The 65,330-nt window shown below is 41.3% G+C and overlaps 4 protein-coding genes across 4 annotated transcripts; 1 reads left to right on the top strand and 3 right to left on the bottom strand.

Moving 5' to 3' along the window:
- Positions 1-7,861: 7,861 nt before the first annotated feature.
- Positions 7,862-21,487, bottom strand: slc6a20 (solute carrier family 6 member 20; the record flags this gene model as incomplete). The annotated part of the gene is made up of 11 exons (XM_083892323.1): positions 7,862-8,041; positions 8,943-9,108; positions 9,228-9,387; positions 11,139-11,340; positions 13,199-13,361; positions 15,630-15,871; positions 16,677-16,787; positions 16,907-17,134; positions 17,259-17,350; positions 17,608-17,748; positions 21,364-21,487. 11 exons carry the CDS (start codon positions 21,485-21,487, stop codon positions 7,862-7,864), a joined length of 1,809 nt encoding a protein of 602 aa, XP_083748449.1.
- A 3,572-nt stretch (positions 21,488-25,059) lies between these two features.
- On the bottom strand, positions 25,060-29,532 carry ggctb (gamma-glutamylcyclotransferase b; the record flags this gene model as incomplete). The annotated part of the gene is made up of 4 exons (XM_083886810.1): positions 25,060-25,224; positions 27,649-27,781; positions 27,924-28,069; positions 29,422-29,532. 4 exons carry the CDS (start codon positions 29,530-29,532, stop codon positions 25,060-25,062), a joined length of 555 nt encoding a protein of 184 aa, XP_083742936.1.
- A 3,662-nt stretch (positions 29,533-33,194) lies between these two features.
- LOC310929442 (oxysterol-binding protein-related protein 10-like) lies at positions 33,195-50,957 on the bottom strand (the record flags this gene model as incomplete). Its single annotated transcript, XM_083892204.1, has 12 exons — positions 33,195-33,239; positions 33,353-33,506; positions 34,459-34,641; positions 34,755-34,941; positions 36,628-37,159; positions 37,574-37,729; positions 40,199-40,314; positions 40,595-40,961; positions 41,530-41,622; positions 45,134-45,216; positions 45,870-46,048; positions 50,722-50,957. The coding sequence occupies 12 exons, from the start codon at positions 50,955-50,957 to the stop codon at positions 33,195-33,197; spliced, it is 2,331 nt and encodes a 776-aa protein (XP_083748330.1).
- Positions 50,958-51,863: 906 nt separating this feature from the next.
- Positions 51,864-61,021, top strand: gpd1l (glycerol-3-phosphate dehydrogenase 1 like; the record flags this gene model as incomplete). The annotated part of the gene is made up of 8 exons (XM_083885775.1): positions 51,864-51,996; positions 53,282-53,459; positions 53,932-54,072; positions 58,147-58,285; positions 59,273-59,385; positions 60,260-60,496; positions 60,577-60,683; positions 60,925-61,021. Exons 1-8 carry the CDS (start codon positions 51,953-51,955, stop codon positions 61,019-61,021), a joined length of 1,056 nt encoding a protein of 351 aa, XP_083741901.1. The 5' UTR covers positions 51,864-51,952.
- Positions 61,022-65,330: the final 4,309 nt, after the last annotated feature.

Here is a 65,330-nt window from a genome sequence, read left to right as displayed (position 1 = left end):
CAAGATCCCAAAGGACAATCACTCCAGACGCTGAGTGTGTTGCAAATCAATAAAAGCGGATGTCATGGGCAAATGTGGCCCATCTAAAGCTGTCTGCACATTTGATCCCTCAATTTGAGCAAATTGAGTTTGATCAACCAAGGTGCGGAAACCGTGGGTGTGGGGTGACCGTGATTGGATAGCAATCGGATCTTGATGTGACACTAGAGACGCATGTTATTACCAGGTGTAAATGCATTCGGTGAAGTGCTATCCAGTCACAGATGTCATTCTAAAGTCAGGTGTAAAGGAGGCCAATGTTAAACACTGTTTTTTTTTTATTGTTAAGACCAGTGACCGGTCAACAATGTGTCATGTTCTGAAGGCCTCAAGAGTCCAGGCATTCATCATTTAAAGGTCCAGTGTGTAAGAATTAGGCCGGTTTCACGCTGGATGTCGGCAGCAGCGCTGATCTGATGCATTTCACACCCGATGTGTGTCTCCTGTTCTCCTGCTGCTGTGGAGCTTCTGCTATGTTTTACATAGAGTTTACCTTTTGAATATAATATACACACCTCAATATCATATTCTCTGTACTCAAGGAGATGCCAGGACTCTTTTGCAAGAAGCAGCACATCTGTTGGTGCTGCACATATTTCACAATAAATCACTTTCGAGTGGAGGGGGAAAAAAAAGAAAAGAATCAGGGAACGAGAAAACAAGAGTGCTTTATTGTGAAACAGGAATAGGACATGTTGTGTTTGAGATGTATGCCGCACAGCCAGTGTTAACGGTCTCATTAATTAACATGTGCCTCAATGAAAAGCCGCACGTGCATCCACAGACCATAAAACCATAAAGTTTGCCTTATCAGCTTCCACTTCCACAGCAAAACACACAATCTGGCTGTTTTGGCTCCGGTAGAAATATGGAGGCCCTTGCCTAAAGTACATAGAAAAGACCTTTAGTAAGAATAGAACACTAACATTAGAATTTAGAAGTGATTATACGCTTATACAATCATTTCTTTGCGGTTAGTATATTCAATTTCTGCCAATAATAATAATACACCCTCCTAAACGTTACACACTGGACCTTTCAATGTCAAGTCAGTGGACATTCCAGTAGAAATTATGTAGTATTTACTGTAAAGGTGGTTTTATGCTCCTCTCTCAATGTGCCTCATGCAAAAACTACTTGTGTAAACAGATTATTGTTTTATGTTGGAATGATGATGATTGTGTTTTTCTTGTTTGCTAGTCTCTCTCTGACGTACAGTTTAAATCTGACAAATGTAGTCTTGACACTTAAAGTATTAATGAAATGAGCTCAAAATAAATATTTAAATAAAACCGATTTCTGAGCGTCACTGCAGTGGCTAAACGACGTGTTTCAGTCTCTGTTGCACTTGATTTCTTCACGTTCCTCTCATAATTATTTATTATTATTTCACCTTAATTTACACAGGAAATCCTAAGACTTGGCTTTAAACAGCTCAACATTTTCAGTTCAGTTAAGTCAAACATACAAGGAGGCAGTAATTCAGTTAACTGTTCCACAGCGATTATATGTGGCAGTTTTAAAGTGCTTTCCAAATTACTCCATGAACAGAAAATCTTCCTATACATTTTTCAAAATAAATCAGAGACACTCCAGGTAAGAGAATAATCCCAAATTTACCACATGCCACACAAAGTAGGACTGCAACTAACAATTATTTTCATTTATTTTCTCGATTAATGGAGTTCTTGTTTGGTTTGTAAAATGTCAGAAAATGCTGAAAAATTAGTTTTTCAAACCTGGACAAAATGAATCAGTTTGAATGATTTGAACGGAGCAAAGAAACTCCTGTAGTGCACGGAAATTAAACAAATAAGATAATAATAATAATAAAAATAGGTTACGAGGAACCTAATTAGAGTCACCTTCTCACTCCATCTTAATCTAATCTCACTATACCAGTGTGTGTGAAGTATATGTGAGGAAGAGGAGGATGAGGAATCTGAAAAGTCCTTTTAACAGACATGATTATGTCAACGAAACAATACAATTGTCAACCCTTAAATAAGACGATCACATTATAAATCATGATGATTCATTACTTTCCACCACCTAAAAAAATCAAGTCCAATTTAAAAATCCTCGCATGTGGGACAGGTTCAACATGAAGTCTGACTTTTCCCCTCTATTCCTCTAATCTCGCCTCCTTCATATATCAGGCCACACTGCTGCCTTATGGTACTGATTGATGACTGCACAGAATCATTTACCGCTGCCAGTAGTGTGTTGTTGTTGCCTGACGTTTTTATCAGTAAAAAGGTGAGATTGCAGCGTCGAACTGTCGCTCACAGCAGCTGCTGCTGGGCTCCGGACTGAGTGTCTTTAGTTTTTCTTTGTACCTTGACTGCGTGGCGTGAAACATCATCAGTAACAGGTTACACTCGCAGACAAAGGAGCAGAGAAGGAAATAGATAAGGATAAGGAGATAAGAGGTGAGGCAATAATGCAGCAACACCGTTGCCAACTTGCTGTGTAATGCCAGACAATAATCATGTTGAAGCATATGATAATATATTATAATAATAATAAGTAACAGGTGAGGGCATGAGAATGTGGTATAAAGGAGCATCCACCAATTGCTTAAGCCCTGTTTTGATGGGATTAGGTGGAGTAATGTAATTTGACCACTGCACATAATAAATCTCAGCAAAAGTGGGAAAAATCATTTCAGTTTGCGGAGGATGTCAGTTTCAGTTTTCATAAACAGGATGTGACGCAATATTTTACGCACATATTTACTGCTGTAAGTCTATTATGACCTGGGGTAATTTTTCCATGGCATGATCACTGACATGACACATTGAGACGGGACTAAAATCACTGAGATTACTCTCCATGTAAAAGTAATACCATCTGAATCACCACTTTATGGCAAACTTCATAAGTGAATTGACAGCCACTTCAAAAACAATGTTTTTCTCAGTGCAAGGTTGCAAAGAATTTAGGTATCACCATCTACAGCACATGTCAAACTCAAGGCCCGGGGGCCAGCTGTGGCCCGCCACTTCATTTTATGTGTCCTGCAAGTGATTAATTGGTCTTAAAAAAAATCTGTGTTAAAATAGATCTAGGCTGCTTTCAGGCGTGCGTTAACCACACACTACATTTCCCACAATGCATTGCGATTGCGTTACCTCCAAAGTGACGGCATCCTCCCACTAGATCGCAGTGAATCATTGTATATGCATCACGCGATGAGTGAAATTGAGATTGAGACTGTGATCGCAGCAGAATGTTAGTTTGTCAAAATCGCAGACCGGGTTACATCTATAATGCATCGTATTTGTAACTTGAATAAGTAATAAATACAGAAAGTTATTTAGCAATATGTTACGGAGTAGTTACCTTTATTTTACATTATATTTGGTTACATTTAGTTACATTTATTCTGTATGACAGTTACATCTGGCCCTATGAGTGTAACCAATATTCTGATGTGGCCCTCAGTGAAAATGAGTTTGACACCCCTGATCTACAGTATATAACCCTAACCCTTGGGAAACCCTGGTGTGTAGAGGTCACATGGTCAGTGGAGGAAAGTGCGTGAAAATCGAGGCCGCAAGACAGTTTTATGTGAGAAGCTGTCACAGTGCTACTGTGACGGACATATGACACACGGCTTTGGGAGTGCCTTGGAAAATCATTGACCCTATAGTCTGCTTCTGTGACAAGAAACGTAACCTGCCACTGTGTTACACACAGAGGAAGCCATGCTGCACATCAGCTCTGTCACTTCTTGTCAGTTCATGGGCCTGTTTTGTCTTGGACACAAAACAAACCCAGCCTGTTATTGTTCTAGATAACAATCGGTGGCATATAGCAAAGTGACTCAGGTGTTTTCACACTATTGGACTCGACAATTGTTTTGCAGGGTCAATAAAAATAAAACCTGGGGTTAGACGTTTAAAGGAGTTTAAAGGCAGCACAACTGCTTTCCCTGGAACACAGAGGGGAAATCTGCTCTGAAGCCTCGTGAGTCTAAGATTTACTACATCAAGTGCGGGATGTTATCCACTGTTATCCATCAGATTGAGCGCTTGAATGATAGCAGTGTTTTGAACAGTTTTGATCTTCTTGTAAATGTGAGTTCATTTCCACAATCATTGCTTTATTACATTTTTGTAGCTTCCAAGCCTTATTGTCTTCCTCTATCTGTATTTAGTGCTTTATACTGCTCGTATCGTTTTATGAGTAATGCAAACACCATTTTCCCTTGTACTTTGTAACACTGTAAAAAAAAATCATCAAAGCTTTTATTTGATACTTGTACAACTGCTGCGCTGGATTAGTACAACCTTTAATTCCTGCTTATATCATCTCTGATTATCTGAGGTCTAAACAAGTGAAGTCAACGGCACATCTACAGAACATTAACATGCAAGTTAACGCGTAGAACGTCTGGAAACATCTCGATTTGAGCGCTAACATTCACATATCTGCTACACCAATGGATTATTTCATTCTAGTCAAATAGGGGTGGTTAAAAGTCATTCACAGCAATTAGTCCAGTACATAAAATGACCCTAACCCAGAACTTGATTATACTCCCCAATTTATCATCGGTTTAAAATTAAAGCGGAACTTTGAAAGTCTGGTAACTCCTTCCTACAGTTTCTATTTATATATATATATAATTTTTTTTACAATACCACCGTACATATCCATCCATCCATCCTTTACCTACTGCTTTGTCCTCACTGTCTTAAAAAACCCGACCCTCGTGAATGAATGAGTGAATGACACGACTGAGAGTCGGCTTTATTACTGTATATTAGCAAGCCGTTAATGACTTGAACTCATGCTGTAATAAAACGTGCATGTGACGCTCAACCGTACGTCATAGGTACTTGACACTGAAAAACGTGTCCATTAATTGATTGAGGAAATGGACACGAGGAAATGGACACGTTTTTCAGTGTCAAGTACCTATGACGTACGCCTGTGACGTGTCCATTTACAACTGCATCCCTGTTTCCTGGACGTGTTCCAATTAGCTGATTGAGAAACAATTATCCTCAAACTTTTTATACCAAGTACCACCTGAGAAAATATTGAGCTCTCGAAGTGACCAACGTTAAAATACAGTGGCGTAAAAATAGGTCAAGCAAAGTCAGCTATGGACTTTTCACAGGAGGCACTCTTAGAATGAATGGTTCCAAAAGGGCTGAGGTTCTACCGGGAACCATTTGCTTCTGAAAAACCCTTTCCCAAAAAAAGGTTTTTTCAAGGGTTCTTGATAACACTAATGGTTCCTGTAAGAACCATTTTGATCCAGAGAACCCTTTAAAAACCCTGTTCCTGAATAAAGGGTTTTAAAAGGTTTCCTATAAGGACAAGCCGAAGAACCTTATACTGTTCTACTTAGCACTTTTATAAGAGTGTAGTATAGTGTTGATTCTTGGATGTTGGTGTGTTTTTTTCCTAGATTGTGCAAATACAGTGTAATGTTATTTCTGGCACATTTGCTACACAGGGAAAACAACAAGCTTAAAATGCCTCTTCAGATAAGCCTCAGTGAGCAGGAGCAGAGCGGGGGAACTGCCACAGGTCGACCCTTAATTGTGTGTAATGACGTACTGTAACTCCACTCTACTCTGTGATCGACATATGTCAACTTTAATGGGGGAGATAATGTGACAAAAGACTATGGATCGCCGTCTCCCTCCTTATATAAACACTTGTTATCTTGAGACCAAAGTTCCATACTTAGGTCATGTGATAATGAAACCATTTTCAATGATCCGCTCTGAACACCAACGTCTTTCTTTCGAGTAAAAGACACATGAAGAAGACAAGGAATCATGTCTGACACCTGAACAGTTGACGCGTAGAGTAGAAATCATCAAAAATAAGGAAAAGTCACATGTTTATTGAGCGTCTAATCACAAGGTCTTTGCACGACATATTATTACAATATCTACATAGTTTACATGCACAGTGGTGTTGTGTCACATTTGTGTTTGGCTCGGTACGTTTTAATACTGGTCCATAGAAATGACCCGAGGGTGTGGTGGTGAATGCCAGCCTTTTTTAAAGCAAACAAACAAAACAAACAAGCTAATATTACGAAAAGTAAGACAAATGCCATAGTTCTGCTTTCATATATCAAAACATCAACACTCATTTTCAAAAATAATCCCAGAAATAAAAGGCAATAAAACAGTTCTAGTGGCAACAGAGGGGGGGGGGGGGGGGTGGCGGACCTGAATCCTCCTGCTGGACTTTAATCCCACTGTGAGACACAAATTAGAAGTTTTTCACGGTATGAAAAAAATGATATCTATATACCTATACACCTATATATTATTATTACCATTGAGTAAACTAGTATTCAAATTACAGGTATATTTACCATAGGTGTTTGAACAATTTAACAAATTTGTATCTACATTAATAACATATTCCACGGTTAAGGTGCAGAAACTGCAGACTGAGTAATGAATTCTTCCTGCTTCGTGGAATGCGATGAAATGGAATATCTGAAGCGGACTGACAAAAAGAGCAAAGTTATGAGCTGTTTCCAGACACACCTGGAGAACTGGCTCCAGACCTTTGACGTTCACATATTATGATGAACACAGAGGGAGATTGTCAGCAGGAGAATCTGGGTGAGGGAGTGACACGCGGCTCGAGCATGTAGAGGAAAAAAACCCACATGCCAAGTCACTCCCTATAGATTATCAAGAGTTTCTTCCACTGTTTTCTCACAATGAATATTATCTGGAAATGAGGCTATAGGGAGAATGTCTGGAAAATGTCCAGAGCGACTCCTGCCCCTCTGGACAATCTTTGGAGAATACAGATTTGAGGTCAGCTACACTATATGGACAAAAGTATTGAATCCAGGTGTTTCAATCAGGCTTTGGACTAGGCCCCTTATCTCCAGTGAAGGACCATCTTGATGCTTCAGCATACCAAGACTTTTTGGACAATGCTATGCTTCCAACAGTTTGAGGAAGGCCCTTTTTTATTCCAACATGACTGTGTCCCAGTGCACAAAGCAAGGACTATGAAGACAACCCTTTAACCCCATCGAGCACCTTTGGGATGAACTGGAACAGAGATTGTGAGCCAGGTTTTCTCATCCAACACAAGTGCCTGACCCTTATCACTGCTCTACAGAATGAATGGGCAACAAATTCAGATAGAAACACTTGAAAATCTTGAGGAAAGTCTTCCAAGAAGAGTGGAAGCTGTTAGAGTTGGACCAACTCCTTATTAAAGTACTGTATAGCATGTGTAGTGAATACTTTTGTCCATATAGCGTATTATCAGGCTGTGGCTCAGGAGGTAGAGAAGGACGCGAGTCCCTGGATCCTCCATTCCAGTCAATGTGTCCTTGGGCACTAAAGCAGGCGTTGGCATTGGACGGTTGTGTGCGTGTGATACAGACGTGAGACGTGTGCAGAAGCAGAAGCTGCATTTTGTGCGTGATTGGCCACCATTAACATAAAGTGCTTTGTGTGGCCTTTTAGAGACGAAAAGAAGCTTTATAAATGCAGCCCATTTACCAGATTAGTTTCTCTTTTTGAGGAGCAGAAATGTATTATTTGTACGGACTTTGTGTCCCCCATGCCTTCAACTGTCTCCTCTCTCAAGAGAGCACTGTATCGTATTCAGAAGACGTCCTCTGTCAAGAAGTGGACGGAACTCAAATGCTTTCACCAATGGGTAATTTGGTGATGGAACAATGACGATGAAACAAAAGTAAAGAAACACAAATGACCACACACCATATGCTAGTGTCTTTCACATAGTAGGAGACAAACGTTATTGTGGTGTGGAGGTGGAGGACAGCTTCGTCTGTCATGGCCCCCGGTCACTAAGCAGTGAGTGCTCTCTCTGTGCTCAGGACATTCTGCCTCTTGTCGTGATGTCCCTGTTTCCTCTTCTTGCAGAATACATAGAGAGCTGTGATGGGGACACAGCTGACCGAGGACACCAGCAGCAGCCCGATGAAGACTTGACCAAAGACAGGATATTCCGTCGCCACAGTCTTACCCTGAGGAGACAGGTATGGTTATCAGGACACGTCCTTTTAGCACAAATTGGCCATTTGTGTTTGTTCTTTACACCACCTGTTATCACAAACACAGACTGTTCAGTCCATCCACCGTGTACCCATGTAACCCCTGGTTACATCACCAATCCTCCTTCTTCTAATAAATTCCTGCAGGCTGTAGACTACAATTGCCCGTTATGTCACCAATTCTTCCCACTTTCTTGAAGTCCCTTTATTAACCCATACTTAGCCAAAAAAAACATTACAAAATCCATATTTATTCTTTTTTGGCCATAGTTGTAGATGAGTAGTGAGCAGACACTTATTCACGTTCATACATCGGCTTTTGTTGACATGCTAAAATGAACCGAAGAGTTTTTAAAGTTTACAAATAATAAAACAGACGGTGTGGGACAGTTATGAATGTGACCATGCCCCTGCAATGACAGTAGTAACGATATAAACAATAAAGTCGCTATTGTGCGTATTTAGCATATATCACCTTACTCAAATGCACAATATCATTCTTTTCTTCATGAATAAGTTCAGCACTCTCTTTGTTTTCCTGCTGTTACCTCACACTGCCGTCTTTAACCTCGAAGGGACCTTGTGTTGTTGTGTAACATTGAGACTGACCTAATGCTCTTTGTCCCTTTTTTTTTTTTTTTTTTAGCTTTTTATGCCTTTGAACCATTCCAATAACTGTGCTTTGTGTCTGACTATTACTTAAGCCTTGTCTGACCACAGGCGTCTTCACGTCCCTGTCTTTATGTTGCCACACTTTACATCACTGAGGGCTGACATTAAAACATGCTGATGTTTACGTTATATTACAGGAACACTGCACAACTGACCACTTCTTTGGAAAAAAAAGGAATAAAGCAACAAGGCCAAAGCTCACCAGCTCTTTATCCCATGCATGGTAGGTGGGTGTCCCTCCTCGTATGTAGTTGACAATGTAGATGATAAATATGACAATAAGGAGAAGGGGACTGACGAACTTCCACATGATTTTCCAGTACCAGTTTGGACGATGACCAATCATGTCCTCTATGTCTTTTTCAAACCTAAGACAAGAAGATAACGTGTTAAAATCAGTTAGATTTGGAGCAGCAAAGAAACACAAGCTGAGCTCAAGGGCGAATGTGAATGTGGATATCAGTGTGTCACACAAACATACACAAACCTGTTCATTCCATAGATGTAGCTAACAGTTATGATCTCGATGAGGACGACAAACAATAGGGAGAAACTGGCCCCATAATCATTAAAGATGGTAAACCAGTAATTCCCTGATGTGGTGGTGAAGCTGAGGCCCACCAGGAGACAGAACATGCACACCAGACCTGCAAGCAAAACCACAACACTCACACACATGGATACCACTGGTGCACATTTGATGTACAATTACATGTTTTTACATTCACTCCAGTGTAAGAACAGAATCAAAACAACATTGATATTGTTGTAATATTAAAAATGCTTATATCATATCAAAGTTGAGTGTCTCATTAAGGATCCACAAAAGTCTGAGGGAAAAAATATTCATAACTATTAAAAAACCTGGTTTGAAAACAGCTCATTTGGCTGTTTAGACTGGTTTAGACCACTGGTCAGGACAGTGTGGGCATGGCAGATAACGCTCTGATTGACGGCTCCTTTGTTTTGATTGACATCTCCCTGGCTCTGCCCATGTCAAACAGTCCCATAGCGACAACACAGTAATGGTGACTGTAAACAGAATCCAGCCGTATATGTTTGAGCCCTCTGATGATTCGGAGGATGGGGGAGGAGGGGAATTCAACTCGGCCCACCAGCCGACACCGACCGGGCCGACCCCCGCCAGGCGCATTTCCTCTGCCGGTGGTGCGCCGAGACCGGCTCTAGGTCGGCTTGGAAAGGCTCGAGGTGACAACTGACGGGGATGATTTATAATTGGTTTGGATTTATTGCCTAATAAATCCCAGACATAACTCCGCCCAATTGAAAGACAAATATTTTGAATTTGGATGAAAACTGATTTCTAGTATTTTTACATGTTAAATATTATATACATAAGACCCTTAATTACATAGACTTTTGTTGATTTGTGTTTCCAAAGGCTTTAACATCACATTCAAAACCACATTTCGTTTTTTTTCAACTTTAGGATTGTGTTTGTTTGTGTAGATTTCACAAATCGATGCAGTGATTATGTAACTCTCCCTGTCTCTCGCTCTTTGTTGCAGACTATTTTGCCCTGTGCCCCTGTTGCACCCGACTTCTGAAAGTATATACTATGCCAATGCGCCTGTGTTCCTGAGGTAAGTATGAAGCACTCCATGGAAACTCCATGTTCCTGTTGGGGGGAACCCCCGCTGTCTGAACGATGTTCATCATAAATCCTCAGCTTTTGTGCACGGCTCAGTAAATCCCAATTAAGTCGTTGGTCACATAAACCTTTGCTTGATTGGTCATAGTAACGCAAATTATATCTAACAAACTTAACCTCACCATGAAACAAACGTGCCTTGAGACTGAAGTAGGATTAAAATGGGCCGGAAACAGATCAATTCTGTCTGGTCTGCAAAGAGAAACATCTCATTCGTGTACAACCTACTAAAACTCTTCTGTGAGCAACTCACTCAAAGTCAACAAGAAACAAACAATGGTTGGATTTCACCCATATTTGTAGGCTCAATTTGCAACATTCTGCATCACAGAAAACAAACATTAATGTTGTTTTGAGCCTCTGTTGGGCCTCTGTTTTAATATCGGTAATAACGGTGTGTGGCTGTTATATTTGGAGACCCATCGGAAACACTGGACCTAGTTTATGGGACGAGCACATTGGAACCTTGAAACCTTGAGAATCAGTGCTTGGAGTTTGAAACCTCCAAGCACTGATTGGTCGGAGAGTTTTGTCACTGGAAGAGTATACATGGCTGCTTTTTCCGCAAAAAAAATACACACCGGGGACCACTGACAAGGTGCTGAGGTACTATGAAGTAATGTAGAATGACGTGCCTGAACAGTTTCTCTGTTGGTCTCACACTAGGCCCACACAGTAAAACATGGGCTAATGTCAACACAGATAATGATGAAGCCTGGATCTTACCATTACACAGCTCGGGTCTAATACTGGAAAAGATCTTGAAGTCTCTCAATGGCGTGATGACGGCAGTGATGTTGCCCAGCATGCTGCCCATTCCCAACAGCAGGAGCATGAAGAAATACAGCACTGACCACAGCTGTGGCAACGGCATGTTTTTAATGGCCTCAGTGTACACGATAAAGGCCAGGCCGGCACCCTCCACTGCCTGAAACAGAGAATTTACAACTGAAGAGGACACTAGTTTGGTCTTTTGAATCTTCTGCATCGACACTTATACGTTACCATTTGAAAACAGCATTTTCAAATAATAAACTGCTCCCATACTAACACAAGGAAAAACTAGGGCTGTCAAACAAAACATCTTAAGCAGCTCCTACAAGTCTTTTTCCTGAAGTCGCATTGTACGCATTGTAGGTTTTTTGTTGTTGCATATGCCACACAACGATCCTCAGCTGTTTTTAACAGTGACACACACAACAACAACTCAAGGTGTAACAGCGTCTTACACAATGTTTATATAGCGCCAATGATACCTGCTCTGAGGTTAGAGATTGCAAATAAATTCACACTGTGTGCAGACAGCTACTGACAGTGATATACTGGTGTGTTCACTCAGAACTGTCAGAGACAGCAGATCTTTATCTGAACTCGCTGATGTTCCAATCTGATCTGCTGACAACATATTCCACAAATGCCCATCTATTATTTTGTGAATAATTAATGACAAATGAATTACATTTTCTGTTTTTACGTATACATTACTATGGCTGGGTCCACACATTGTCTACATATATCAAGGTTTGTCCATTTTCTACATAGCAAAGGCAGAAGTTATGCAGTAGACACATATTCTATGTGAAGAAGAATATAGTGAGGATTATCGGTAAGGTTCGGTAAGGTTCGAGCTACATCAACAAAAGCTTTTCTTGTTTCGTGTTGAATTTGGAAATATCCTTGTTTTGGTCTCTGCCCGAGTGTGTCCTCCATCCTTTCAACACAGACCTACTTCCATTCCCTTCCAACTGTTTCTCCTGGTCTATCTTCATGTGTAAAGACCAAAGTTAGAACACCAGGAGCAACTGACCGGCCTGACACCATCATTGACTACATGTTTGAATCAACAGAGCCATTGGGAAAGCTGCCTCAACTTTAGCCAGACTTACTACTCACATCTGGCAATGAAGAGCAAGACCAAATGTTTGATGCTTGCATAATGAGCAGTCTCCTTTATGGTTGCGAGGCATGGACAACAGAAGCTACACAAGTTCCATCTGTGTAGTCTTCACTGCATCCTTGGAATTTCATGGCACAACAGGATACCAAACATTGAGGTCCTGTCATATATAGGTCCTCCCAGACTTTGATGACTGACCCTTGAAGTTCCCGTTTCACTTGTCCATGGACTGCCCCCCGAAAAGGCAGACATGGGAGTAGAGTGCAGAAAATCACAGAAGGTGGTGTTGCATGCTACATCAAATGCTCTGCAACCTCCACAAAAGGGACTGTCACTCCTGCATTGTACTTATCAGCCTTATCTGTGTTTGCCCTCATGGGCACTTCAATCCCATGTCCACTTTAAACTTCTAAGGTAGCCTGGAAAGGGTCCTAAGTGGGTAAACACAGGTGACGCCACCATGGAAACCACAGACAAACCCACCTGGGACCCATATTGTTAGCCCAAATATAACCCTTATGGGGCCCACATGGATATGCTGGCTATACTACAGTATTATCGCTTTCTAGCTATTTATTCACACTTAAATTGAATTGACTAGCTATGTGTGATTTCTAAATATTTTAGTTCACAATTTTCACATTTTTTTTAGTTTATGGCTGTGTTCCTCATTTAAGTCTCATGGTGCACAACATGCAATTATTGGATGTGCAAAGCAAGAAAAGCTGCTGTTTTCAGATCACAAGTGCAAGGTCTTCAGCTTAAACTAACTCCAAATGTAACCTTCTCTTCAAACAGTCAACACATATCTGTCAACAACAGCAAAAATCAATGAATTCATTTAAAACAGTGTTTTTTTTTCAGTGTGTTTTGTAATCATGAGACATACACTGTCTAGTTCATGATCCAGGGAACAGGTTTCCAGTTTGTCGGCGATTTGAGCAAACTGGTCCGGGTGTGATGCGTTGAGAGTCTTAACCCAGTCAAAGACAGTGTCAATGGTGATGCTGTCCTCTGCTAGATCAAACGTATTCAGCAGCAGCATGCGTGACCTGGAATAGGAAAAAGAACAGTGTTCTATTAAGAATGGTGCAATAATTGTATTATAATTATATAACTTTACCCTGAACTGCACCCCAAATATCACTTGCAATATCCTTTACCTCTTGCTCAGCGTGGTTTGGTATTACATGTGTGAGTCAGGGGTCGCGTTAACCGAATATTTTCCGTCATTGACCGTTTTTTTAAAACGCCGATGGAAAAATCCGAGGGCCATCCGTCATTTTGACAGATTGCAATTCACACCCCTGACCACTTGGTGGCGAAGAGCATATTACAGTAATTGGCTCTTGTAGAAGAAGAAAAGTAGAAAAGAAGAAAAATGTCACGGCAGTTGAGTGTCAGAAGTTTCTTTAAAAAGCCCAATAACGATGTTGATAAAAGAGGTGAAAAAAGAGGGATAGATGCAGATGAAGATGAAGGACAAACTCAGCCCTTGGCCTCGGCGGAGCGAGGAGATGAGGCGGGAGCACAGAGTTCAGTGGGAGCGGGAGTTCTCCTGGCTGAGGACGGAGGATGGAAAAATCCGGGTGGTGCTGACAGCGCGTTAAAGAGCTAAGGACAGGAGGCTTTGGAGCGCGTCTGTGACCCGCTCATATTTCACTATTCATTGTTCATATGTAGCTACTGGGGTCACACAGTCTGTTTTTGTTACTGCGGAGAAAAAGTTACATGTTCTTCATATTCTGCTTGATGTGTGAATCCACGGTGTGGATTATTTGTTCATCTTTTTTGGACTGAATATTTATTAATTATAATGAATTAAAATTAAATGCAATTGAATATTATGATTTTAAAAATTTAAGTGACCAGAAAAAATAGCTTATGACAGGATTTTTATGACCCTGTCAGTCAAAATGACAGAAAGTCTAGCGCAACCTCTGGTGTGAGTTTATGTAATTGTAATTGTAAGTAATTGTCTGAACCACCTTTCCTTCACAACAGCCTGCTGCTTTACAAGTATGTATTGATGTGCCTTTTGCACTCTGTTCCTTCATCAACTGATTCAGAAGCTTTCTTTGGATGTTGGAGTTTCACAGTTTATTTCTGCATGAACAAAGGCCAGTTTGAACTGCTTCTTCACAAACCTTTTTTTTACTACCTACAATTTTGTAAGCTTTTGAAAATTCTGTCGTCATCTCTCCCCCATTGTCGTTCTCATTGTGGTGATGATTCATACGCTCATGCTGACTGACCCACAGACTGCCAAGCTCTGAAGTAATTGCCAAAAACAGAGGTAACTGCAAATATATTGTGCAATTTCACCTACAATATTAGACACACTGGTAAACGTATTTTCATAAAGTTACCTTCTGCCATTTCAAAAAAGGAAAATACATAAATAACTTTATACAGACAAACAAACAAAAGATCTGCGGTTAAGTGTGAGGAGGTCACGAGTCCGAATGGTTTCACTGAGTAACAACTAAGGTTGAGGTTGTTATCCACGTTTGCAATATCCAGATTGCCCAATCTGTCGGAACATAGTGAGGTCAAGGGAAAGCCCTCCCCTGCTGCCACTCTCTGCAGCTGCCCTCAAGTGTCTGTGATTATCCATATCTATTCAGATTAGGACCACATGTCATAGAGCAGGGAAGTGTCTGATAGGGCACCAGTGGTGTCAATCGAAGGTTCATTGTTCAGTGCCATTTTAAAAACAAGACGAGCGTAACTGAAGTTCGAGAGACGTTGGATTTGAGATGATGCAGCAGCTGTCAGTGGGTATGTATTACACTCTTAGAAATAATGGTTCCAAAAGGGTCCTTCTACAAGGGCTGAGGTTCTACCTGGAACCATTTCCTTCAAACCCTTTCCCGAAGAAAAAAGGTTTTTTCAAGGGTTCTTGGTAACACTAATGGTTCCAGTAAGAACCATTTTGATCCAGAGAACCCTTTGAAACCCCCTTTCCTGAATAAAGGGTTTTAAAAGGGTTCTTGGTGGAACCCTCTAAAAGGGTTCCAGGTGGAACCTTTATAAAAAAGGTTCTACCTGTAGCTAAAAAGGGTTTTCCTATGAGGACAAGCCGCAGAACCTTATATGGTTCTATTTAGCACTTTTATTTCTAAGAGTGTATGGATGTCATGTAATAATGTGTTTTGGACTAAATATTTGTTTTGGTTGGATCTTCTGGATCCTCTGATGGAATAGGACCGTTTTTGTCTGGATTTTATGGAGATAGAGAGTCTAGTATTGTTCGGTTTTTCTCTCGTATCAACTTTAAGCTGCACCAATTCCAAAATAACAATGACACACACACATACCTCTCCAGACAGTTCTCAAAGTTGACGGTGGCTTTAAACCCATAGATGGCAAAGGTGACGATGCTGGCAAATATGGAAGTTCCACTGTTGATGAGGGACACAATGATGGCTTGGCGCTCAAAGTTGTTGTTGTACTCGTTGTAGCTGGCAAACGCTATGAGTGATCCAAAACCCAAACCCATAGAGAAAAAGATCTGAGTGGCTGCATTTATCCATGTATTAGGGTTGGCAAGCTCTTCCATCTGAAAGCACATGCACACACAGAAGGGTAGATTAAAAAGAAGGAATATTCCTACAAAACAAAATAAGAATAACATCAAAGTAATCATTCATCATCAAGGAGCCTCAAAGTGGTTCTGTCCTCTGCTGGTAATTACTGTTTTCTCTTTACTTTGCTCTAGGTCTGTTCAATTCTGTGTGGCAATGTTTGGCCAGTATGTTTATTTCCCCTCAGCCAATAACAGCAGGTGGGGCAATCAGGTTACAGCCAATCAGGTATCAGACGCTGTGGTCGTGGCAGACATGGCACCTAAGAAATGCTAGTCAAGTGAGGTGGATAAAAGCCGTTCAAAAACCAGAGTTTGGGTTTGGTCTTTATGCAATGGCGAGAACTGAAGGAGGGGACGGAGATAATGAGCGACACAAAGGTGGCCTTGTTTCTGTTAGACAGGTGAGTGCTAGGGTTAGCCTAAATACTTCATAGGTCATCAGGGATGTAGGGACCTGTGGGACCTGTTCTTTGTGGGTTACTTATTCTACCTAACAGCAGCATCCATGTTTGTCTGTATCTTACGACGCGTCAGAGCACTCTGTTATCCTATTGATCACAACAAAATCAAACATGCTAGACTTCTCGTTGGGGTGTCTTAGAGCGTCCCAGGCCCCAAATCTCCGTTCTTCCACGCGTCTGCTCATCTTTCCCGACATGCCCCCCTCCCCCACAGTGCACAGTGAGTCTTCACAGATCAAGGCAGAAAAAGAAGATGGGAAAATCACAGGAATTGATCAGATTTCAAAACATAGACCTACTCTCCAACACAAACTTACCTTTGGTGTGAACATGTACGCGACACCATTGAGGGCACCATGAAGAGTAACACCACGGATCAGGTAGATAATCAGAACCACATACGGAAACGTGGCTGTAAAGTACACCACCTACAGATGGAGCCAAAGAATGATGCTTTAAAGTTGTCCGTTCCGACTGGGAAATTTAAACATGTACAGTTGGTGTGCTTTCAATATTTGTGATTTTACGGTCCCGGGATCTTTCTTACCTTTCCGGTTGACTTTACTCCTCGGATTACAAATAGGTAACTAATTATCCAGGCAAGCAGGAGGCAAAGTGCCTGGCCTGTATGAATGCCTCCATGCTCATTTATAGAAGAAGAAATGTTCAGCGTTTCCCTGTAGAAAAAGTACTGGGTGGGTGTCGCTATTTCACACTCCTCCAGAAGTCCTGTTCGGTTGTCGTTGAGTGGGCAGTCTGACCACGGCAGGACTGACTGAGTAGGACATGAACACAGAAGAGTATAAGTGCGTTATCTTACTGCTCTAAGAAGAGCCAACGAGTTGCGTGCCAACGTTGAAAAGGTGTTTTTAATTAGATGTTTTTATTTAGCAGCTCACTTGAAATGAATTAAAGAAGTACCAGAAACTCCATGCATTGATGATGTTGTAATAGAGACACAGATACATGGATGTCACAACACTGGCAAGACCTAAAAACAAGAGAAGTACACGAAACAAAAGTTATACGTTTTAAGGTGTAGCCCACACTGACTTTGTATTCAATGGGATTGCTCCAAAAAAGTGAGAGCTCTTGACGGTGAATATGAATGTGAGTAATCACTCAGGTAAGATAATAGCAAGACCATTTAAGACTTTGTAAGTGAAAAGCAAAATTGTAAGACTAACTGCAAGTGAGAGAGGTATTACAATAATCCAGTCTGAATGCATGTGTGACATAAGCACTTACCCACTCCTCCCAAATAAGGATTAATGGCACTCCAAGCCCCAATGCTACCAAGACGCATCTTCTGACCAATGGCGAGCTCCATGCAGAATAAGGGTATACCCTCCAGAACGAGCATGATAAGATACGGAATCAAGAATCCCCCTGAATTTGGAGAAATAGTTGCACTCAATTGGGATGCAAAACCCATCCACAACAACAAAAAAAACAACTTTTCAGTTGCACACATAAGCCAAACAACAATGGAAGTCATGCATTTGAAGTAAATAGCAAAATGTATGGGTACAAGAAATAAGGCTGCGTGTCAAATGTAAAGGTTCAGTGTGTAAAATGGAACCTATAGCCTAACTATATACCTATATGTTTCCACTGAGTGGAACGGTTCAATTTGGCACAGTCCGGAACCTATATTTAGGCGTTTAGATTAGGAATAGTACCAAAATAACTGGCCCCAACTGTTCCATTCTCTGACACCCTTCCCTTGGGTGTACGTTCAGGGTAGCTTCACCCACGACAGTCTGCTGACAATAAAACCACACCCTTACGTCGGTGTAAATATGGACGTCCTCCATTGTCTGTTGTGTTGTTGTCGTACCAATACCAATTGCATCAGCCACAGAGGCTTCTGGGAGCTAAGGAAAAGTGATCATTTGCAGGCTCTAGCAGGCACATTGCCGTCATATAGCATGTATCCACTGGACAGATAAATCATCTGAGGCTGGAAGTTTGTGCAGAACTCTTTGCTGCACTGTGGAGCCAAGAATAGAACTTATCGCGGACTGCGCAAACTTCCGGTTTTCAGATACTGCTGCCCTCGCCAGCATTTTCACGTGTTTTACGGACAAAGCTCCGCTCCGCGAGACAACAATTCCAGGAATTTAGCACATTATGAGGTCCCAAAAGTGTGCGGAAGTCAACATCGCGTGTTTTATCTCCTGCACTTAGACTGAGGAGGACCACAAAAACATGAGTGAGTCATCACTTTTCACACTTTGCCGACTGATAGGGCCTCCAGAGTCCCAAATATAAGGATTTAAATGATTCAAAAGTTGATTTTGCATAATATGTCCCCTTTAATTTAGACATGTAACTGTATTTTCACTGAACTGTCCACTTAATAAGTGTTTACTTGGAAAGAACAGAACAAAGGCAATTGCACAGCAGGCTGTTGTTATGTGTCTCCACAGATTTGCTGCTGGGAAGTTACACTTCCTGGACAGTAATTGCAGTTGATGTGTGCTCATTGCTCAGTTATCCGTGTGTATGAGACCAATAAAGACATAATTCTCCCATTTAACCACAACCAAAACTCAATAAAAGCAACATTTCACCCTCCCTTACAGGTGAATATTTAAACACCTTATGCTTTTGTGGCCAGTGAATAGATCTGTTTTTATACAACATGTATAAAACTGTGCTGGGCTGTAGACGTAAACCTTGAACCTGCTCCAACACTTCTTAAATGTGAATATTTTCTGGTTTATTTGCTCCACATAACAAATAATTAATTTAAATGGAATCATTTTGGTTTGTGGACAAAACAAGACATTGGAGAACATCATTATGTCCAGGTTTGGTCAACACAGATCAACATTTTCTGCAGTTTTTACGGACTAAACCAGTACTCGATTAATCGACTGTAATTAATCAAATTAACTTAACTTACATTTTTTCCAATCTTGAAACAAAATACACCAAATCATCATTGTAAGAAGAAGTCAAACCCAATCCTTTACCAGTGCACATCTAAATAATGTTTTAACGACTAATTTTCACTGCAATTTCATGTCAAATATGAATTTTCCTCTGCATGTGTGTGTGTGTGTGTGTGTGTGTGTGTGTGTGTGTGTGTGTGTGTGTGTGTGTGTGTGTGTGTGTGCGTGCGTGCTTGCGTGCGTGTGTGTGCGTGTTGATTGTGTGATGGGCTGCAGCTGTGCATGATCGATTGACAGGTGTGTGAGTGTGTGAGTGGATCCTGATTCGTCCTGCACAGGAGTTTCCACTACAAAAAGCCGGACTCTCACAGCTGTAGTGCCTGACAGCAGACATCTCGTCTTAATAAACCATCTAAATGTTGCTGTTCTGTGTGTATCTGGTGGTTTATGGGTTTTCTTTATTGAAATATTCAGATTATCAGGTTAAAGTGATTCATGCCTGTTTTTTTTGTTGTTGTTTTTCGGGGGGGTTGAGGTGACTCAGGTTTGATTTTCTTCTGGGCAGTGAGGTAACAGGAGTCTGATCACCAAATCGGATTTTCAAATAATCAAATGGCAAAATCAAACAACACTGCAGGTGACGGTCTTCCTCTAGAACTACATCTTATTCACAAATTAACTGAGGTGGCTTCCGTTTCTGAATTTCCTCCATAGAGGGACCAATACAGCTTCAAACTCCCGCTTCAATATCAAGTGAGAGGTTCACAAATATGACGTTTCTTGTTGTTGTTGTTGATGATGCATACAAAAGGTTTTTTTTGTGTGTACGTTTGAGAGGACAGTGAAATTCAGATGCAGAACATCTTGTAATGGTCTTGTTTTGTAACCCAAAGCCTCTCCCACACGAGGGGATTTTCAAATGTGACTTTTTAAAAGATGGGAGACCACAGACACAATGAAATGTGTCACTGATTTTCAAGGGTTTTATATATACGATCCAGTCAGTCCAGAAAAGGACAACACTCCAAACTGGCGTTTTAATCAAACAATTTCAGGAAGGAGAGTCCAAGGACTTGGGATCAGAAACCGGGGAAAGACACTAAATCCTACGTCCTAGGGGGGGAATATATATATTGGGTTTTTAAAAATATAAACCACAAACCGATTCATGAAGTTTGCACTTAAGCGCAGTAACACAGTACTTTTTTTTACTTTCTTTGAACTTGGGTCCTGTTGTGTCACTGTGTTGTGATCAACAGGAGCCACAGTTAGTACGTTAAAGTGTAAAGTCTGTTCACTGGCTTCAAACTGTCTAATCCTCCCCCGTTAATGACCCCCCCCCCCCCCCCACACACACTTGTTTATGGCTTACTTCAACTTTGAGTCCACTGGCTGTTGAACAATTGCTCATTCAGTGCGATAAGGATTCATTTGGATAATAATCACCAGAAAAAAATCCACCTGCGTGACTCAGATTATTGGAAATACTGTACGTCAGTGAGTTTCGGCAGTAAATTATTACAGATGAACTCCTCGATCAATCCGACTCTTTAATGTCAAGTGTGTAAAAACTCCTCAGTCCTGTGTCTGGTAGGGTTTTGATGACAATAACACCGGGATAGAGACGATGATTTACTCAAACACAATGCAACTGGACTTTGTCCCTGTTTCAGGCAGCTTACAGGATGTTTTGAAAGTAAAATGTAGTCTACCCGCTATTTGACACAGAAATCGTGTGTTTGCACAGCAATTCAATTCTGCAGCACATTCAAAACAACCATAGTGGTTTGTCGACCAATGGATGGAACGAATGGATTACTAAATTAATCAACTAAGTCAACTATTAATCAGTTTGAGTATTCAGATTTTTCAGCTTCTTAAACGTGAATATTTTCCGGTTTCGTTGCACCGTAAAAATAAATAAATCATTAAAAGTGAATAATTTCAGTTTGTGGCCAAAACAAGACATTTGAGAACATCATCATTTCCAGGTTTGGTAACATTTTTTAACATTTTATGGACCTTGTCAAGCCTGAATGCTATCATCTCCTATACTGTACCCAGACTGTGTGAGAGTATATACAGGCTGGATTCAGCCTCTTACCTCCGCCGTGCATTTGACACAGGTATGGAAACCTCCACACGTTCCCCAATCCGACTGCATATGAAACGCATGCCAGCAGAAACTGTATGGGATTGTCCCATTTGGGTCTCGCCTCATTTCCCATGTCTGCGTCCTGTGAATGTCTTCAGCTTCAGAGTCAGTGGAGGAGCGTCTGTGTCTGTGTGTGTGAGTCTCTGTGGTGTGTGTGCATGTGTTTGTGTGTGTGTGAGTCCTGCAGGAAGCTTTATAAGCTGCTCCCTGCGGTTGTAGCAGGAGGTCCTTCAGCAACACGATTATTTGTGGGTCATCAACTTGACCTGTGGTGTTGTCGTCGAGAAGACAAGCCCACAGCGTCTGAGGCCAAGACAATTCAAGAGCCTATAAACTTACATCACTTCACTTTTATTGTTACAGGCAGAAAAAAATGACCTGCATCACAGGTTATATATATATATGTATATGTGTGTATATATATACGTGTGATATATCAATTTGAGCAAAAGCAAGTTGAGCAAAAGCAAGTTGTTTTCATACACAATCTCTAAATGAACTAACCTTCCTCTGGTGGAAATAAAACTTCACTTCATCTCTGGCTCCATCTTGATCTAATTTCACTACACCAGTGTGTGAAGTATATGTGAGGAACACGAGGATGATGAGAGAGCAAATGATCTTTTTATTCAGAATAAATCTGCCTCCTGGGAAAAGTCCGTAGTTGACTTTGCTCGGCCTATTTTACACCACTGTATTTTATGTTATACTTCCAAAGCTCAATGTTTTCTCAGATGGTACTTGGTATACAAAGTATGTTGAAGTGATTATCTTAGGATGGGCTTATCAACTACTTTCTTTTTCTTTCTTTTCGTGTCGGAATGAATGACATTTTTAAGAAACCGTTGATACCCATGTGAAAGTGTCTTAAACGACGGCCCTTTGTGTCAGCCTATGGAAATCTACAAATATCAAACCATAAGGTGACACAGAGACCACTGTAATTACTGTGGGGGTGGGCGGGGCCTGGGAGATAACAGTTGATAACACAACAACAATAATCTGTGTCATGAGGAAAGTCCGTGCGAGCTTTCATTATTTCTGGAGCTGAGAGGAAAAAAAGAGTGTCCCCAAAAGTGCTGACCCCATTCCATGCTTTTGTTTTTATTTATTGCAAGAAATAGACATATGAATAGTTTATTCAAGAAAAGTTTATGTTAAATTGAACTAATCATAGATTTATACTGACAGTGTCATTGATACAGAGACACCTGTTGCACAACCACAATTTCTCTCCTTTCCACCCATTTCTCCTTCACGACCCCCTTTTCCTTGCTCACTGTTTTCCCTGCTCCCCTCTCCCGTCCAGGTCACCGTGACTCTCAGATGGTCGTACAGCTGCTTGAGCATCAGTCCATGTGTGTGCGTGTGTCCAAGTGTGGAGACTTGCTGTGCCCCACTTTCCCCATGTCTTTTCAGGGCCAACAAACTTATTTAGCATCATTTAGGACAGGCTGGAATATCTAAGTGTGATATACTGGCAACTTTATTAGGTTTGGAGGACGCATCATAAAGTGCTGCTTCAAGGTTTGACGCGTCTTCTGCAGCTTGCCATGTTTGTAAGACGTGGTTATTACTCCAGTTACCTATTGTCCTCTGACCTCTGGAGTCAACAAAACACTGCCGTAAAATTACTGTACTCTGAAATAACCTGTCTGGCACCAAGATGATGCCATGAAGGCACAGGGAAAAATAAATCTAAGCAAAAAGGCAAGAGAGTAAGGAGGGATCCTCAAACTTCCACCTTCAGGACAACCATTCACGTACACTCTTAGAAATAAGGCTTCCAAAAGGGTCCTTCTACAAGGGTTGAGGTTCTACCTGGAACTATTTGCTTCTGAAAAACCCTTTCTACGGGAAAGGGTTTTTCAAGGGTTCTTGGTAACACTAATGGTTCCAGTAAGAACCATTTCGATCCAGAGAATCCCTTTCCTGAATAAAGGGTTTTATAAGGGTTCTTGGTGGAATCCTCCAAAAGGGTTCCAGGTTGAACCTTTATAAAAAAGGTTCTACCTGGAACCAAAAAGGGTTCTCCTTTCCGGACGAGCCGAAGAACCTTATACGGTTTTACTTAGCACATTTATTTCTAAAAGTGTATACCCTCACTGCGACAGGTTTGTGGCTCACAGATTGGCCTTTACAGCCACCTGAAGACCCACAAATGATCAGCGCAACTGACAGCAATCACACTCGTTTGGAGTGATCGATTTTGATGATGATGATGATGAGAGATTTGCATGAGTTGCTTGTGAGTCTGTTATGATTACACAATGTAAAGTTGTTGTTTTTTTTTAAAATCTGACACAGGAGCATAAATTGTCATTTTCTGTCCCCAACCCACGTTCACCTTTGGGGTGTGTCTCGCCCTTATCGCTCCCCTTCTGCTGCTGCGTTCTGTGGCAGAGGTAGGTCATTATATGTAGGGTTTTGTTGCTCATGTTGACACAACTGTATGTGTATTTTATGGAGGGAGTTTCTTTTCATTTTCCTTCAAAGATTTCCATCTTGTGGCTCATTCTTCACAACGCAGACCACATCAAACTCCACCGGTTACATTATTTCGTCATCATTTTTGTCATAGCTCTGCTGCATGTTTTTTAAGAAAAAAAACAAAAAACTGTGTAAGGTGAAGAGAGCATTTTGGAGACAGATGCTGTATTGGCTCACAGTGGGGGACAGAGGGGACATGTTTTGTCAACAGACATCGACGAGATCTAACTGTGAAGGAGGCCAATCACGTGTTCTGTTTCCATAACCTAGAAACCGCTTTCAGACACACAAGAGAGCGACAGCTGGACCAGTCCAACACCATAAGCCCAAATCAGGGCAACTGCTTTTATAATGCTTTATATAATGTTTCCTTTCATGTTATTCATTTGTTGCCACATTATCCAATAGATTTGCTTTATCAAGCTCATCAAATTCTAAACACATTTATTCTATGAGGTTCTGTTCTGAGAACCACAGACAACCTAATATGATACACACCATTTTGTATATAATAATATACCGTAAATGCCATTTAGGTACAGTGCCATCTTGTTTTCTAATGTGCTCTAATCTGATCCAATGTGATTTAATCTAATCTAAAGACGATGCGAGGATCTAAATATACCTAAATTGTAAACAGAGGCACAATCAAAAAAATAAAATATACCAGTGTAATTGGTATGTATTAACATAAGAACCAATTTAACCATTTAATATTATTAAATCAACAGTTCGGGGTCATCTCACTTGTTAAAGGTCTAGTCCTTAATTTATTCCGAAAAAACCTTTTTTTAAGTCCTATTTTTTAAATCCTGCTTACCTAATGTTTAATTGTCTCACAGTTTATCTTCTCACTTTTATGTTTTGAAGACAGCGCTTTGATGAGACAGAGCTGAAAGGACATTATATTACTTGATTTTTTTATTTCCTTCCACAAGACAACTTTATTTGTGTTTCAGAAACAAACTACAGACTCAGGCCTTAAGCCCATGGTTCTCAAACTGTGGTACATGTAGCACCAGTGGTTCACGAGCTTCCTCTGCTGGTACTTGGAGTAAAATCTGAAATACTAGTATTTTCTCAGGTGGTTACTTGGTATAAAAAATGTTTGAGAACCAATGCCTTAAGCTGTATTCAGCTGAATACACTGACATGTCAAGCATCAGAACGGTGGTTGGAACTCCCTGTAGCTCTTTGCCTGGCTTTCTCCAGTTCATCCATCATGGATGAAGGACCTTGATACATGTTGGTCTTGATTGCTCTCAGCTTCTCCTGGTAGTCCTTTGGCAAGTCGTTCTGCTCTGCTCCCATCACAATCACCTGCAGGGGTCGATGGAGATTCCCTCATGATATCCATTGAAAGACACAAATTCCCCAAACAAAAACAAATATCCATCCATCCATCCATCCATCCATCCATTATCTGCCGCTTTATCCTCTACAGGAGGGTCACAGGGGTGCTGTGCCTATCTCAGCTGACACAAAACAAAACAAATAAACCAATTAAAGGGACACTGTGTAGTATTTATGGGTTTATATAACCCAAAATCCACTTTTTTATACATATTATGTGCTCCTGCATTGTCTAGTCGCTGTATAATAGTTTTTGTTTCATTTTCGTAGTGTTTCAAAAAGTCATGTAAAATAACATGGTCACGGGCCGCGGTTGCATAGCCACTGTTAGCAGCGAGACGCCATGTTTCTACTGGAGCCTGTAAGGACAAACGCGAGATAACAAATCAAGCGTCTCTTTACTTGTAGCGAAAGTCCCGCCTCCACTCTCTCCGATTCGTCTTCTACGGCCGCGGTAGCTCGCCCTCTCCCTCACCTCACGAACCTCATCTGCTGACACGGAGAAAGACGACGAGGACGACATTTGACCAGCTGAGGATACCGTAGCGCTCAGGGAAGGGAGGGGGTGAGCAGAGGAGCAGGTCTTTGTTGTAAATTTCAGCCTCTCCTCTAGATGTCACTATAAACTACTTCACGTTTAAATCAATCAACCTGAAAAAAATGTCAAATATACATTTAAATAATATTTAAATGTATATATGACACATTTATATACCCTCATGAAAAGGGGTGGGAAGAAGTACAATTGATCTCATCCTACACCTTTTTTTTTTTTTTTATGTCCCTCTAGCTCAGGGGTGTCAAACTCATTTTCACTGAGGGCCACATCAGCATAGTTACCCTCAAAGGGCCAGATGTAACTGTCATACAGAATAAATGTAACTAAATGTAACCAAATATAATGTAAAATAAAGGAACTACTCTGTTACATATTGCTAAATAACTTTCTGTATTTATTACTTATTCAATATCACTCGTCGGATGATGCATGTACAATGAGACACTGCAATCTAGTGGCGGTGCTGTCACTTTGCGGGTAACACAATCTCCATGCATTGTGGGAAATGTAGTTTATGGTACACACATGCATATATATATCTCATCCCTGTATCTTGGGATTTTCTTTTCATAATTTTTTTTTTTTAACTGTTTTATGTTTGAATCAAACTCCTTCAAACTGTTCCAAAACTTGATGTAGTGCACAACCCTTAGAATTTTTAAATGACATCTTTGCCTTTGAAAACTATCATGTAAAGCAGCTCATCAAGACTAGAAAATTAAAAGAGTAAAAGTACACAATTAATTTCGGAAATGAAGTAGAGTAAAAGTTGCTAGAAATATAAATAAAGTACAGATACGTGAATTTGACATTACGACACTGAGCAGAAGACGGTAAATAATAATAATAATAATGCGATGGACAAAGCTGTGACCACAAAGCCACTGTGTCCCTCTGAGGACAAAGACTGCTGCTTTTCTGTCATTCACAGTTTCCAGGTCTCACGTGCGTGAGCAAAAGAACAGTCTGGCTCTGTGAAGCACAGTCACTGTCAGATCTGTAAAAACACTGATGACACACGAGGTCAGGTGATTTCACTCTGTGTGAGTGAACTGTAAACCTTATTCCAGATGCTTCACAGAGAGAAACAGTGAGTGTGAACAGGTGATGGCGCCTCATTCACATATCATTTGTCTTCCTGATTCTAAACGTTTTAAACAGCCATGGTTCTCAAACTGTGGTACGTGTACCACCAGTGGTACGCGAGCTTCCTCTGGTGGTACTTGGAGGAAAACCAGAAATACTGTTTTACTGTATCGGAGTGGAGCTGAAGAATTTTGACTGCGTGTAGAAAAAGAAACAAATAACAAAAACATAAATGTAATAACTGATTTAATTCATAGATTTTTACTTCCTACTGCTTTTTATGGTATTTCTTCGAGTGTTTAAGTAATATTTAGTACTGTCTTGCTGACCTACACTCTTAGAATTAAAAGTGCTAAGTAGAACCATAATAAGGTTCTTCGGCTTGTCCTCATAGGAGAACCCTATTTGGCTCCAGGAAGAACCTTTTTATAAAAAGTTCCACCTGGAACCCTTTTGGAGGGTTCCACCAAGAACCCTTTTAAAACCCTTTATTCAGGAAAGTGGTTTTCAAGGGTTCTCTGGATCAAATGGTTCTCACTGGAACCATTAGTGTTAAGAACCCTTGAAAACCCTTTGCTTTTCAGAAGCAAATGGTTCCAGGTAGAACCTCAGCCCTTGTAGAAGGACAATTTTGGAACCCTTATTATTAGAGTGTACCCAGGGACATCAGATGCAAATGTATGTCCATGCAAAAATAAACAATAAATCAAATCAAATAAAAAAACAACGATTGGTTTGGTTCTTACCTGTAGGTACTGTGGGGATGGTTGGGCATACACACAGTTGTTCATGATGTAGGTCCGACAGTTTAGATCCTGGCCTTTTGTCTTCACGGACACCTCCACTGGACTGTAACCCCCAAATGTCACATTCTCTTGTCTGAGTGCGTTTCAAAACAAACATACAGTAGCCGGCGTTAGTTTCTCAGGAGAAGTTATACACAAACATACTGAACATTATCATTATTATTATTATTATTATTATTTTTTTTTTAAAGAAGAAAAAAAACAACAAACCATACTTGTCTAGAGACTCCAAATCCGACATGTCCATTCTCCACACCACGCCCCACACCTCGTCCCCTGGGCTGTGCTCTATAGTGGCTACACCTCCGTGCCACCGTTTAGAGGCGACACCTTTAAAGTTGCCAAACCCTAGTTTGTAGTCCTGAAAGACAGGCAAAAAAAATACTGGGGGTTGGAACTCTTGTCTTTGCAGCAGGAAGACCTGGGTTCACAGCCTTACTGCATGTTCTCCCTGTGGGTTTCCTCCAGTTTGGGGATCAAGCAAATTGGACTTTAAATTGACCGTAGGTGAGAGTGAATGGTTGCTTGTTTCTATGTGGCCCTGTGATGGACTGGTGAGCTGTCCAGGGTGTGACTCTGCCTTTCACCCTATTATCTATAGCTGGGATTGACGCCATCATGTGGAGGATAAAGCGTAGAAGATGAGTGAGTGAGTGAGTGAGTGAGTGAGGGAGTGAGGAAGTGAGTGAGGGAGGGAGGGTTTCCAAAATTGTTCAGATGTGGCCAAATATTGTCCCCATCCTTAGACTGGACCTGCACATATACTCATTAATACACACTGTATATTGATTATTAATGACCTCCACCAAGGAGGTACTGTATATGTTTTTCCGCAGGAGTTTGTTTGAAAAGTCCCGGATGATATTTTCAGGAAATGTCCGCAATGGGACCAAGAACAAGTGATTACATTTTGGGCGTGATCTGTAGACGCTATCACTGGTTACAACATCCGCTGTCTGACCCATTCGCGCCGACAGGGTGTATTTTGTAGGCACTGAGCTGCCTTGGTGGAGGTCTGCGCTCTCCGAGTGCTTAGTTGTTGTTATTATTATTATTATTAGGGTCCTCGTTACACTACAGTGACGAGGAACCTATTGTAATTGTAAAAACGCGTACACAAGACCGCGTACACAACAGTGATGAGGGTAGGGACCTCGTACACAACAGTGATGAGGAGCCCAGTGATGAAGAGCATAGATTGAATTATTATTATTATTATAACCAGTTGAGGTTACAGCTATTACGAGCTTTTGTTAAAATGTCCGTTGTAATCTGTTGAACTTGTGGGAGAGGGATTCGAATTGAACTGCATGCTTGTGTTGCACAAAACACACTTGAGAGCAATGTCACGTGATATTGAGCAACCACCAGGTTACTTACAAGTGTGGAACTGGAAGTCAACTGGAGTTTAAACCAGAGTCTCCCTTCAGTTGGAGGAACTAAACTGTCAGCCTTTAAGGCGCAGAACTTGAGAGGCCATTAATTATAACAATAAGTATTTCAGAAAACTGGTTGTGTGTGTAAATGGTGTAGTTTCATGTTTTAATGTTCTTGTCTTGTGAGCCTATTCAAATGTAACAGCCGGGCCGGCAAAAACAAACCAACGGCTCAAACGACAACACATCATAAACAGTATTTACATAGCTGATATTTGTTTCCTGACACTGTTTGAAGCTCAATGATGCCTATTAGACCAAAAATGTCAACCCTTACCTTGAGCCAGCCCACACAGTGAACTGTTGCAGAGGGGTTTTTGAGCTGTAGACGTTCCTTCAGCAGGTTGCTGCCATATGCAAAGTACAAGAAAGTGTGGTTGTTCTCCATGTTGTTTCAGTGATAGTAATCAAATACTAGCCTTGCAGCCCCTCTCTCTCCCTCTCTCTCTCTCTCACACACACACACACACCATTCTCACACCACGGCACTGTTATGTTCCTTTCACACTCACAATACTTGTTATGCCTGATACCACAGCATTGTTCTGTGGCGCATGGACTGGAAGGTTCACAGAGGCAGACAATAATTAGTTTCAGCTTGACAGTATCTTTCTATCCCTCCAAGTGCTAGATCATTGTGTTCCTCTGCAGTAAAATTGAAATTGAAATTAACATAATAACAAAAATAGTGAAAAATCATCTTCCTGGATCCAGGTCATGTTGTTCGCAGTAATAATGATGGAACATTATGAATTATTTGACAAAGTTAAAGTTTGGAAGTCTCCTTTGAATGATTTGCCCCAAATTCTCATTGCCCTCATTTTTTGTGTTTATTTTGATCACTAGGTGGCAGCACATACATACAGATGTTACTGTATTAGTTTTGTATTGTCCCTAACCTTTGGGTGTCCCAAGAGTTTAGTCTTCTAGTTCACTATACTGAACCCCATACTGCGTCCATATTCATTCTAATTAAAAATACATTATCATCACATAATAAATTATAAAATAATAATAAATAAATAAATAAACAAACATTAAATCTTTGCCTATGTGTCATAGAGACACACGTGGGGTGCAGATCTTTGTCTGCTCTGAGGTTGCGAGGTGATATTGGTGCATGTATAAATATAAATACTAAAATATAAAAACAAGGCAATATCTCAAAAGTTACCTTCAGTTTTTCAATCCATTTAATGTAATTAAAAGTGTAGCTTTTCTTAGCCACCTGGTGACATGAAGCAGCTGCCATATTCTGAAATATGGTTGATGTAATCAGGCGTACATTTTTAATTTAGTGAGCCTTTTGTTCATTGGCTTAAATTGTTTTTTATTTCTTTTGTTCCTGCTAAAAACATTGATTAAAACAACACTGGAGCCTGACTGGTAATATGCTTTTAATACCAAATAAAATTATATTTTGTATTATTAAAAAAATAAAATATATATATAATATATAATAATTTTACTGCGAACCACCCTCACACTGATCACAACAAGAAATCACCCAAAAATACAGAAAATATCAGGTTTAATAAGACATTTATTTTAAACAAAAGCACCCCCCTCCCCACCCAACCCTCCTGAAGGAGGATCCCTACAGGTGTGTGTTGCATAGGTTAATTGACTAACTAGTCAGATGAAGGAAAAGTTGTCTTATATTTCTCTTCTACACGACGATGCCGCAGTAGCTCCCACTAAAAACCCCTTAAAGCAAAAACATGTTTCTCACTTAAAGTTCAAACTGCAGCATGAATGGCTACAGTAACAGCTCGGTTGACTGGAGGGCTTCACTAGATGCCGCGGGTGAGTAATGGTGTACGGGAGTCTCATGATGTGATAAATGCTATGTACTCTTTATTATGGAGGCTTCCCAAAGTGATTATAAAGAATGGCCTCAGGTTAAGACAAAATCGCTTAAAAAGTCCCGTCATAGGAAATTGAAAAGAGTTCCATTGCAGAGAAGGTCGGTGAGCTACAGCTTCAACTGACTACATTCTGCTGTGCTAAATGTGCTTCACATGGTTGTTTTTCAAACTGGCTAAGTAGTTTGTCCATTCTTACACGCGCACACACACACACCTGAACATAAAAACACAATAACACATGAGTCTCACAGAGGTAGTGCTGCCAACACTTCACTGAAGCCAAAACCATTATCACCACTCCAGTTTGATGGTGAGTTGGCTGGACTCGATCTGACCTGTGTGCCTGTGGTACGTTACCAGAGGATCCTTTTTAAAGGTCCAATATGCATCAAACGTGGCAACACGCGGTGGTGGTTGCTTGTCTGTGAAACAAGGGAAGCTAATTTCAGGCCCATAAATATAATTTATACATAAATGCTGCCCCCATTTTATGTGCTGTCATAGAGCAATCGCCTCTGGTTGAATACTAATGTCTCGAGCAACGAGTGATGTCACACATATTAAAACTGGGATTAGTTTTACATGGGTAGGTGGAGTAATGGAATTTTACCACAGGACATCTGTAATATTAATGGCTAATTTGCACGGGATAAGAGATCGCATTAAAATTACCACAATTGGGAGGCGTAAATCGCTCCGTCTGTCCCAGTACTCCTTTACTGGGCCCAGACCTGCCTCTATGGCGAGGCCCGTGCGTTCACGTCTATCACCCTACCCAGTCATTTCGGGGGACGCCAACCAGAGCCCTGATGCGGTAGGGCAAAGGTGGGGGAACGAACCCGGTGATCCCCGAACCAGCATTAGCTATGCGCAAACAACTTGACCCGGACTTCTTGGACACTGAGTGGCGCTTGATTTATGCACCACCATCATCTCCTACGCTCATGTGCGGACCCTGCTGCTTCTTCATATCTTCAGTGAAGACACAGATCAACATAGTGCCAAAAATCAACGGAAAACGACTTGGAAACAGGAGATTATGGAATATTTACGCACATATTTACTGCTGGGATTAGATTTACCTGGGGTAATTGCTCGCAGGACCTTTTTACCCCAGGTAAAAGCCATCGTAATTTTTACTGACAAGGCCTAAAATCACTGAGAAGCTCTGGTAGTAATTGCTTTACTCCACCTCCTCATGTAAAACTAATCCCGTCTGAACAGGGCTTTAGTTGCATGTTGTTACCAGGCCTCTGTTTTGGTAGCCATACAGCAGTTCCACTTGAACATAATAACAGACACTCCTCAGTAATAGCAGAAAGTACAGTAAGTCAAAACGTCCAGCTGGAGTCAACTCAATGCTTGTTCTTTGGCTAAAAAGGCTTCAGACAAGGACATAGAAGAGACCAGGGTCTGTATTGTTCTGGTATTTCCCTGTTTGGGGGCCAAGTGGTGCTTAAGTATTGCATATTAGACATTTATGGTTTATCCACTGATAGAGACTAAAGTACCAAAAAGTGGTACTGTTGGGTTTCGGTACCAAATTCAAGGCAACAGTTTGCAAATGTTAATGACACCCAACCCAATCGACTGCCCTCTGCTGACCAGGGGCGCCTGTGAACCCTGGTGTCTGGATGTGATGATTTGGTCCTTAAAGTGGCACAGGTCTTTACACCTGCACATTTCTGCAAGTGCACATCTGAAACACTGTGGTTATATGACACTGTTCCTCTAAAACTGTATATTCCCAGAGCTTAACATACATTGTTGTAACAAGTTAATCAGCATTATAAGGATTATACTTACACCTCTGAGTAGTCATGGACATCTGACCCATCACTATTTATTTGACGGTGAATTGAGCAAAACTATAGTGCCTGACATTTAGTTTACTACATTGTGCAAACAACAAAAACATTAGAGGGGCAGTTTACAGTAGTTTGTTGTTTCTAATGTCAGAAACAAAAGTCCCATTCTGTCATTGAACGTGTTCGAAAGTGTCTGTACCCCTGTATGACCTCACTGTGAGCAAACGTGTCTCATTTGACAAGACAAGTTTGTCCGGAAGTCTTTGGCACCTTTTGTTGTGGCACACAAAGAGTTTTTATCTCTCGTTGTCTCTCTTTGTCCGGATTGCTCCACTGGATGTCTCCAGGTGGGCAACTGCTTCCAAGACTGCTGGTCAGTGAGCTTTCCAGAGAGGGTTGTGGTAGACCCAGCCTTCACCCTGCACGCACACACACACACATACAAAAACACGAGTCAATAACCAAATGTTTAATCTCATTATTAGTGACTTCAAGGGAAGAGTGAGCTGGGAGAAAAAATGCTTCTTGTCACCTCTTTAATAAAATACTTGGGTTTCCAGGGGGTTTTGTCAGTAGCCCTCTGTTTGCTGTCACGTCGCTGCCTTTCCTCCAGCCAGTGTTTGTGTTCTGTGGCTGTGTCCATGTTTCCTGCCTTCAGTGATGATGTCACATGCTGCCAAAGATGCCTACACACCGAAAACACAACATGAGGGAAAAGGGTGGAAAAAAATAATAAAATAAAGACCTCTACAATCATTCAGTTGTTTCCACCACCACTGTTTCGTTTGGTAGTGCTGTGCTTTTTAGGCTTTACATTTTGTGTTCATCCATTATTTGTGTTTTGTTTCTCTGATTCAGCGTGATGCTGCTGGAGATGCCCCCAGGACACCGACCACCAACCATGAAATTTGTTTTTGGTACAACAAAGTCATTTAACCATCATCTCTCATTTAGAGTCCTCACTACAAGTCCAAAACCAGACAGTGTCCAAAACCTGTTGACCCTATCTGGACAACAACATCCATGGCATAAAACCATCACACGCCTCTTGGTGCTTTGCTTATTTTCCCATTCATGCATCCATGTTGTTTGGGCTGACGCCGAATTAAACCTTCCAGGAAGTCAGCGTGTTGCCTCTTTGCTTTATTCCAACAGAATTGCCACCACACACTGGTTCTCTAAGAATAGGCACGTCCTATTTCCACCCAGTCAGCTGTGATAATTAACAGAACTCAAAGTAGACAATGATATTTGGTGATGCCTCAACACATGGCAAAAAAAATGATCATGGTATGCCATTATTAAGGCTGTTTAGATTTTGAATGACAGCTTCTTTTGTGTTGCATGAGCTTAAAGCGGAATTATGCAGGATGTTGGCTGTCAAGTCAGTGATAGCATTATTTTAGTTGTTCATTATGGCAGAGCCGGCAAAAAATAAGCAGAGAAAAGCATTGTTGGAGGAAGCAAAGAAGAGGAAACAACTGTCAAAAAAACAATGTTTTTTTCGCACTTTTAAGTATGTCTGGGATTAAATCCCCTTTATATGTGTTTGCACTTACTTGATGGACATGGCTCCACAACCTGTGAAGAGAAAGAAAGACGCAGAGACTGAGCAAAGTTTTACTTTAACACACTCACCGTGATTCATACTGGCCTTGCTTCTGTAAAGGCCGGATCTTCTTCTTGATGACCGGCAACTTGGAGGTATCAATGACCTTGTTTTCTCCATTGCTGTAGGTGAACTCCAGAATCCCATTCCACTCTCCCTGCGCCTTACATATGATATTTCCTGTCAGGTTGTGCTTCACCTCTGCTGTAACTCTGAGAGATATCAACAGAGTCTTTTTTTAGGATTTAGCGGTATTCATCAACAACATGAAGATAGAACAATTATGTTATTATGGGAAACAGAGCCAGCAGACGCTCTATCCTACCTGTGTACTTTCCCTCCATAGAAGGGTTTGGTATGGAAAGTGACGGAGGCTGAATACCCACTCTTGGCACAGTTGATAGTGACCTTCCCCCCAAGTTCCACCCAAGGCACCGTCAGGATGGAGCGGGCATAAGCACATGGGAGTGTGAAGACATACTCCTCATCGTGCTCCAACAAATACAGCACGCCTGTGATGAGCAGGACAGGGTTAAAGGAAAGAAGTTTGGAAGTAAAGCGGTAAAGCTACACAAAGATGAAGATAACAATGTGAGATGTGGTTGCAGATCTTTGCGTCCTTTAGTCTGTGAAGGTTCTCAGTCATCCAGGTTGTAATCATGTCCTGTAGTTAGCTGTAGGCGACCGGACTTGCTTGAGTTGAGTAACTGAGGCTAATTTCAGACATAAACTCTTAGCGACGTCAGTAGATTTGGATCCAGACATACTCAGTTGTTTGCGGTACACATATATCAAGATGAGATGCACTCACAACAGCAGGAGCCAGTCTACCTACTGTGGATTCTCCAGTGTTTCTCCTGCTGTGTTTTCACCTGAACTAAGTGTGTCACGATCCCTGGACCATCCTGCAGAACAATATTTCAGTTTGGACCTTTTGTTGCATTTTCTTTCTAGTTCTTGGTGTAGTTTTCAGTTCCTTGTTTCCTGTTTTATTTTGAAGTAGTTCCGGAAGCAGTGTAGCTTCAACACTTAAATACCGTTGCCTTTTGATTCAGAATCTGAATCCTCCTGCTTTGATTTGTATCCTAACCCCCCCTCCCCCCTTCCTGCTGCTTATATAAGGAACAGCTGCGCCCAGTCTGCTGCCATATGCACACACTACACAAACTGCAAACTGTCAGTAGAGAGAGGCTACCATGAATGCATATCTGTCAATGTGTCAGTGTCTTTAAATAGCCTATCTGACTGTGTCTGACAGACAGTGATCTGATGCCTGGGACACAATGAGAGAATGTTATGAGTGAAATGACAATGAGAGAACAAAAGACAGTCAAACAGACACTGAAAACTTCCATATAAATATCCCATTTACATGTTGTCATTAAAGCCCCAGGATTATGTGACATTGTGAAGAGTGTGCTCTCTGAACAAGGTGCAGAAAAATAACATGCATGCACTCACAAACACACACACACACACACACACACAGGCACACACAGGCACACGGATAAGTCAGTGAAACAGACTGTCAAACAATGATGTTCGCACCAGTTAGCAGTGGGTCCCTGAGGTAAAGACATGTGGTGCAGCAGCAGTTAACTGAACACAGTGCACTGAGCAAGAAAGTAAATGAAAAATCAAGATTGTGTGTGTAATCAGTGTGAAATAAAAATTGTTTGGTATTTATAGCCTTAGAGCGAGACGTACTTTAGACAAAGACCTTGCTTTGCGAACGTGTTGTGCCACCATGTTTCTACAGCAGTTTGAGGGCCGGGTCAGACTTTTTGCATTATTTTCAGTGTCCTCCACATTTCCACATGCACATACAGTACATGCCCACACTGAAACAAGGGTCCCTGTTGGTGTCATGTTCCACACAGTGGAGCAGACTGCAATGAGCAGTCGTGTGATCCATTAGTGGCAAATACACACAATGAAATGAAAAAAACATGAGACAACACACTGGCTAACAAGCAGTATCATTGTGATCTTTCATAGGTAGTTTGTCACGGAAATTATAGCAGAGGGGTAAAGACGGATAATGAAAAGGTGACCAAGATAAAATGGTCTGTTACTTTGAATATAACTTAGAATTTCCAGCGTTGGAAACGATGTGGCTAATGTAAGTACACAAAATATCTAGTCTCGTTTTTTAGATTTTTAAATGCAGAAATGTTATGTCTTTAACGTTTTCTTACCTTCCCCGACCATGGAGACTCCAACAGACATGCCCATGAACTTGCTCTTTGTCCAGATGTGAGTGTTGACACACATCTTCTTCTCCTTGCACTCACAGTAGAAGCCTGACACAGGCGGATGGTGGGACACCTGCTCAGCCACAAAGCGAACACAATAGCAGTCTGATGTTCTGCTGCTGCCACAGCAGCTGCCATCTGTCCTCCTCTGTGAGTACCTGGGGATGTTGGAGGGGGCTGTGGGTGCTGAGTTGGAAGCAGTGCAGTTGGTTGTCCTGAGAGATCGGACGCGGTCCCGAGGCACGTACCAAGAGCAGTGGAAGTTCTCACCCAGGATGGGGTTATAGGGCTTCTTAGCCACAGCGCCCTTCCGGCCCTCATGGAAGGCAGTCAGGTAGTACTCAACAAAACGAAGCATACGCTCCTCTGGTGTGCAGCCAGATGTGATAGAGAGGAACATGTCAGGGTGAGCCATGAAATTAGCGTACATCTCTAGTAAGGAGCGCTTCTCCAGGATGAAGGTAGGGAGCACCACCTGAGAGAGGGATAGACAGTATATGTACAGTAATTTAACTCCACTTATCTCCACTTGTCTTGTCTTTTGAGACATTCTTCTACCACACCAGCAGATGCAGTCTTAAAGTTTCAGTGTGGAACTTCTACTGCCATTTGGGGATTCTGTGTAATTACCAAAACACTGACAGTCTCTATATGATTCCTAGGTGCTCTTGCACTCCCACCCCTCCACTACCCAGTAAAAATCAGCATTTATCCCCATGGTTACCAACTTGGGGTCCAGATCACATGGACCCAGAGATCACATGGGCGCAGAGCATATTAGATTTAGAAACTCCCAATGACACACTGCTATACCAAAATCTTGTGTGGATTTTCAAGATAATGCATTTTTTTCCATAAACCCTAATGATTAAGACATAGAGCAGGCTACCTGTGTGAGATCCATGCCATGTTTGAGCTGGGCCAGCAGGTGTATAATGATGCTTCGCTGATCGTCCAGGACTCCCAGGTCCTCCTCCTCATTGTCGTCTGTGTCCGAGGTCTCGTCAGTGGGATCTGGGAGGTGTGGGCTGCTGGTTTGTCCCTGCTGGTGGAGATGCAAATATTCTCTCATTTCTGATGTAAAAACAGACATGCTGCTGCTGTGACGATGACACGTCCTTTCCTGTAGCAGCTTTGTGACACAACCACATAGAGGCTGTCTCCACAAGTCAGGACCATGAGGACAGTGGACATTAGAGAATCTCCTCTCTCCTTCTTAACCTGCAGAGGTTTCTGAAAGGGCGACTCTTGATCCATGTTTCAACAGTTTGCTGCCATCTGTCTCTACTGTTGCACCTTCTCTCTTTCAGACATTAAATGCATGACTCTAACTGCAGCGTAAAAACGTTGCCTGGCGGCATGAAAACAAAATGCTGCTGTACAGAGAAACACAGAGAGAGAGAGTCGTGTGGAGCTTATAGGCTCAATCAGCATTGTGTGAAGTCATGTGAAAATGGTTTAGGTGGTGAACTGGCAGGATACGTATTTGCTGTGTTGTGTTGTTCCTCCTAAGATGTGTGAACCCTTTGGTGTTTGTTTTTCTGTCCATAAAGAAGTTTCACTCAGAAAAGAACATCACACATCTGTGCAGAGGAAGATTTTTCACAAACATAGAATAAACTGCTTCCATTTATCAACCACCAAGGGCAGCACTGTGGTAATGGAACACAATTACCTGACGTAATCACGCTCACACATGCGCTGGACACACACAGAGTAAGACACTCACATTGTCTGGCTGATATTCAAGCACTGCTGATTTGTTGGGTATCCTGCTGGAGTTCATGTCCACCATCATCCAGAGAGACAGACAGTTAAGAGGGGGAAGACCCCCCGCTGACATCCCAGCATCAATATTACCAGAGATACAGAAAGACGGAGAGACACCAACGATGAAGGGGTGAAAGTAAGGTGAGATGAGAAGAAGAGGAGAAGGGAATGAGGGACTGAAGGAGAGTAGGAAAGCAGAGCTCGTCTTGCAGCTGTACTTTTGATAGACAGATTAAGAGTGATGTGGAGAAGCCTCTTAATCCCACCAAGCCCGACCCCCTGCACATGCACACAGCACTATATCAGAGCCCCACCTACTCAAGGCTTCCTCCTCCTTCACAGTCCTAACGTTCCTTCTGTCTTGCTGCTCTTGCTCCCTTTGTTCCTTCTCCAAGTACTTTCCTTCTATAAAGAGCAAAACTTTGATATAAAGCTAATAATGGGGGGAGGGGTTCCCCCTGTCTGGTTTCTCTTTCTATTTTATACCTTCTTGACAATGTACCATTTCTTTCCACTTTTGCATTTGGATTACTGTAAAATGATTTCTCGTCAAAGCCAAAGCTGCTGTAAGTTTCAATCATAAAAGTCCAGCTCCTCAAATCCCAATCCAAATGTTCACTCTCTTTGCAGATGACATACTTGTTTATCTTACATCAGCCAAAGAAGTGATGCATAAACCACTGGTTATAGGAAAGCAAGTCAGTCAAACTTTGAAACCATGTCTTGGAAAGGAGCAAAACATTTATTCAATCTTTTTTTCAAATGCAAGTTAAGAGGTGTGTTGTGTCCTTGGGATCAAAAGAGGAAAAATGGCATACCAGATTGTTATATCCCTGCCACATTCTGACTCTCTTTAATGGAAGATTATTTAGATTATAGTCACAAATTACTCAGCCGGTTTGAGTAACTGCACATCAAGTAGCAGGCGCTTTTCAAAGTGTTCTCTAGTAATATCCTGGTTTGAATCATAATGAAAATGAATGAATGATGTGTTATACACTAATGTTATGTTCTGCAAATTAGATGAGTGCCATTGGACAACATGGTCGTATTTAGAATTAATCTGATGATTGATGTTTGCAATTTGAATGTTAGAGGAATTTCTTATGCTCAACATATCACAGGGCAATGAGTTCGAAACCTTCTGAAAATAATATGTCTATCCCTTCCTCCTAATCCCTCTCAGATCCCATGACTAGTCTTTATTCCAAAGTCGGCTCTGCAGCTGCAGACCAAACACATGACTATATCCTGGCAGTGCGTTTACTTTTATCACACTGGGGAAGCTAAAACCACCTGACCATATACAGTATACCGTATTTAGTTAGATCTAAGCAGAGAGGTGAGCAGGTTGATGAAGAAAACCAAAGAAAGAGACTTATCTCATCTATATTCTTAATCTCTTGAGACTCCTTCCCTCCCATCAGATGGATTCAGGTTGAACTATTAATTCCTTGTTCACTGCCATGGCAACCAGCAGCTGATTGACTTATTTGACTTTATTCTGCAGATCACCACATTGTCGTGATGTCGTATTTTACATGTAATCAGAGAGAGCAGGAAACATAAGGCGAGATTATGGACAGAAGGTTATGTGTGGAAACAAAACACATGGGTCACACAGAACATGCAAACTCCACAAAGAAAGGCCCTGGTTGAACTGAGATTGACACCAAGATCGTTCTTGCTCTTGATGCACTGCCTGCTGAGGCGATTTATACGACAGTAATGTAGTTTGAATTACCTCTGGGTCTTTCTGTGTTGGAGTGGAAGAAGGCCAGGCAGCAGAGGACAGAGGTGCTTGAGGGCCATTTTTCACCTGCTTCTCAAAAGGAGATCGGGACCGTCCAGTGGGGCTATCTGACGGAGGATAAATATCAACAATTTTTAACCTGACCACTTGTACAACTGTTCTTCTAACTTCAATCTTCAATCTTGGGGCAAAAGCATAGACTATAAGCACACCTTTTGCTTTGGTTGAGCAACATTCTTAGGACAAAATATTCTTAAATAACTTAAAGTGCACTTTCACCTTGTAGATAAAACGTGTATCTAGAAGGTGAAAGTGTACTTTGTAGGGTAATGTAGTACATTACCATGCAATTTCTAAAAAAAAAAAAATATTCCATGGATAACTCACCTGTACGTACATGGCCTTGACTCTGGCTCTGAATGTGGTTGTGGCCACTCCCTCGTCTTCCATCGCTGTGAATTGGACTCCGTTTCTCACTAAGGCTGTGAGTTGGGCTTCGGTTCTCACTAAAGCTGGGAGTTGGGCTTCGTCTCCTGGAATCAAGGCCACCAGGCTCCAGCTGGTTTACGCTTACTCTCTCTGTTGGAGATGCCTTATTGACACCAGGTGAACTGTGGATGAGGCTGGGAACAGGGATGTGGTTCTGGTTCTGGTTGTGGTTCAAGGCCTGGACAACATTGTGCTGCAGCAAACTGAGACACTCTCCCAGGCAGCTCAAGGTGGCGGCTGATGTAGCCTTTAAAAGAAGTAGATCCTTAACCAATGAAAAAAGAAAGAAATAAATTAAGATCATTGATTATAATTAGTTGTGAATAAAGGCCTAGATATGATTACTTTATTTGGATTCTGTTAAGTTGAAGGGGCAAGGAACTGAGTAACAAGGGGGTAGTGGATAAAGTACATGATATGTCATCACGTGAGCAGATGCAACAGGTTTTTTGGTGGAGATTTAATATGCTATCATGCAAAAAAAGGACCAAGTCAGCTGTTCTATGTTGCTAGTGTGGACACAGGCATGTCAGAAATGCCTTTAATGCCTGGGAATGCTGGTGATGTTAGCTTCATAACAGTAATATTAGTTTCTTTGTTGTGGAAAAACACCTTGGAATAAATCTGACTTGATGTGTGCCCCTGAGGATACTTTATTTGAAGGGCCAGCAAGCTCTTACACTTCAGGCTACCCCTCGACCTGGTGGCCATGAATGCAATACAACCCATTAATCAAAGTATTTTAATGGGAATGAGTGAATGACATTATTCTTGCCATTCGGCACCTAAACAGATTATCCAATCACAGTAGTGCATGAAACATGATGTGTCACCTCATCCAGAGCAGAGAGGGCTCCGCCTCGGTGGGACAGGGTCTCAATCGAGTTGACAAGGCTCTTCTGCTCCGCTTCAGCCTGATTCGTCACCTACACACAGACAGTGACACATTGTAACCATAGTAACCACAGCATCATGACAAACACTCGACCCAAGATACGGAGAGATACAGTGCTTGACTGGTGAGACCTCCATTATGCTGAGCAGTATAAGCTTTCTGCTTTGAAGGAGCTTGAGATTAATGTTTTGAATGTAGGGAGGTAAGAAGGGAATTGGGCTTATAATCGTTGCCAGTTCAATCCCAATCCCCATTGCTCACTGTTAATTGGACACTCTAAATTGACAGAGTCACATCAAGCATCTTCCTAGTGCTGACCCCGTCGGGAGGAAAGGGACGGTTGCATCAGGAAGAATATCTGGTGTAAAAATCTATGCCAAATCAAATATGTGGATTGTCCGCTGTGGCGACTCCTACAGAGGGAGAAGCCAAAAGAAAGAAATGTACAGAGGTAAGAGCAGAATTGGAGTTAAAGGTACTTGAAGGATGACTAACAACATTTGCAACATCTGCAAGTTATTCTGGGAACAGATACAGAGACAATATTTAATCCCTGATCAAATTACTCTGCAATAGGTACCTTTTTTTTTTTTTTTCAGTGAATGCACTTATTTTGCCTATGACCACTTTATTTCAGAGATGTTGTGGAGACTTTTACGATCCATATGCGCAGTGACTGGGAAAGGGGAGTGCTTACCATAGTACTTTCTTTTGTTGCGTGTTGCACACTGGTTGTGACAAAAAAAAGACATGAAAGAAAAGAAAACTATTTTTGGTGGCAATTGCCTTTTTAGCAGATTTTTGGTGGAAAATGTTTGACTTCTGGAGAGTGAATCAAAAGAAGAAAAGAAGACACAGAGAGGAAAGAGAGGTGATGAGCTTCTCTCGCTGACCGCAGGAGGTAATTACCACTGACACGGCAACTGCAGAGCAAAACCACTGGGACGTCTCAGCTTGTTTAATGAGTGTGTGATGAGCTGTGATGAATGTCTATCACACATGCCCTCGTGATTCCAACGGTGATTACACTGACAACATGACTACTCCAGAAAATGGAGACATTAACACCTCTAACTGCAACCATTGCAGCAATGAAGTCCTGTAGATTAAATAATCCAGGGTTTTTTATTGGTTTTGACCTCCCTTAAATAACATGTTTCTGTTTCTGCTATTTTTTGACATGAGCCAGATCCAAGTTTATATTTTCTGCATCAATGTGGGTGGGAGCAGCCGTTGTGGTGTTAATTTCATCAGCTATTGTTCAGGTGCATGGGCACTGTTCCAAACCAGCACCCAGGACAAGATATCTACATGTACGTGAAAATCGTCCATATTTATGGACTTTTGAAGGTTGGTCCTCATAATTTTGAGGACCTCTTTGTCTTTCATCTGCCCACACATAACCATGACTTCATCAGTGACCAGTGGTCAGTGGTTTGAAATAAATGTGCAACGTTTTGTCTTTGACATTAAGACAAGCCTATTACTGTAAACATTTTTGTAGTAGTCATAAAATGTATCTATATTTAGTCTGAGAAAGTAATCTAATATATAAGATTATAAGATAATAAATTAGAGTCCTTTATGAGTCCCACAATGGGGAAATTGGGGATACACTGATGCATGGAAATTGATAACCCAATAAGAATAGTCACCGATAAGAAATAAATTTTCCCATTTTACATGGGACTGAAAGTTCCAATTAAGGCTGCCCAAAAGTTTGGAAACAAACAGTTCAGCCACTGCTGAGAACGCTGGGTTTTATTGTATTCTCTGGCTCAGCAAGCGCCCTGAAAAAGCCTGGAATCGTGACATAAGGATCCCGTCTCCTGAACAGCGGATCCTCCTGCTCCGGGCACTAGTATGGGCACATCCGGTTGTGTACATTGAACCGCAGAAGAAGAAGAACGTCCGTTGTGGAGGTGTTTCACATGCGACAGTGTCTTCTGACTCTGGGTCTTGACTCCAGGTCAAAGGCGGGAGTCGTGACAAAACTATTTTTAAACATTGTTAAAACAATGTTTTGATAATGAGGAGCAGTGGATCCACTGTGGGATCCGTGCTTCTGAGAGCTGACGTGCTAATTACAAGACAGTCTGTCTTCTGGGGTTGAGATTTCGGTCTGAAACAGTGTGGCTGACGACAGCTTCAGTGAGGAGAGATTTCGATCGGGTCGTTTGCAGCAACTAGGAGGTTTTTGACCATAAAAACCAGTTCATGTAGACGTACATAACACACATATATGTGCGATAGGACCACTCTATGGGAGCTTTAAGCTCAAGATAGGCAATTTGCCCAGCAAAATGTTGAGGTTTTGCAAATGGACATTCACAGACCTCACCTGCAACAAGGCACCTGTTAGACCTTAAAATAGACAAAACGTAATATTGAAGAAGACCACAAACTAGTGATGGAGGCCATTCACTTCTCAGGAAAATGTTTACCAGCTTTTCAAGTCCAATGATTTTCCCATATCCTTCCATTCAAATACAATTAAGCAGAGTCCCTCTGGTGTATATTCTGCATATTTTTACTTCTGGGTTCTGAAAACCTAAAAACAACATCTGTGTTGTATATACTTTCTATATGAATGAATTCACACTCCTTAAGTGGCTTTATATATTTTTTCCTTTAATTAATAGGAGGAAGTGGCAGAGCACTCAGGTTTGGACAGTGTTTTCCAGATGTACCTTTTCAACTGTGTTTGAGTCTAAGTGCTTTATGTGATTAATGGGCCCTGAACGTCACTTCCATATCCATATACAAGGATTGGCATAATAACACTTTAGAAACTTCAGCCAAATCTGCTGGACCTTCAGTAAATGACTCATCACAGACGCAGCAGCAGCAGAACTGACGAACTCCTCCTTGAATCTAAATGGACACTGAAAGCCAGCGGTCAGCCTGACTAATCAATTCCTCAACTTGACCTCGTAGGCCACTAAGAAAACTTTCTGCTGTGATGCAGGAAGTGTATTATTAGTCCTGCCATCCTCCCCCGCAGCTGGTGAAGTGCTTGCCATTGCATCCTAATGAGCGCTGTAACTTGGAACAAGCTTCAAGATCTAAATGGCAGCGAAAAAACAGGGTTCATTCCTTAAAGCACAAACATGCTATGAATACATATGTTGGAAATAAAACCTAAGAGACACTCTGTGATGCTGCAGCCATGGACAGGATCATAAAGTGGATGGAAATACTGCCTGACTCAATTATAGCCTTTTACCAAACCTGTCTGTCTGTCTGTCTGTCTGTCTGTCTGTCTGTCTGGGCGAGCACTTCTCTATACAAATGGAGAGGCTGTAATCTAATTAGAGAGAAAAGGATTGATATGGAAAACTGTAAATCTCAAAATGAAGATCAAATTTAAATAAGGAGGTTATCTTTAGTAGGCATACGTGTTAGTGTGTGTGTGTGTGTGTGTGTGTGTGTGTGTGTGTGTGTGTGTGTGTGTGTGTGTGTGTGTGTGTGTGTGTGTGTGTGTGTGTGTGTGTGTGTGTGTGTGTGTGTGTGTGTGTGTGTGTGTGTGTGTGTGTGTATACCTTGTTGGTGCTGCTGTCAGAGTGGCGTCTGGAGCACAGCTGCAGCTGAGTCATCCATAACTCTTGTTCCTGGGCGTCCAATGCTGACAGGAACAGACCAGCGAAGGTTATGACAGCGATTGTCAATGCAATTGTTGTTACTGTCAACTAATTTCATGAAAAGACTCCAACTGGCAATTACTTGATCATCGATAGATGGAGCTCCAAAGGTTTTTGTGCATTTTATATATCAGTAGCACTGTAAACTATGCATTGCTATGTGTTTTTTGCAGGCACTTGCTTAACTCAATACTTGTATGTCCACTTTTCTGCTTAAAACCTGTAAAATGTTCCTCCTGGTAAATAAAACCTTTAAAAAGTTGTTTATTTATTTAAAAAAAAAAAAGAGATAAAATATTGAGCTCTTGAAGTAAAACCATTATCACTGATGTTAAAATACAGTGGTGTAAAATAGGTCGAGCAAAGTCAGCTACAGACTTTTCACAGGAGGCAGATTTATTCCCAATAAGATCATTTGCCCTCTTCATGCTCCTCTTCCTCACACACTTCACAAATTGAAATTAGATTAAGATGGAGCATAAGATGGAGCACTATTATATAAAAAAAAAATTTCATTCATGCACACTCCAGCATCCTACAATGAAAGTGTATTGTGCTCACACAGACGGTATAAAGCATCTGCCCTTTGGAGTTCACCAATTTTCGTTAAGACGTTAAAACACGTTGACTCACTCACCTCTGAGTTTGTAGAAATCCCCAGCAGTGGACTGAACAGTGAACATGTAAGGGAACTCGTTGCTCGACACCACCGTTGTACCGAGAAGAGGCAGAGACCCACGGGGAGGATGCTGATTTTTACTAAGTTCGTTTAGATAATACTGGAGTTGACCAACCTCTGGGTCCAGCACGAAATATCTACAGGAGAGAGAGAGAAAAGGAGAACGACTGAGAGGAGTGAAATACATTTGGCACTTTCAAACACTATAAATCCTTCAAGACCTTGACAGTTAGGAGGTCGGTTCGTTCTTTCAGTGTGCTTTAAAGCGCACACAGTGGTTTTTGATTTTATTTCCAATGGATGCTGTTGATGGTGCACTGCAGGTGGTCTCACCTGTGCTTACATCTCCTATAATCCCTTGTAGGCTGAGTAATAATTCAATTAACGTTCTGTAAAGAGGCAGGGGGTCAACTCCTGTCCTCACCGACATAAGCAACCATTGTTCGTGTGATATCGTGCAGTCAGCAGTCGTCAGTCACGAATAAGCAAAGGCACAGAGATTATTTGCATCGCACACTGGAGCTCATATGGAAGCCACTGAGGCTTGAGTGATTTTACCCAGGAGACTGTGATATGGGAGCAGCATCTCTAAGCACAGATGAGAGCCACTGATGGAGGGAAGGGCAGAAGCAGCAGAAGAGAGGAAGAGGAAAGAGAGAGCACTGCGGGGATAAAGAATAAAGGCACAAAGGTTTAATGGAAGACAAGCAAAAGCAGCAATGAGAAGAAAGAGAGATCACTATGAATAATTTAAGTCTGGTTTCACACAGCAAGCTGTTTCATCTCCTCCACTGCTGTCATGTGTCATGTGCCTGTGTGGTTTGCACTGGAACATCAAGTGGCTCCCACTCGCACCTCCAGTCTTATTGCTATATATACAGCTGTCTTCTGCAGCACGGAGCATGGCCGGGGGATAGTGAGTCGGCAAAATAAGAGGTGACTTATTGTATAACAGTGCTGACACTGTCACTCATCGAGTCCTCCAGATACAGTGACAAAAGTGTGTTGATAGAACAAAGCGTTTCCTGACAACCACAAGGGTGTTTATTTGTCTGTGTCTTCCAAAGCAGTTAAAATAAATACAAATGACTTGAAGAAAACATGGTTTGAACTGATACACATATACAGGAAACACACACATCATCATCAGCATCGTCTTCTTCACATATACTTCTATACTTTGAAGTTAGGTGAAGATGGAGCTAATAAGATAAGTAGAAGAAGATAATTTTTCTGTTATTTGCTTGATTTTCTGTGCACACAATTCCTCAGCTCCACTCCAATCACATGTACCCTGGTACATACAATAGAACAGTACTTTCCTCCAAGTTCCACCAGAGGAAGCTTGTACACACACCACAGTCAAAAACATGCACATTCAGATTAGCTGCTCCATCTATTCTGCACACAGGTCCCTGCTGGCAGCAACAACGAGCTACACTGCAAAGAGAGTTTAAGAGACAGTGATATTGGGTTCATCTGCCGCTGTGGAAACATATAAATCTCTCCACGCTTATCTGATAACATCAGCTCAGGTCAGAGCGTTGTGATCCAAAAAAGATCTATTTCAAAAGCCATACAACAGAAACGAGGCAGAGATCTGAACTGAAAACAGCTATCTGTATTTTCTTTGTCAACCTCCTTGTCAGAGCAAACCGCCACTGAATCCCTTATGACGCTCTGAGGAAAAAAACAATAACGCATCAATCAGTGCGATGATACAAACACGACAGTGTTGCTTCAGTCTGTCGTCTGTCTCCCCGCTCAGCTCACTGTGACAGGACGCAAGATGAGCGTACGCAACAGGGTGTTGTAAAGAACAGAGATGGTCATAACACACACACACACAATGTGCTGCCATAGGTGTGTGTGTTCTTCTTAGGGAAGCTTTGTGACCACAAAACTTTAAAGGGTTTTCAAAAACTTGGTTTTAGAGTTAAGGTTATAGGCACAGAGGTTAGAGCTGTGGTTCCAAACCTTTTGCTGGTGCCATAATAACCCAGACACCCAACCCAAACCCCTGTCTACTGCATTTGTAGGTTTTTGTTCCTATATTCTCACGTGTTGTGCTTCCATATAATCTAAAGTCCTCAGACATGATATCTATGATACAAGTTCAGAGGTCACAGTGCTGTTGGTGAAAAATAGCCTCATGCATTTAAAGGTGGACCAAATAATTGGTTTTAATTTGGGTGATTGAGTTCCGATCAGGGCCCACTGGTTGGTGTAGTGGTAAGCGCTCTCGCCTTTGCAAGAAAACCCAGGTTCCCGGTACGAGCCCCAGTTGGAACAAAGCGAATCAGTCACTCTAAATCAGTCACTCTAAATCATTGGTTCTCAAAGTGCGGCACGTGAGCCAATGGTGGCCCGCAGAAATGTTTTTGATGGCCCGCAATGAATTACAATTGATAGTTTTAATCCAGGAGTTACTAAGCTTGTTAAATGTTTATTGGACATTACTGGATACAGACCAATAAGTGTAAACTGCTTGTTTCCCTTTTTTTCTCCTTTGGCGGCCCTCAGTCCAATGTTGGGTTCCTAAATTGGCCCTCAGGTATCAACACTTTGAGAACCCCTGCTCTAAATTGACCGTAGGCATGAGAACTGTCCAGGGTGTACTCTGCATATCGCCCTATGTCAGCTGAGATAAGCACCCCCCGCGACCCTCCAGTGGAGTATAAAGCGGTAGATAATGGATGGATGAGTTCTGATCATCCAATAGAGTGTGTGTGATTGCATAAATATAATATGCACAAATATACATTTAATAACCTCTGACGCTCCCTTGAGTGAGGTTTGGACCACATGGTTGGGAACCGGGTTAGAAGTTAGGGTTAGAGATGCTGTGCAAACAAACTTTTTGGGGACATGTTATCTGGGTATACCTGGTTTTACAGTTAATGCACTTAGTTTGGATGATTTAGGTTAGGGTAAGGGGTTAAGGGATGCATTTCATCGATGGTGTGTCCTCACTAAGATAACAAAACAACTTTGTGTGTGTGTGTGTTAGAGAGACAGATAGCTTGTGTAGAGGCAACTATACCACACACTGTCAAAAGTGCGATCATGGATCTCATTACACAATTGGATGCCTTATATTGATTCAGTGGGACAGTGAAACAGAGAGAGAGAGAGAGTCAGCAGAAAGAGAAGAGGGAGGGAGTGAGGGAGTGTGTTGAGAAGCAGGACTGGGATGCAGGGATTTCCTGAGCCTGGATGACTCATTCAGTGTTTCTTGGACTCCCACCCCCGCATCTCTCCTCTCGCTGTGACATCACCACAGGTTACAGAGCTGAATAAATGGGAGGACGCACACAGAGATGAATGAGAGAGCGGAGCTGCACCGCACTTTCTGAGGGATGACGTGACCACAGTCAATTATTGATCACCACATATTTACCCAAGTTAAATATAGACCGAAATGCTCACTGCATTTTTCACATTGTCTTATGTAAGGAGAGCGTGTAACTGCACAGGCAGATTGAGATTGTTTAGACACTGCTGGTGGGACATAAATATAATACACAAACAAAACAATCTCAAATCTGTCCAACCCCCAACAGACACATGTCCCGACGTGGGTGGTGTGATTCCCCTTTTTCATGTCTGATACCGACATCACAACCTTGGGTATCAACAGTACCGATATAATTCCGACATCAGATGTCGTTTTACATCTGTGATGCTTGCACCGTGTAGCCATAACCAACCAATTCAAAAACAAAACGCTCCAATTGCAACAAATGTTTCATGCTAACATGAAACAAACAGCTGCACAACACAAACTCAGTTTAAATGCTATTGCTGCTCTTTATTGACACTTTTACAGTGTGAATATATAGAGCAAAATCCAATCCAGTATTTTTTTTATTAGTATCTGCCAAATACTAATACTGAGTCTACTATTCAAATGGGCTAATCCCTAATGACAAACACACACTGGTGAAAGAACAAAGGAAATACTGCAACACTGTAAACTACAGTAGAATGATCAGGAATTTAAAACCATGGCTGAAGCCAATAAAAAAGGTGATTCCCCAGGGGTTATTCTGCCTTCCACCTCTATGTTAGCTGTGTGTCAGTCTATAAACAACTACAATGACACAATTTCATTAATAACATTGTGGTTGTTTCTGTTTTGCATTTTAACTTTGATCTCTTTGTGAATTTGTCATTGTCGATGATCCAAATGATGAAATAAATGATATTGGACACAGTTCCAAACTTTAAAGGTGTGGACTGTGACAAACATTGATGCTGACTGGAGACAAAGAAGAATTTAGTTTGTACACCCAGGTTTTGTTCTATTTGTACTCGGAGCAACCTCACGTACCCCAAGTTAGGATACCAAGATGGCTGCTGCCATACAAACGACTTCTTTTAATCATTAATAACACTTCTGAACGCAGAATTATTATGTTTCCACTGATGCCAATCGGAGCTGACACTGATAAAAGCCTTTTTGCATAAAAGGGTCATTTGAGTAAATGGAGTAAATGCCATGGGATTAAATTAGGTTTTTGACCAATGGGAATAGAGTTTATCAGTTGTTTTTTGAATGGGGACACAGCCAGGGTCTCCATAAAAAAATACACAATTCACCCTTTTTTAGTATATAATTCATAAATAATTCATATTACTTTCAAATCCAAATTTCAAATTTCTTCCTGGAATTAAAACATCCTTGGCTGGGAAAAAAAAACAAAAAACTTTAATAGAACCTTTATGATTTGAGAAACTCACAGAGATGTCACATTGCGTTTATTTAAGTTAATAAAGTTTCTTAGTGCATACACAGCACATCACTCACCTGCTCTGCCAGCCGTGGAGCAGGTTGGTGTATTTCTTCAGGACTCCCTCCAGGTGCCTCCTGCTGCGGGCTGCTTTGTGGAGGGGGGATCCTGCGCCGCTGTCCGTGGTCCTGAAGCTTCCTCCTCCTACTCCTCCTCCTGCTCCACCGTGCTGAGCAGCATCCATGCTGTGCGGCCGCTGACCGCTTCCTCGCTGCTCCTGCCTCCTGCAGGGACTCCAGGAGGAGCGATTCATGTTTGCCGCTGCTACTGCTGCTGCTGATGTTGTTGATGTTGTTGATGTTGTTGCTGCTACTGCTTGAGTCGTTTCCTCCGCACAGACAGCTTCAGACTGAAGAGAGAAGAATGAACACAGGCTTTGACAAAGTGATGCAGTGATGTTGCCTGACTCCAGTCTGCTCCTTAACTGTTGACACACAGGAGGGATATTCCGACCAATCCACTGCGGTGCTCTCCCTCTCTCGCTCTCTCTCTCTCTCTCTCTCTCTCTCTTTGTGACGTTATTGCGTTTTTTATTTTGGAAATCCCGGGTTGGTCACTCCCCCCCCAGCAGGGGATACGCCCCCTTCGACCAACCACGGCGATTCTTTAATGCAGTAAAACGTCACAATATAATATAATATAATATAATATAATGTAATTATCTTTTATTGACAAATGAAACATGTCGAAATTAATAATAATAAACTGTGCTTGGCAAATGTGTAACACCACCATCACAGTCATCGAATCGAGAAAACAAATGTTTTCGAAATCTTTCAAAAAACTTTAAATATAAACATTTTATTTGTTATTTATTTCGGCAATATACATACATTTTATTTATTTATTTATTCGTTAATTCATTTTATTGAGTTGAAGATTCGCTCATTTGTTACACATTTTAATAGAATAGAATAGAATAGAAATAATTTATTCATCCCCAAGGGGAAATTGTTACGGCATAGCAGCAAAATACAATACCCGAAAATAATTCAACATAAATAAGTGTACAAAAGTATGTAAAGTAAAATAATAAATAATAAATACATTTGCACATCTAATCTAAGTTTTATTAGGTTGAAGCAGCGGGGAAAAAACTACAACTCCCAACGAGGTCGTGTGTGCGACTTGGGTGTGACGTCATCAGTACGAGACAGTCAGGGACTGAGCGGCAGCGGGTGATTCCTGAGTTTAACGGTGTTTTTCTGAGGAGAAAAAAAGAGCCGAAGGGAAGAGGAACCATCAGCCATGGCTTCTCCGCTCAAAGTCTGCATAGTGGGGTCCGGAAACTGGTAAGATGTCGCGTGATGGTGATGAAGATGATGCTGATTATGAGGAGGAGGGGAAGGAGGAGGAGGACTTCGGGAGTTCTGCTCCTTGTGAAGCGTTGTACTTTGTTGACGAGGATCGTCTCAGTGTCCGACAGGTCGGCCTGTCCACGGTGGCGTTCCCTGTGGAGAAATAGAGTAGCTTCACAAAGTCTTAATGACATTTAGCTTCTGTTTTAAAGTTGAACACACATTCTTTGCAGTGCACGCTGTTATTATCTGTGTTTTATGGCAGGAGGCGTCTGTAATGTTGCATTCTTCTCTCTCCTTTGTCTCTTCTCATTGTCTTTTGTCCTCACAAAACGTCTGCAGGCTACTTTCCACAAAAAACATGTTATCAAAGTATCAATATATCAACATTTATTTAAAAATAAAGTCACAACTTGTATGCTCTCTATCTATCTATCTATCTATCTATCTATCTATCTATCTATCTATCTATCTATCTATCTATCTATCTATCTATCTATCTATCATTTTGCATGCATGTCTGCTTATGACAAAACACAATGTTTATATTAGTCACAGTTTCTTTAAATTATTAAATTTCCCTTAAATTCTCATGGAAAGTTTCCAATTTCTAAAATTCCCTAATTAAAGTTTCGTACCCATTCAGACCTGGTTCCAACAGCCATTCCACATTCAAAGGCCTTTATATCACCTTTGTTCCCCATTCTGATGCTTGGCATCAGCATACTTCAGCAGGTTGTCTTGACCGTATCTACATTCCCACATGCATTGAGTTGCTGCCATGTGATGATGCACTGTATGGACAAAAGTATTCAGACGCCTGACCATTACAAACCAACAGGGACTGTAATGACATATTAAATAAAGACACAGGACTTTAATATGGAGTTGGTCCCACTTTTTTTCTGCTATAATAGCTTCTTGGAAGACTTTTTATGTGAATCTGTGTCCTTTCATTCTGTAGAGCATTTATGAAGTCAGGCACAGTCAAGTTTGTCCACACCAAACTCGTCAAACCATGTCTTTATGTCCTTGCTTTGTGCACTGGGACACAGTCGTGTTGTAACGGAAAAGGGCCTTTTCTCAAACTGTTGCCACAAAGTTTGAAGCTTATCGTTAAGATTGTCCTGCATTGGAGATAAGAAGCCCAAAACCTGATTAAAACACCTTAATTCAATACGTAACTTGTGTGTCCAAGGAGCAGGTGAATCACTGTATAGCATGAGTGTTTGCGTCAAGTGAAGGTGAACGCAGCTCCTGACCTCTGCTCTGGTTGCAGGGGCTCAGCCATCGCTAGGATCATTGGAAGTAACGTCAAGTCGCTGCAGCATTTTGCCCACACGGTGAATATGTGGGTGTTTGAAGAAAACGTCAACGGCAAGAAGCTCAGTGAAGTCATCAACACGGAGCACGAAAACGTCAAATACCTCCCTGGATATAAACTGCCAGAGAATGTGGTAAGAACTGGGAGGATTCAAGGATTAGGAAGCTGCTTTAAGACCTCTGCAGTGATTTGAAGCTGTGTTATCCTGAGGACATTGATATACCGTTCGATATCACAACCTTGAGTATCTATATCAAAATCAGTCCAATACTGTCGTTTTTAACTAATAAGCCAGCCATTCCCAAACTTAAAAGTGCCGGGGCCCAGTTAGAAATCTGAAAATCCTCTGATGTACACACCCAAACCATGAATCTTTGCAAATTAAAATGAACAAATTAGGGCAAATGCTGAGCTATTAGGCCTGTATGTTGACCAGTTGACACATAAAATGTCACAATATTGCTTTATTGTATATATTATTTGCTATACTAGTCAGGTCCGACAAAAGAAAAACCTCATATTATTTAAACGCCAAGGCTATGTTTTAATCCATATCACTATTTCTCCAAATGTTCCTTGTTGGGTCATTATGCTGTTCTCCACAGGTGGCTGTTCCACAGCTGCGTGATGCTGCAGACGGAGCTGACCTGCTCGTGTTTGTGGTCCCTCACCAGTTCATCAGGAAGCTGTGTGATGAGATGGTGGGTTGTGTCTCCAAGAATGCTCGAGGAATCACCCTCATCAAGGTAATAATCTTCTCTCCCGCTCATTCAGCTGTAGTACAGTATGTGAACCCCTGCACTGACTCACTCTCTCTGGCTGTTTGATAAGTGCTTCGGGTGTCTAGAAAAGCCCTCTAGAAATGTAATGAATAATAATAATAATAATAACTGCTCTACTGTATTGCTGGGGATCAGCTCATTCAAGATAGAGTCGCAAGCATCTGGAGACAAAGAGGGTCATAAAACTAAAATTTTATATGTATATATAAGGTGTATATTTTTTATACACCTCGGCTTTTTCTATACCGGGGAACAAGAGCGCATGCTCCCCCATGTAATCCGCGCAGCGCACGCTTGTTCAGGTGCCGATTGAAACCCAAGTCACACTATCAAGTGCGTCATTATTACGGTTACATGGTTCTTGTCAATAAAGATATTATATTTAGGGATGCACCGATAATTCGGCGGTCGAAACACAGCTACAACACAGTGGAACAGCACCTGTTAAACGCTGGAAAGTCTCTGCGCAAAAGCGAATCTTGGCTGCTTGCGGCACAGATTATGAACTCCACGTGACATTCACTTCACAGCAGAGAACATTCTCTCTCTTTGAGCAGTTAACTAAAGACATCAGCTCATCTGATGCATCTGTTATTCCCTTAATTACAGTGCGAAAGCATCTTCTTTTACAAAAATTAAGACCACGGAGTGAAAACTATGAAAAGTGCGCTCTGCTCTTCAGAGTCTGTCACCACATTTCACTCAGATCACCTGCACTTAATCGCGACTCTACTCCATCCTCGTCATAAAGATCATTATTTTTATGTGGGGATAAAACACGTAGAGAAATGATTCAGTCTGCTTTAGCAGGAGAGGGAGAAGAGAACAGCGCAGGGGCGGTGCGCAGAAATAAAAGGGCCGTTTGTCTGCACCAGATGAGGCAGATGAGGGGGCACCACCACTTTTATATTTATATTGCTTTATCTTACTTTTAAATGAGTAGCAAAGTATTAAAGTTAAAAATTGTTGCATCGAGATGCATCGATAATCAGTTTAGAATCGAATCGTTTACCTCTGAATCGTAATCGAATCGAATCGTGAGGTGCCAAGAGATTCACACCCCTACTCGTCACAGACTTTTCTATTCAAAATGGTATGAACACTTCACACTGGTACACAGCAGAGACATCATTTGTGAGCTGTCCATGCAGCCCGTGCTGCTCCCTGAAGACAGATTCTAGGTCAGTGTTAGTCCCTGTATGGAAGGAAGCGGTAATTACAAACTCACACTTGTTTCACACTCAAATTAACGGGCACAGGATTTATTAAACGCGGATGAACCTGTGAAAGAAGGTGATTAACATTACTCCCACTCCCAGTAGGTTGTTCTGCCCTATTGTGTTATTTTTTGATTCACCCTTGCATGAAATGGGACATCACGAATGGACAGAAACAGGAGAAAACAACGCAGTTAAGCTCAGTGACAATTGGGACTGTCACGTATTTTCTCGATTAATCAAGGACTTGTTCGGACCATAAAATGTCAGAAAATGGTGTTCCAGGTTTAACAAACCCTGGGAAGGGTGATGGTCTCAAATGTCTTGTGTTGTCCACAACCCAAAGGTTTTCAATTTTAATGATTTATTTGTCAAATGGAGCAAAGAAAGCAGAAAACATTTAAAGATGCATTATGTAATAAATCTAAAGCAACTGACCATAAAATCCTCCTAATATGTCACAGAGGAATAATGTTTTAATACATTTTTTTTTTGCAGACTGCAAATCATGTTTATGTTTTGAAATCACGTTTTGGCATGTGGCGCCACCTACCGCCGTCTACCAATCATTGCAGTCAGTAGAGTCTCATCTGCCGAGCAACCACGGGTTGCCAGTTATGTCAGAAACGAAACCTAAAAGACCTCTATATTTTGAATTTGAATGTAGTAAATATTTTTGGCCACATTCTTACATATGGCACCTTTAAGAAGCTGAAAAATCAGAAAGCTTGTTATAATTATAAAAAAAGCAACAAAAAATTCCTCAATTATCAAAATAACCATTGCAGCCCTAATTGTGATATATTGTATCGAGGCTTAAATATTGTGACAATATATCGTGATAATACTGTATTGTGATTTAAATATCGTGGTAATATCGTATTGTGGTGTCTCTGGCGAAGGAGGAATAGAATCTCGAGGTGCGACTGTATGCTGACGAGCTATATTTTCAACTCACATGAAATACGGATGTTTTTCTACATTCGCAATTAGAACAATAATAGAAATTCACCACGATGAACTTATTGTAAGTGCTTTTAATCCTGATAATATCGTACATTGGCCCATTACTACTGGCCCTCTATCCTCATCTCAGCCGATGGTTGTTGTGTCTCGTTCGTTTAACCATCATACACTTGACCACAAACAACTGTGTGAAACACTGGTGACACTGTGCTGTTTAGACAAAGTCCTCTCATGTCTGTTTAACTATTGCACTTGTTTTCATCAGATAGTGTTTTTCTGGCTACATCTGCTGAAACCTGCCTGTTAGCCACACATTAAATTCATCTGTGTCCACTCCAGTGCGGTTTGTTTGGACTGTTACCTACAGTTCAGATGATGGAGATGAAAGCCTGTCTCGTTGTCTGTGTGTCCACACGATGGAGGGAATTAAATCCTCAGCTCTGTCCAGGTGAAAAGCTGATTAAAAACTGTGTGTGGGTCATTATGCAGAGAGGAGGATTAATGTCATATCAGGCCTGAGCTGCAGGACTCCGACTGACAGAGATATAGAGGTTGTTTTTCCACTCAGTTTCTCTCAAAATAGAAAGTGAGCAGTTAAGTAGGCCACAGCTGTTGCATACCTCTGAGTGCTGAAAGACGCATATCCTTCAGAGTAAAAGCACAGGATGTGGATAGACTCTCAAAATCAACTTCAAACATGTAACATTTCTGCACTGAAAAATCTAAAAGACAAGGTTAATGTTATAGAATGAATGGGCACAAAGTCCCATAGAAACCCAATTGGAAGTGCTGTATATCTATCTATAAAGCAAGTTGCATCTGTCTGTGACAGGCATATGTCAGATTGCCCTAAGACTTTGGATATGGGTTGATCATGGCCCGATGGTGTGCATCCTTGATTTAAAATTTTTTTGGAGGAATTTTAATTTTCACTGATTTATCATGCACTTTCGCTGATTTATCACGTGACACCAGGCAGGCAGCGGCTCATCAGCAGCAGCTGCGCTGTGTGGAGCGGGGAGGTGGGAGTGAAGAGGCTGTCCTCACGGTGGGTGAACATGGTGTTATACTGAAACAACGAGGTGTCCATTCACCAACACGCAAGCACATATTTATTTTGCATTAGCATGCTACTACTTTGCAGCTAACTTGGCGAACCTGTTTCCAAAGGTAAGCTAGCGAGGCTACGATTAGCATTAGTGTAGAGCTAACATAATACAAACACTGTGCAACCTCATTAGGCACAATGCTAATTTTTAAATTTTCGATTAGCATTAGCATAGCTAGATGTTGTGACTTCTAACCACGTGTCTACTGAAGTTGCACAGTGTTTGTATTGTTAGCCTTTATGCCTTATCATGCATTACCATAACTGAAACATCTTCTTCAGCTCCCACTAAGGAATACATACTTCCTACGGGCACTGCACAAGTGTATTTGAATACAGTCCATCTTGGGCATATGGTCAGGTGTCTGGGTACAAGCTTGCTGTTGAAACAGGAATGGACTAGAAACTGTAGTTTAAGTCTCAATGAAGTTTTTTATGTCTATTTGAAGTGAGGTTTATTTTATAAGGTGAGCGTGAGCCCTTTGTTAAGTGTCTACAATCTGTTTTTCCTGGTGTCCTTGCTGGCAGCCATGTTTTTGTTGCCTGCCTGACTCCTGCAGAGAGTGAACGCAAGATGCTGACTGTGTGTCAGAACCTCTTACAAGCCACACATCCAAAAAAGCCTGAATGATCGCTTAAATATTCAGTTATGCCTTCTTTGTCTCCCCCCACACCTCCCTCGCTCTTCTCGGATGACTCACCCTCTCCCTGCATTTACGTGTTCCTCACATCTCCCGTGTCTGCCAGGGGATCGATGAAGGTCCTGAGGGCCTGAAGCTCATCTCTGACATCATCCGAGAAAAGATGAGGATTGACGTCAGTGTCCTCATGGGAGCGAACATCGCCAACGAAGTGGCAGCTGAGAAGTTTTGTGAAACCACTATAGGTGAGAAGAAGGACATATATGTGTGTATATATATATACATGTATATGTTATATATGTATGTGTATATATATTTACACATACATATGTATATATATATAGAAGTATGTATATATAAAATATTAGAGAGTTTCTGATAATGTATTGTCCTGGAATAGAATCCTGTATTGTAGTATACATAACATAGTAATGAATAACTAGTATGGTCATAATCATAATAATGATAATTTTCCTTTTTATAGTGCTTTTACATAATGTGTTACAGACAATAAAATACAAACACAGGCAAGAAATATATTACAATATATGATATTATACAATATTTTAGTGCTTAAATATGTAAATATTGTTGATACTTTGGGAATGCAGAGTCATCCCGTGATATTCATTCATGTAAATTCTTTAATTTTGTAAGTTTTAATGAAAAGCTTTAACATTTTATGATTATGACCATACAAGATGAATAAAAGTGATAGTGCTGTTTTTTAAAGAGGCTCAACTTGTAATATATGTGAAGCCTTCTGTGTTTAAAATCCTCTCTTCAGATTTAGTAAAGCAACGCCTCTGATATGTTTTTTGGACAATGGTGTGACTGTGAAGCTTTCATATTCCCGTCAGAAAAGACCGTCTAATGCAGGCAATTTAATTTCACACCAGTGTCTCTCGCTGCTTTTCTCACCGCACGATGTTAAAGATCCAAGAGCATCAGTGTAGTCGTGTCGTTGACGATGTGTGCTGGAAATAGCCTCTATTTGCGGAGGAGAGAATAAAAATAAAGCCGTTGCCATAGTCTGAGTTTTATGACTATGGCTTTGGTTCTAAGGAGAAGAGGACAATAATTTATCTGCTAGAGCTGTTGTTGTCTTTTTCTGATTGTCGTCCATGTACTGCCAGAGATTGTGGAGTGGATAAAAAAGTCATTTTAATAATTGCAATGCTACTTATTAATATATTATAATCATATATGCTTTTTAATGTGTGTGTGTGTAGGCAGTAAGATCCTGGAGAATGGTCAGCTGTTCAAGGAGCTGCTGCAGACTCCTAACTTCAGGATCACAGTGGTGGACGATGCTGATACCGTGGAGCTGTGTGGAGCTCTGAAGGTACACACACACACACACACGGGTTTTTTTTCCCATGTTCATGCTACCAGTTAAAGGGATAGTTGAGGGTTTTTGAAGTGTGACTGCAAAAGATACAGTTAAAGATGACTCCCCTCCCAGGTGGGAAAAAAGTCCAGTAAAACATGGCTTCCATGAGAGCCCAAATAAAACCAACAGAGTTTAGCCCCCTAATGAAATCTGCAGCACCTTTTAACCCATTAAGGCCTGAAGCGCCTGGAAAAATGCCTCTAAAACCTGAGCTTCAATGCCGACTAAATGACTGATTTCTCAGCCTCTGTAGCAGATAGGAACACAATTCAAAAAGTATTTGAGAGCTTACACATGTGGCTTTCCTGTGCAATTTGGTTTATTTAGATACAAAAATGTAAAATTAAAGTGAATAACTATTTTCAATTAAAAAACCGTAAGAAAATGAAGTAATATCAACTTGTGTCAGTGCCTTGATTTAGTCCTGATGGAGTGTGAAGAACAAGAACTACATATTACATATTACTGTAACAGTCTGCTTCACATGTGACGGTGATAGTGCTTACAGCGCTGTGGCATCTGCAGGTAAATCCACTGTCACCCCTGGTGCGCGGTTGTAAACTCCGTTGATTAATTTCAGAAATCTCTCCGCTGTCAAAGTCCTCCATGTTTGTGAGAAGTAATTTCAAAACAATCTCGCGAGGAACCCTTATACCCCCGAAAATTTACTTATCTGCTTTACCGGTGTCTATGGTAGAAATGCGGCAATGCTTACCCAGCGTCAATAGGTTAAGTCAACAATATTAACCAATCACAAAAGCCACAATTTAGTAATTCAACATCCTAAATGTGAATGTATTTGGTCTTTGTATTCTGTTGGGAGCAGAACATTGTCGCTGTGGGTGCAGGCTTCTGCGATGGGTTGCGGTGCGGTGACAACACCAAGGCGGCCGTGATCCGTCTGGGGCTGATGGAGATGATAGCCTTCGCTAAACTCTTCTCCAAGGACGGCTCTGTTTCCACGGCAACTTTCCTTGAGAGCTGTGGCTTGGCCGACCTCATCACCACGTGCTATGGTGGCCGCAATCGTCGAGTGGCAGAGGCCTTCGTTACAACAGGAAAGGTAGTTGACGCGCGGTCTTTACGCCTCAAGTCTCCACTATGAGACTTCCGGCTTGATGTATTTGTACGTTGTGCTGTCAGAGCATCGAGGAGCTGGAGAAGGAGATGTTGAATGGTCAGAAGCTCCAGGGTCCGGCCACTTCAGCTGAGGTCAACCACATCCTCAAACAGAAGAACCTGATGGACAAGTATGAACACATCTGTCTTTATTACCACAGTAACGACTGGCAAGAAATAGTCGGACAATGGAAAAGCTAATCGTGAGACGATTATATTGATGTCACTCTTATGAGCTGGAGACAGGACCTTTTTTTCCAACCATAGCTTAGCATAAAGACCACTAACAGACTGACACATAGAGAAGAAAGAGACACAGACAGAGAACATTGCATGTTGACGCTGTCTTGACTCAGTCTGTCTTCTCCCCAGGTTCCCTCTCTTCACAGCCGTCTATCAGGTCTGTTTTGAGGGCAAGCCCGTCCAAGAGATGATCTCCTGCCTGCAGAGCCACCCAGAGCACATGTGATCGCTCAGTGACTCCAACAGGGGGCAGCAGAGCACAACGCAGTGCTCTCAGCATTAACACTTCCAGTCAAACTAATATGGACACAGGGAAACCAAAAGCAGAACTGCCATATCTATCTATCTATCTATCTATCTATCTATCTATCTATCTATCTATCTAACTAACTACTTGAGTCTTATAATTTCATGTCTGTATCATTTTGACATCATTACTGGGATCATTGTTTTTTATTTGTATGTTTATTTGTCTCAGTGGTTCCCAAACCTTTTAGCCGCTGACCCCCAAAAACTACGTGGTGAGAGCCTTGAGGTCCGTGAGGTTATTAATTTTTTTTATTATTATAATCCCAAAAGACATTGAACACATCATCCTGTTACCAGTGGTGCTTTCAAATGACAATCAGTCATAGTCACAGTCACAGCCACCTCCAGAGACATGAGGGGAAATACATTTAAAAGGACAATGACATTTCAAATTGAAGCTATTTTTTATCTGTAGCAATTATGGTTAAACCATAATATCCATGATCTGAAGAAGACTGTGGGCCTTAAATATCATCTGGTCAGTTATTAAATAGAGTTTTTTTGGTGTGTTTATACACGTCAGATGTGCTTGTCTTTGTACGCATTGTATAAAATATAATATCTGATATGATATTTATTTTAACATTGCTTCTGATTTCTGGAAATCATCTCAAATGCCTCTAGTTTGGGAACCACTGCAGCTCTAACTCACACTCCGACCAAACCGGATGTTTCAACCGTCCTCTCCACATTTGTTTGCCGGTGACACAACCTCTTAAAAGTCTGTTTTTTATTACATGGTGTTGTTATAGTTTTGTTATTTTAACAGAATTTTACTCGTCGTGTCAAAGGGAAACTTGGCTGTGCACACAGGGAACCAGCCTCAGATACAGAAGCACTCTATGAAAACTTTGTGGAAAAGCAGATGTAAAGCCGAACAAATTCTAGCCTCCTATTAAGATCTTTTACGCCTGCTTAAAGGTCCAGTATGTCAGAATTGTAGTAACGATAGACTCATCCGCTCACTCTTTATCTATGCTTTGGAGCCACTTTTTCTTTTGCAAAGTAGACTCTCGCTTCGTAATGTAAACGCACAAGTTAGGCACATATTTATGTTTCATTTTAAAGCCATTATACATGGATGCAGTACAGAGGTTTGGGTAGAATACTCAGTTTCTGGCCCTGAACCCTAAATGTCACAGACCGGCTCTTGAAGTCTACAATATCTTAAGAACTTTATTCTGTCGTTGGACAGCTGGTGATGGCCGAGACTGCAACTTTCACACCCATTCAACAATCCCGCAAATGTTATCGGCACAATATTGGCTTTAAAATATTGGCTTTAAGATCTGCCGATATGACTCATGATTTATACCTCATTGACTTATATGCTGTCGCCCTCTACAACTGCGACTGTATGTTTATTTATTTTGCTCAATGATGAACATGCATATCTGCATCTGCTGCAACATGAGTAGGCAAAATATGATGTGCTTTTCAGTGCCTCTGCAGTTGGGTGCTGTGGGGGAAAACATACAATAATAATAATAATGCATTATATTTCAAGGCGCCTTTCAAGACACTCAAGGTCGCCGAATATACTGTATATATACTGTATATCGTATCGGTTATTGGCCCAATATATCGGGAGTGATATATCGGCATATTAGCAAAAATATCCTGCATCCCCACTACAAATGTCACAGGAAGCGGTCAGTAAATGTCAGATTCTATCTGATCATTGTGCTTACGGTAGCAGTGTGACCATGGTAACGTGAAGGATTGTTTGTTTGGTTTTAAAAAAGAAGAATCTTAAGAGCTACACATGCCATATGAGTTTGACTGTATGAGATGTCGCTGCACTCTGCCTTTGTTGTGTTTGCATGTGCTTCTTTTTATGAGTTGGCAACCTTTCCCTCACTGTGTTGACGTATTGACAGGAAGCAGCTGTTTAAATGACTTTAAAACAAAACAAAACACACACACACCAGCTTTGTCGACCCAGCATGATACTGCCTCAGTGTCACACTGACACGCTACAGACCAACAGCAGACGCAATCATGATGTTTACCGTGTGTTTTCTCAGCCACTCAGGTAAAAACAAACATCTGTTTTTTCATCAGAATCCTAACTGTGTGCTTAAATAAAACTTTCCAGTCACAAACTCTCTGACAATATTTTATTCATATTGTTGAACTTTTTGAGTCTCTGTATAAACGAGTGTTTCCACCATGTAAAAGGTGATACCAAGTAAACTGTCTTATTCTGTTTGGAACTCCGATTTGTTTCTCTTTACTAACTATATTTATTCTTTATTTGGTTATAAATTATATAGAGCAATTCGTAACAGTGTGTGTTGATATTAATCTGACAAAAACCCACAGTTTACATAGTCTTGAGAACAATTTAAGGGGGCAGTAATAAAACATCACTCATAACAAATTCAGTAAAACGAAGACTATTTACTCGGTGAATCCACTGGGGGCGCTAGAGAGCAGATTTACGTAACCACTCAATGGATTAACGAGGTCAAGGAGGCGCTTTTCACCTTTGACATAAACATTTGTTTTAAATGTGGTTTTCACGCTTTATGGTAGGAGCATTTTGTGTGTTTTTGTATTTCTTCTCTTTTTCATTGCGTCGAACGACTCTCGCGCCGACGCAATTTGTAATTTGTCGTAGTTTTCGTGTGCGTGTCGAATGGCGACTGTGTCGTATTTTGTAGCCACAGGTGGCTACGTTTCAGTTGCGTGTCAGTGATAATTAGAGCCGCTGTACTTTAGCGTCAGGTTCTCAGTGGTTTGGTAAATCACAGTCAGTGCCTGTTTTTCTTGTTTAAACTTTTTGACTTGAAGTCGGATTAGAAAAGTCAGACGGAGATTATTTGGAATTGAATACTTTGAAAAAGTTGTATTTGACGCGAGCGAGTGGGGGAAGTGGGGTGTGGAGGGGTGAGTCGCTGCAGTTTGGTTCATTGTCCAGCAGGTGGTGCCATAGTTTGAGTCTGGCCTTTTGTGTGGCAGAATTCTAATTTACCAATATTTCACATGTATGACCTGTGTACTTTGTAAATGACTAAGTGCAATTTCATCCCACCTTTGAATTTCCAAAGTATCTTAATTCAAAATTAGCTAATCATTTATTATTATTATTTATTTATCTCACCGCAGTATAGTTCGCAGATCATGATCGGTTAATCGAGGTTCAGTGAGTCTTTACTAACCTGGGACATAAACATTAGTTTTGTTGTCGTTTTTTAACGTTTTAGCGACACATTTCACTCTACATTGCTATTGGTTAAGAGAGTATCACGTGACCCGGAAGAGTAGAGGACCCAACGTTGTTTGTTCAAAATAATCACAAATGTAGCGATCGACACATTTTCCCACAGCATGTTCGATGGATGTGTGTTGTGTTGTTCACGTTCAAGCGATTGTCCGTAGACGCGTCATTTCAACGTGTGTTTCACTTCTGAGTGAAAAGGACTGTGCCGAGAATCACTCCACTGCCTCTGCCACTGAAGTGTTATCGCTTCTCGGCCTTTTGGCTAAGATCAAGTGTAGTATCTGTTCTTATCAGTTTAATATCTGATACGTCCCCTACCCGGGGACCATATATTAAATTGATTTTTGGAACTGGGAGATGGAATAGGGGCTTGCTCCGTCCACTCCACGCATCGACCTGGTATTGCAGTATCTCCAGGAACGGTGCACTCCCCTATCTATGTCTAAGAAAAAAATATGTAATGGGTCGTTGGTTGAAATTTAGAGTTTTAAATGACTGTTACTCCTATAATTATGTTATTATTTCGATCGTATTATATCGGATCGTATTTGGGGATTGTCTCTGTATGTGGCCCTGAGATGGAGCTCCAGTCCAGGGTGTACCCCGTCTATCGCCCTATGTCAGCTGAGATAGGCACAGCACCCCCTGACCCTCTTGTGGAGGATAAAGTGGATGGATGGATCTCAGGGAGGAATGATTATGAAATTACTGAACCAATACTGGCCCACAGACTAGAAAAATATATATAGTTAATACAACACAAAGCAAGCAAGGGATCATAGAAAGGTAAAACCAACACAAAAAGAACTATAGCCCATGTCCATTTTGTACAGAAAAAGTTATGGATATATATAATAAAATAAGGCTATTTTAGGAAGGTAAAATAGAATGCACGTTATAGACAGTTAGTTGATATTGACAGTAAAAAAAAAAACGGGTTGAACATGATATATTGCATGTATATTTATAAAGTTGCATGGAATGTAAAGATACATGAACG

The sequence above is a fragment of the Microchirus variegatus genome (assembly GCF_963457635.1).
Source record: "Microchirus variegatus genome assembly, chromosome: 1".
NCBI lineage: Eukaryota > Metazoa > Chordata > Actinopteri > Pleuronectiformes > Soleidae > Microchirus > Microchirus variegatus.
Note: the sequence above shows the minus strand (reverse complement) of the source record. Positions and strands in the feature narration are given on the sequence as shown.